A 72089-nucleotide genomic window follows, 5' to 3' on the forward strand; every position below is an offset into this window, starting at 1 on the left:
AGGAAAGAAAGGGAAAGAAAAAGAAAAAGAAAAAGAAAAAGAAAAAGAAAAAGAAAAAGAAAAAGAAAAAGAAAAAGAAAAAGAAAAGAAAAAGAAAAAGAAAAAGAAAAAGAAAAAGAAAAAGAAAAGAAAAAGAAAAAGAAAAAGAAAAAAAAGAAAAAGAAAAAGAAAAAAAAGAAAAAGAAAAAAAGAAAAGAAAAAGAAAAAGAAAAAGAAAAAGAAAAAGAAAAAGATAAAAGAAAAAGAAAAAGAAAAAAGAAAAAGAAAGAGAAAAAGAAAACGAAAAAGAAAACGAAAAAGAAAAGAGAAAAAGAAAAAGAAAAGAAAAAGAAAAAGAAAAAGAAAAAGAAAAAGAAAAAGAAAAAGAAAAAGACAGGGAGGAAGGGAAGGGAAGGGAAGGGAAGAGGAAGGGAAGGGAAGGGAGAGGGAAGGGAAGGGAAGGGAAGGGAAGGGAAGGGAAGGAAGGGAAGGAAGGGAAGGAGGGAAGGAAGGGAAGGGAAGGGAAGGGAAGGAGAGGAAGGGAAGGGAAGGAGGAAGGAAGGGAAGGGCAGGGAAGGGCAGGGAAGGGCAGGAAGGCAGGGCAGGGCAGGGCAGAAAGAAAGGAAAGGAAAGGAAAGGAAAAGGAAAGGAAAGGAAAGGAAAGGAAGGAAAGGAAAGGAAAGGAAAGGAAAGGAAAGGAAAGGATAGGAAAGAAAGGAAAGGAAAGGAAAGGAAAGGAAAGGGAAAGGAAAGGAAAGGAAAGGAAAGGAAAGGAAAGGAAAGGAAAAGGAAAGGAAAGGAAAAGGAAAGGGAAAGGAAAAGGAAAGAAAGGAAAGGAAAGGAAAGGAAAGGAAAGGAAAGGAAAGGAAAGGAAAGGAAAGAAAGGAAAGGAAAGGAAAGGAAAGGAAAGGAAAGGAAAGGAAAGGAAAGGAAAGGAAAGGAAAGGAAAGGAAAGGGAAAGGAAAGAAAGGAAAAGGAAAGGAAAGGAAAGGAAAGGAAAGGAAAGGAAAGGAAAGGAAAGGAAAGAAGGAAAGGAAAGGAAGGAAAGGAAAGGAAAGGAAAGGAAGAAAGGAAAGGAAAGAAAGGAAAGGAAGGAAAGGAAAGGAAAGGAAAGGAAAGGAAAGGAAAGGAAAGGAAAGGAAAGGAAAGGAAAGGAAAGGAAAGGAAAGAAAGGAAAGGAAAGGAAAGGAAAGGAAAGGAAAGGAAAGGAAGGAAAGGAAAGGAAAGAAAGGAAAGAAAGGAAAGGAAAGGAAAGGAAAGGAAAGGAAAGGAAAGGAAAGGAAAGGAAGAAGAGAAAGGAAAGAGAAAGGAAAGAGAAAGAGAAAAAGATTGACCGCCTCTCAAACTTTACTGATTTGATAAGCATGTTAATTTAAGTCAGCACTACTGTGCACAGGCTCATCTGTCCAAATGTCATAAATACATTTTACCATAGGTAATCAGTTCATGCTCATTGATTATTCATATAGCATGTAGCAGTGAATATGTACCTATACTTTATCTGAAGCAAGCAAGCTCTCTGCTAAGAAAGAGGACAGCCTCACACTTAAACTACGCCCTGTAAGCACTGTAGATACAAATGCCTGGAGCACTTGGCTCTGGGAACTGAAGCCTAAAGTCCAGTAAAGCTACCAAGGATGATATACAATCACAGTCTCACTGGAACAAGTGATCACATAGCTTCCATATAATAACAACCATGTACATAAGATACCCTTGTCATTTGGAGAGGAAAATGATAAGTTTTATGCAACAGCTCTAAAACCAATTTAAAAAAAAAAATAAAAAGAGAGAGAGAGTAGAAAATAATATATTTTTGTGAAAGTATAGTTCTGTGAAAGAACGTGTCTCCTGGAAAACTATTGGTAGAAATGGTGGTTTTTATTTTAATAATCTATCTCTACTGTCTATCTGTACTGTTAGATGAGAATCTAACCTACTGGATATCAAGTAGCTGGAAGTACTGATAACTTGTTACTGAGCATTTGTGCAAAGCGTTGCAAAACACAGTTTTCTTGTTTACTGTTGATATTCATTAACTGAGTATGCGCATTGTCTATTAATAATTTTAATTATGATTATTGATCTGATGTGGAAGAAATGTACAAACACAGCAGAAATTTCATAAAACTTTGGGGAGGGGGGGTGAAGACTTCAGAAATTTTACAAAAGATGACATAGTAATCCTCAATGTGCAAGTGATGGCACAAAGACGGGATGGAATAAATATCTCTCCCAACTAGTCAGCAGGGAAGAACAAAAAATGCTGGGCTTTAATTACAGCCAGTGTATTGTAGTTGTGGATTCCTGACAGAAGAACCTTGGAGTACTGAGGTATATCAAGGCTGGGAAATCTCTGTTGGTAGGCACTTTTAAGAATAGACAAAAAAATAGCAGGAATTGTGGATATGTAGGGACAAATATCTGAAAATAGGTGACTACACCAATTTCCATCCAAACCTGTATTCTACACAGATCTTGAGCCAAGGTTAAAGCTTTGCCTTCATGCAGCTTTTCTAGCACACAGTGTGGAACAATTGCAGGGAGCTAATCTGTGTGATAGAAATGATTTTACCAAGAACATTTTTCTCTGGCTCTCTGTCTTCTGGCCCTGACTTCTGCTTTTTCTTGCACTAGAGAATAGATGGGGAGCAATGAGTACTCATGGAAGTAGTTTCTGTCAGCAAGAACATCCTTCCTTTTCCTGTTAACTTGTATCAAACTTTTATTTATTTTTAATGTCAAAGACCTAAACAGTCTAGAGAAACATGGGTCCAAAAGTCATCTAATTTTGAAGTGTAGCTTCTTGTCCAAATGTTTTTACTTTGCTGGCATACACCTGCCAGACACTACCTGCAGCAGAATTGGAATCGTAGGATTAATGGATACAGCTCCAAGTTCCTTCTGGGGGACTGGGGTGCAGGGCTCTGGTCATTTGTGATTTATTTATTCTTGGTACTCTGACAGTATAGCAAGAGCTAAGGATGTACTGAAACTCCAAGACTTTTGAAAACCTTTTTTTAAAAAAAAAAAAAAAGTAGACCTTATCCATTCCCCCCCACACAACATAGCTAAAGAATCAATGCATGTAGAATTAAAGATGACAGAACCATAAAAAATCCACTGATTAAAAAAAAAAAAAAAGAGTAACCTCTAAATATTGTGGTAGTTTTTCATGAAAGAGAGAGAGAGAGAGAGAAAGAGAGAGAGAAAAAGAAAGAGAGAGGGAGAATCTGATTGGGTGTTTTTTTTTCCATATGGAGAAATGTGGTGATTAAAGATTTAACTTAATCCTTTCAGATGACAATTCACTTTTCATTTCCCATTATAAATCATTGGATTCTGTTTTTCTGTATGTGATTGTAGAAGGTTTTAATATTCACAGCTATTACAGTTCTTGAGCATTAAGTTTTTCTGTCCTTTGGGGAATGTTTTTTCACAAGATACTTTTTATTGAAGAACACTTTTTTTTTTCCATATTAGAAAGAAAAGAAGTAGTGAATAGCTTATATTCTGTCTCTAGTACATATAAATCAATGAGTTTGTTAGGTTTCTTTCCATGCTTTTCAGAAAAGATCTTTCCCCCAAATACTTGCTGTTTTCTCAGAACATGATTGAATCATTCTGTATATATCTATATATCTTTAACCGTACATTTCTAAAAGGAAATTGACCTGCAGTTGCATGCAGGTATCACTAATACATATCCATGAACCCAGAAAGAGTGGCCTGTGTACCCTCTAAGACTTGGCTGACAATACCAAGCCAACTGTTTCTCTCCTCCCCACCTACACTTTTAAAAAAAAAAAAAAAAGTAAAGGAAAGAGTAGAGGCCAGTATAGCTCTGTAGGACTGAGCAGTGTAGCAGTGAGGAGGAACTATTAGTAATGAAGAGATGTGAAGAGCAGTGGCAGGTATTGGGAGGAAAAAAGAAAGTGAATAAAATAGTGGGAAACTTTTTTTTGCTAAGGTTAGGAATCTTAGCACTGATATTTCCTCTGTCCTTTCTCCAAGATAAAGTTAGGTGTAGGTAAAGTATTTCTATGAAGTATTTTTGTGTTTGTGTGTTTGAAATATGTATGTACATATATACATTAACATACATATACATATACAGACTTACAATGCAATGCAAGAAAGTGTCTTTCCTAGTAGCCAGTAAACTCATGGAGCAGGAGCATAACGTATGTGAGGAGCTCACTGTCATAAGTACTGTGAGCTAGAAGATACATTTCTAGTGCTTTAAGATGAAAACATATCAACCAAACATTGGAAAATGCTCTTGACATTGAATTTGGAAGTGTTAGTATGTAGACAGAATGGGTCATATCTGTCAGACTTTTCAGCTTTGCTGTATCAGTCCTTGCCATAGCTTTCTGCTATTGATCTAGAAATTCCACCTTCGGGGGACTTAAGATCCATCTCAACATATTGTCTTTTTTTTAAACATCTTTATCATAAATACCATCATACTCATGGATCAAACACAATCTCACATTCAACAGTTCAAAGTTAAGATATTTATCATAAAAGGTGTCCTAAAAAACTAATAGCAGTGAAATAAATCATTCACACTACAGCTTACACTTACAAAATGAGGGTATATTTTCAGAGTAGTAGTCAACTATTAAAATGGACTTTCTCAGAGAAAGGAGATTTCCTTGGACCATAGGCTACTGCTAACATAAGTGGCACAGATTCTTAACTGGTGTATAAGACATTCATTAAAATCCGTGAAGCTATGATGATTTTCTTCTGTTGAGTATGTAATCTCTCCTTATTACCATGGGGAGATTTAAAGCAAGATGCTCATGGAACGAAAACTTGGACAACTAGCAAAGAAGCATTGCTGTTGTCTGAGCCATTGGGAGCTGCATTATGCTTCTCTGGATGTGTATTTTCTGCTTATATTTGCTGAATAGAGCTTATCCCCAGTTTTCTAGCTGACTCAAGGGTCCTTTGAAAAAATCAGGCAATTACAGTTCATTGTAAGCAAAATATGTTTCTATCTGAATTTCAAAATGGCAGAGGAACAATATGTCCACATTTCAAGCAATCTGACTTTTGGATAATCAAAGCTAAAATAATTGAGATTAGCATGTATCTCCTAGTTGTGTTTGGTCTGTTTGCTTTTTTGTTTGCTTTTTTAAAGTGTTACACTGCATTATTTCTCTCATCTTTTGGACTTTTGATCAAAAAGACAGCAGTGATGATTTGCCAGTTCTCTGTTCCCTTGTGCCAGGACAACAGAGTATTATATCCTCTTCACTACGTTTCCTTCATTGGCAATCTGCTTTAAACAGTCAGAAAAATCACAGACCAATCTGGTATGACTTGGAGGTAAAAGAGAGTGAAGGATAGAATTTGATGATTTAATTTTTCTACTGGCATTTTTTATTTCAGTGATGTAGCATCTCTCTTTGTTGTTTCATATTATACTTTGGTAATAGTTTTTCCAAGGCAGCTGTTTTCTTGAACTGTTATTACTAAAACAGTTAAATAAAAACATTAGAAATTAATAATTTTTAAACATTTGTATAGCCGTAATTTTAATGTAATTTTCTGCTAAATTTAAATGTTGCAATGGCTTTTAATTTGCTTAATTTGATCAAATTTCATTTTAAAACCTGAGTGTTTGTGCACTCAGAATTGTACTTTTAATTATGCCTCTCTCTCCCTCTGCTAGGAAGTTGCAATATACATGTGGTTGAAAGCTAGTCACATTTGTTTAGGATTACAAACAGGTGAAGTTTTCTTGTGATAAAAACAAGCAATTTTCACTAGTTCTGAGAAATGCTAAACCTACTGCTGTATATACATTTATGTACATTTAGGGAAAGATTTTACCTAGATAAAGTTTTTGCTTTTGAGTTTTATCCTTTTTATCCTCACCCTTCCACACGGAAAATGGTTACTACATGGTAACTATTTTCAGAACAGGTATGAGGAAATTAGGCAAATTGGCCAGAAGCCAAATGTTTGTCAGAGATGCACCAAATCACAGGCAACAACCATGACTTTTGGACGGTGACTACAATCTAGCCAATTATGACTACCTGCCAGTATCTCCCGAAATTAAACTCTTTGAATACATAAGGAGGTACACTCCAAAAACAACAGAGATTGAGCACAAACTGCAGCCTTTTATTCCAGATGGGGTGCACCATCTCCTCTCCAATGTCACCTTCTGCTATAAATTCCCAGAAAAATTACCTCAAAACCCTCCTGACTTTGCTGAGGGCAGTATCATCCTGGCTCCTGTATGCAGGGACTGGCTTTTATCATGTTGTTCATGGTCTCTGCCAGGTCCGGCTTCCAGAGTTGCCTCCTTTCTTGTCACCTTGGCCCCTCCATGGGGAATAATTTAAAAATGTTTTTTGTAAAATGAACTGAGGTTGATCTTCATTTGGTCTTCTGAAGTGATGCTTTACAGAGTGATCCCAGATAACAAATGGTAGAATTAAATACTGTAAACACACCAAAATGTAGAAGAAAGATGTCAAGAAAGATTTGATCAGTCCACTCTGCGCTCCCAGCTTAAGAGTCCTTTTTTGTTGATGTTTAAATACTTTAATCTCCCTTATTTTTCTCACAGAATGTAAAGACTTCTGACACATTTCTGAGAGTTTTTAAAAGTCCAAAGAATGGTTCTATGTCTAGACACCATTAGCAGTTACTGAAGTACCTAGCTGCCTTTGATTAGACTAGTGACATGCATGGGCAGCCAAGAACTGGGATGGGAAGTAGACAGGATTGAAAAAGTCAAGGACTTGTCAGCTGTAATACATTTAAAGGTGCCTCCCATCCTACCTCTATTCAGGAAAACTACACAATTATTTCTGAAAAAAAAAAAAAAAATTTGTTTTCAATAATAGAATTAATGAAAAAAATCCTTTGCAAAATTGATATTTTTCTTTCTTAAACCTACCATTTCACTTACTGCACGCTTCTACTGGAGCCAGCACATGTAAAACTTTATCTTTTATTTCAATTAATAAACCTATCATAAGGACATAAAAGATTGCTGGTCAGGAAAAGGCCACATGCCTCAGTAAGACTGTGTCCTTTAGATTTATTTTAACCTCACCTCTCTGCTTTGTAACTATATCATTTAACCCCTTTGTCTATAAAAATGTCTTTGCTGGCTCTTAAACACATTTATTCTGTTTGCCATGTTATTTCATATGTTGCCAAGTAACTAAGACCACTGAAGCTAAGTAGGTCACCTCAAAAGTTCCCTTTTCCAAAGAGAATAAATTTAACCTTTTTTTTTTTTTTTTCCTCCTCCTTATAAGAACAAATTCTCTGAAAACCCAAACCCTTCGTTGGCAGCTTTCTCTTACATATTCTCTGGAGCAGTGATATGTTTGGGATCGAAATAAAACCAGATTTGCCAAAAGACATTAACTAACTTTCCTTTCCTTTCTTTCCTTTGCATGGAATATGTCTGCCAGTTTGTCTTTTTTTTCTTTTTTTTTTTTTTCTTTTCCCTGATCTATCTGGTTATCTCATATGCTGTTTTGATTTGTGATCTTTTGCAGAATCCTTTTCTTTTTCAGCTCTGATGGCTTTAGGGCTTTTTTTTCTGATAAACTTTAAATCATGGTCAGTGAAGTACACGACGATCCATCAATAATATGTATGGTCTCTGTTCAGGGTCATTGTTAATTTCAGAGCAAAAGGGTAGGATTTTTTATTTTATATGTAATTATTGAAGTTGAGGGGAGAAAAAAAAAAAGTATACATGGCACAATCTATTACTCTTGCTTTAGCCTTAGCCTAAGGCATGAGCTTTTGATAATTCCATAAAGTTTGGTTAAAGGAGGGAGAAGAAAATGCATGACAGTAAATGCTTTTTATAATTTGTCCCTTGCAAAGGCTCCTGGGATAATTAGTATCAGTCGCTTCAGTGTGGGATGCCTTTTATACTGAGGAAAGGAGATCGCTTAGGTTTACACAAATAATACGCAGTAAGTTCAATTAATTGTCCTGGAGGTGGTTATTTGGCCCTTAGGAAAGCGGTCAAAGATGTCAAAAGGGGAAGTGGCAGGCAAGAGGAAGACATCATTCTAGCAGCATCAGTCCAGCCACAACTGCCCACTCATCTGGGGTGCTGGTGAGCAGGCACTGGGTAGCAGGTGCAGAAACCTCCGCGTGGCCACAGCATTCCCATCCTGCTCCATATGCTCAGTATGTCTGCTCCACGTGTACTGGAGGTGGCACCACAGGAACAGAGAGGTGCCGTATCCTGCCCCCTCCACTGATGCCGAAAGATGCCAAGGGGCCATTCCCGTCATCATGGCTGGGTGGCATGGCTATGACAGCAATGTGTATCAGCAACATTGTGTCATCTCCCGCTCATCCTGTCCAAATGTCCTGGACTCCAATCTGGATGACACAATCATTCCACGTTGAGGAAGGAAAAATAAGAATAAAATGTTTCCTCACTTGGTACTTAATACACAAGATGGCTTACTTGCCTGAAACAGACATCCAAAACTACCTGCATCCCTTAAATAATTAAGGGTCTGTGACACCTTTGCAGTCTTCCTGGTGAGAGTGGGGTTAGAAATGCAGTGAACATAAGAAGGATCCTGTTTACTACCTCTATCTATTTGTTTTCATATTTGTGGGAGCTTTTTTATGCTGTAGTACAATTAAAGCTATCATTTATCATGTAAGTCATAAGTGTGGCTTAGTGAATAAATAAGTGTTAAAACTCAAACTACTTTTTTTCGACATGAATACAAAGAGGATGTCAAACATGATGCTTATCAAATGAAAATGTGATTTTAACACTATTTTGCTGAGGTTATGGTTTTTACATTACTTTGAGAAAGTCACATTTATGGTAAGGAAAAAAAAAAAGAAAAAGAAAAAAGAAAATGTCTCTAGATCTTTCTGGCTTTTATAAATAAGTAAACAGGAGAATCCTATGCGGGTGATGTGTGCTAACAGGAAAGACAGATGCTTAAAAGTGTCGAGCTCAAAAGATCTAATCCAAAGTCCAATAAACTGAAAGAAATGTCCTTTTTTTATCCACTAAATGTCATATATCTGATTTTCTTTTTGCTGCTTTCCTTGTCTCTCAAAATGACCAGAAAACATAGAATATTATCAGCTAAATCAGGAAAACAGTAAATTGCATGTCCTTATGTCTTTTTTTTTTTTTTTCCCTGTTCCTTCCATTGTTCTTAATCTCTGCTTGCCAAAGAGTAAGTGAGTTGGTGACTTGCAGGAAAAACAAAATCACTGAGGACTTAGGGACATGCAGAGTACCTGAAAATATATCTAGCTCTTTTTATTATTATTATTATTATTATTTAACTGACTAGATTTCGAGCTGACAGCATCTCTTTAAATATATTTAGTTGTCTGGACGTTTGAAGCCTAAGGTCTCAGTTGCACAAGACTTTACAATGTGACACTGTAACATGTCTCTTTGGCATGCTAATTGTTTCCTTCCAGCTGTTACAAGAGCAGCTGTAGTACATTGTACACACAAAGCAGCAGCAAGGGTGCAGACCTTCTCATTATCTTCTGCTGATGTTTCTACTACCTCCAGGCCTAAGGTCCATTTCTGAGGCCCCAGTGGATCCTGCTAACAACAGATGCAGAAAGGAGAGAAATTCAGGTAAGCATAAAAGTTAACCTTCACAAGCTTTTCTGTGACACTTGCCAAACAGTTTGACAGTATGACACAACTTTTCTTTGATACAAAAAGGAAAGAGGAAATTAATTATTTAGATATCTGATGTGCCAGCATGGCTATGGCTATGCATACAGCAACAGCTACAGGCTACCCTTGAGAGCAGACTCCATGTCAGCAGTCCAAGCTAGAGTGACCCACACGTTGCCATGCCACAGTGCTGTATTTCACTGATAAAACCTGTTGCATCCACACTGCACACCTGTTAAGACCATGCTACGGAGAGCCAAGATTCTTTCCCTGCTGTGGGCCAAAGCAGTCCTTTCTCACATTCACGCCCCAACCCACTAACCCTCTGACCTCCCCTAGCAGCCTGCATCAGTAGCATGGCTCAACAGTTCAGCGTGACCACTGATACCTCATTCTGCTAGCTTACATTTTTTGACTCATGGGAAGAAGAAAGACACAAGAAAACCTCATGAAGCTGGCCCAAGGATGTGACAGATTCCCCACTGTTGGAACCACAGGCATCAGTAAGTTCACCATGAGGATCATGGCACCATGACTGACACAACCAAGCTAATTCTCCTGATCATTATCACACTGACAGCATGATACAGTTGTTAATATTTGGTATGACTGAAAGCAGCCTCTCCCCTAAAGTACAAGAGCTTCCTGCCCCTTAAGGGCAAGAATCCAGAGCTCTTAACTGTAGGATCTTGTGGGCCTTTAGAAGAAAGATAAAAGAGCTGTGGGCAAATAGTTTCAATAAATAAATAAATAAATAAAAATTAACATACATAATGATTTATGGCCAGCTGATGCTGTCTCCAGAGTGTATCAGTAACATGTATCTAACAGAACATCCATCCTGGTACAAGAAAAAAATGGGTGCATCAGCTGGCCATATTATCCTGTTATCAGTCAGTGACCTGATCTCTTCACAAGGGTATTTATACTGTTGTTGTTATCGTGGATCATCATTGTCTAGAAGGCAACAGCTGATGTGTCTGAAAACATCTCAGTCATACTGTGCTGGGGACACAATATTCTGGTAGAGCAGCTGATTTTTCTGTGCTGTAGACAAGGGATATCTGAATTTTCCAGGGGATAGTTGTCTGGGAAGACATCTCACTGCATTTAGTGCTAGTCAGCAATGGTATAAGAGCCATTTAGCATGGCTCAAACATCCACACAGGTGCACCAGACTTTTCAGTATACCAAATCCTAGAGTACTGTATTCAGAAGCTATAATCCTTGCTGAATTTTCAAACAGTTTGTAAGTGTTCATATAAAACATTGGTCTTAGGTTTCTGTCTTTGCAGACAAAGTGAGTAATACATTTTAGAAAGTTTTTCTCATTACCTTAAAGAGCCACCAGAGGCACTGCACAAACAGATCTTCAGCAAGCAGTAAAACCTGAGAAAAAGGAACTGCTCAAGAATAGCATGTTTTTTGATAACCTTTTCTCTTAGTCTTGTTCAAACTCACTCTTGCTTTTCAGCAGCAGTGGAAACTTAATAAACAGGTTAGTCTATAACCTGGCTTGAATATACTTGTGAAAGTATAGGCTCTTTTAAGTAAAAGATATTTTATCAAGCATTTTTTGATAAAGGCAATAAGAAAACGATTCCCTCAATACACATTGTAACTTGAGTTCCTTCATGTTTCCAGCTTATGTTACTTTTGTCCCAAATTATCACAAAAGCAGACCATATAACAGTATTAATGGGCATGCAGTGATACAATGGAATATGGACATGGTGATATTTCACTGATGTTGAATTAAACTCTTAAATTAATAGCCATGACTAACAAATGCTTTTTGTCGACACAGAATCTTTCATTCCCAAATTTGAAAGCCTTCAGCAAAGTGGAAGCTGATGTTATCCTTTTTCTAAATAGTAAGAAAATGATACACATGGAGGTTAAGTGACTTATCTGATATATTTAGAAGGAACATTTGTGATAGAACCCTGCGGAATAATTGCTGGAGCTGACTTATTGAGGCTAAACATTTGTCTATGTCTTAAGAGAAGGTTCAGCACCAAGGAAACTTCCAGGGTGAGATGCAGCAGATATGCAAGTAATCTCTTCCATGATGGTCCCCTTGGCAACGTAGCCTGCAACCTTAGGTATCGGTAACACCAGGGGAGCTTGGTGTGCTGACTCTGAGAGATATAGCACAGAGGGTGGAGTGGAGTGAAGACACTGCAGCCAGGCTCTGTGCTATCACCAAAGGGATGGGGAACCTGATGGTACTATGGAACTGAAAGATTGCATGGCCAGCCCTTAGTCTAACAGATAACCAAATCTGGGTGAACTTTGCTCATTATAATCTCATTATAATGAAAAAACAGACCTCCATCCAAAGGCTACCCACCTCCAAGGTGTGACCACCCCTCACTGAGCATGCACTCTGAATTTCTCTGAGTCTATACCCTTAAACAAAAGAGATAAAAGTTTATACCAATCACAACAAAGACACGTATGACTAGAGTTGTTCAAGCTCCACCTAAAAGTAAGATAATTGTATAAAAATGGCTCAAGAGAGGAGAAATGTAGGGGAAGGTACCATCATAAACAAGTTGAAAGGACATCACTGACTTCTGGGATCATTCAATGGGCTGAAGCTGTCTTCCCCCCCCCCCCCCCCCCCCCCCCCCCCATCCACCAGGGTTGTCTGTTGGGTGATATTTGAACTCTGAGTTATACTGAGTGCTCCTGTGGGAAACCCAACATTCTCTATAGTGTTGTTTTATAAGTTAGCACACATGCAGTTGGTTGTGTTTGTCATATTCTTGGTATTTGTATGTACTTTGCAGACAGTGTATTTATCACCAGCAATCCAAAAGAGCTTGTATTCCTGTTGCTTCAAAAAACTACACCAGTCATTTACTAGACTGAAAGTGTGTTGCACTATTTGTGAATCCATGATCGTGATTAATGTGACTGGACTTATAGTGCTGATTGTGCTGTTTGTGCATCTGTGATCATGATAACTTAATATAATTTAATATACTGAATGCAACCAGACTTATAGTACCAAATTAGGCATCACTCAGAATCTAAGCCTAGCCACCCCCAGCCCTTTTGATATCTGAGGACAAGCTGGAACACAAGGGGGTTTAGGTCCTGCTAAACTTCCTTACCCTTTAATGCAACAAACCCACACCTTCAAGCAGCACTGCTTAATTGTGTTTTGAGCGACTATACAAATTGAAGTTATGGAAAGGTTTTACTTAGGGATTAACTGCTAGTCCCAAGTGAATTTACAATGTTTCAGCACTTTATATGGATCAAACCTACAGCTGCACTAATGTACCACTATCAATAATTTCACTTGCAAGCAAGATCAGCTGTATCTCTTTCAACATGTCCATGCAGCTCAAATCAGACTGAGCACAAGTTTTATTATAACATCCTGAGCAAAATAAGTTTAAGGGTTGTAATGTTAAATATTGATGTTTAAATGAAATCTCCACAATTCTTATGCCACCTCATTGTTTGTTGTAAGTAATCTGTGTGTGGTATGGCAACAAAACCACCCTGTTTTGTACTGATATGCTCCATTCACTTCTACAAGATAGAATCAGAGCTACTGAGCTGTAACTATAATCTCTGTATCAATAGCTAGAATGAATCCTTTTTATTTCAGCAGTTTGAGAGATCCGACAAGGTTGTCACATGAGGTTCTGCTCTATACAATGCCCTGTAGCTTAAAGGAGCCACAATATACATCATTATGACGTGTATAAGTAGTACTGTTGCCTGAAAAATATTGATTTGCTTTGATAACTGACATACTTTATAAGTAGCGTAAGTAGTTCTTTCAATGGTGAGGGTAACTACTTACAAAGCAGTTTAAATTTTTGCAAATTTATCTGTTGGAAGATTTTTTGATACTAGATTCTTGGAATATACTGAAATGGATATTTTCAGTTTGTGGATCATTTGCAGGGTGAGTTGTTCCCTTTGTTGTGTATGAGAAGTGATGGAGGTGCAAGATATTGCCTCTGATTCCTGATGGGAATTCCTGTACAGCTTGTAGAATAGCTTTAAATCACATGAGTAGTGTCCATTCTTCACAGGACAGTTTTCACCAATATCCTGTCAAAACTTCTCAAAAACCATTGAAAATATGTATCCTATTATTTACAAATATATTTTTTTAAAATCTCAGATTTCATGGTGATTATAAATTGTAGCAAACACTTGTGAAGCCATGGCTACAATTTGTGTTCATTTTCCTTTTTGACCAGTTGACATGCTCTATTTTTTGCGCATGACTTCATATTTATTACACAACGTACTCTGTCTTTATTTAGTAAATGTTCTGTTGGCTGATAAGTAAGCACACAAACAGACAGAACCAATATCGTATTCCTGTCTGCAGAGTAGTCTTCAGGAGTTCACTCTTGGATATTCTTTGACTGCTTTCACAAAGGTGAAGGCTGAATGACAGAGGTGACTTATCTTGACAAGAGATGCTGCTGCTTTGCAGAGGACCATAAGGAGGAAAAACAACATAAGAGAATCAGAACAAAGATTTGATTTAGTTTTTATTGTACATACAGTGAATCTGAAATGACATTTTCCTTTGAAGGCTGCTTCTACACTGCCGCCAACACAGAACTGACAACGAGGTGTAACTTATCCACAAGAGAAATGCCAGGCTCAGCATTTCAAACTGAAATTTAGTGTGTTAAGTGTAAGTAACAATAACTGTGCTAGCCACTTATCTGTTTTACCATTCAGTGCAGTGCACAAGATCTACCCAGATTTATATATTTTATACTTAGTATCTAGACTCTACATATTATGTCTTGTCTCCTTGCCCTTTGTGCTTGCCTTTTTTTTTTTTTTTTTTTTTTTTATGATCACAGGTAGTTTTGGACAGATATTTTTTCTGTTTTTCACGTGAGACCGCACTAAGCAGTGGAGCGGGGACAATAATCACCCCTGCATTGGCTAGTTCGTTGGTCTATTGATGATCACACAGAAGTTGATAAGTCCATTTAGGAGAGTATCTATAAGAAACTTATGAGAAAAAAAATATCTCTATATAAATTACACACATAATGGTCATTGATTCCTATTGTTTTAATTTCCTGGCAGATTCTGTACACATTGATTTATATTTTGTGATCCTACTTATCTTATATAAAGGTTTTGAATGAGCCCCTTTTTTCAAGAGTCAAAGCAAGGTCCTGCAGATTAGTATTAAGAAAGAAAAAAATATTTCTTTGACAGTGGAGACTTTCTTGTCATTGGCTGAAAAAAGGGGAAAAATATTTCTGCTAATAAAAAGAAAGTTTAAGCTAAATTACATTATAATTTAAAATTTAAGAGTAATTTATAGCTACTGGCTAAAACTACATAATATAATGAATTAATTTTAAGCCCAGGAACTTTACCGACTTGGTAAAATATCAATATGAAATTAAAAAAAATAATATCAAGATATTGCTGCCAGGGTAGAGAGCCTGTAAAAGAAAGTCACGCAGATGCTCACGTACCCAAAAGTCAGGTCACTGAAGTACATCAGAACAACCAGCAGGTGGATCAGGCTGCTAGGATTGAAGTGGCACAGATGGATCTGGACTGGCAACATAAGAGTGAGTTATTTATAGTTTGGTGGGCCCTTGATACCTCAGGCCATCAAGGCAGATATGCAACATACAGGTGGGCTCGTGATCGAGGGGGTGGACCTGACCATGGACACTATTGCACAGACTATTCATGATTGTGAAATGTGCTGCCATCAAGCAAACCAAGTGGTTAAAGCCTCTCTGATGTGGAGGACAATGGCTGAAATATCAATATAGGGAGGCTTGGCAGGTTGATTGTATCACAATCCCACAAAGCTGCCACAGCAAACACCTTGTGCTTACATGGTGGAAGCAACCACCAGATGGCTGGAAACATATCTTGTGCCCCACGCCAGCTCCCAAAACACTATCCTGGGCCTTGAAAATGAAGTCTTATGGTGACATGGCACCCCAGCAAGAGACAATGAGGCAATGGGGCTCATTTCCAAAACAACCTCATAGACAGCTGGGCCAAAGATCACAGTATACCATATCCACTGTCATGTACCAACCTCTGGGAAAAACAAATGCTACAATGGACTGTTAAAGACTACACTGAGAGTAACGGGTGCAGAGACATTCGAACCTTGAGATACATATTTAGCAAAAGCCACCAGCCTTAGAGGATCTGCCAAGCGAACTGGCCCTGCCTAGTCAAAACTGTTACATACTGCAGAAGGGTCTAACGTCCCTGTAGTGCACACATGGGGAAGACAGGCTGGGATATTCCTGCCTCAGGCAAAGGCAAACCCATCCATGGGACTGCTTTTGCTCAAGGACATGGGTGCATTTTGTAGACAATGCAGAAGGATGGGGAAATCTGATGTGTACCTCAAGGGGATTTGATGCAGGGTGAGAATAACCAATGATTTGAACTGTGTGATGTTAATTTCTATCTAATATTGTATGTCATCACTCCTGTGGTTACTATACACCATATCAATGGTATTACAGTAAGAATCACACAGCTTAATGATGAATGATTTTTTATGGAACCAAACAAAATGCAGCAGTGATGGAACCAGGGCTGGCCACAGCACACAACAATTCAATACCACACACCATCTCTCCTGTCCTGAAGGACTGTTATGACAGATGGAGCCCAAAGTCATGGACTAAACAAACTCAACAGACATTTTAGAGGGATGGCCAATAGACTAAAGGAATGATATCTGTTTATATATATCAAAGGGCAGGAAAGGTGGTGATTAATTGTGATGTACTGGAAAGTGTGGGACCTGAGCATGACATAAATGGTATGGAATAAGGGGTGGATATTGTCCTGGTTTCAGCTGGGATAGAGTTAATTTTCTTCCTAGTATCTGGTATGGTGCTGTGCTTTGGATTTAGGATGAGAATAATGTTTTTAACACACAGATGTTTTAGTTGTTGCATGGAAGTGCTTACACAGAGACAAGGACTTTTCAGCTTCTTGCAATGCCCTGCCAGTGAGTAGCCTGGGTGTGCGCAAGAAGCTGGGAGGGGACTGAACCAGGACAGGTGACCCAAACTGGCCAAAGAGATGTCCTAGACTACCTGGCGTCAAGCTCAGCAATAAAACTGGGAGGGTTGGCTGGGGAGGGGAGGCCGCTGCCTGGGGATATGATGGGCATCGTTTGGTGGATGGTGAGCAGTTGCATTGTGCATCACTTGTTTTGTATATTCTCTTATCATTATTATTACTATTATTATTTTCCCTTCCTTTTCTGTCCTATTAAACTCTCTTCATCTGTACCCATGAGTTTTTTACTTTTTTTTTTTTTGGTTTGTTTTCTGATTCTCTCCTGCACGCCACTGCATGGCGAGGGAGTGAGCAAATAGCTGTGTGGTGCTTAGCTGTCTGCTGAGTTAAACCACAATTTCACTTATTTTTTAGAAACTTTCTTCCAGAGTGCAAAAGGTAAACACAGGTCCACCTAAGACCTAAAAGGCAAATAGTTTTAATTATGCATATGATGCAGAAGAATCAATTAAGCAACAGAGAAATTGCACTATGACTAAGGTCAAATAGGCAGGACAGTGGCAGGATAAGGAATAGAACTCTTTTTCCTTCTGCAGCTGCCACACATACATGAGATGGAGATTAAAAAGTAATTAGGAGAAATATATTGAATTTGTATTGCTAATGGACTACAGAATTTTGGCTTTCTCTTCTGTGTTCAAGAAGAGCACAGAGGACTGATACATATTCGCTGGTAGGTGCAGGAGGTAGCTCAGCTGTGATGCATCGATCTGTGTACCACAGGTTGCAATTGTTTGTTATTACAAATTTTAATCTGAAAGTATGGCTCATCATACTTTGGCATACTGAGACACACATTTGATATTTGTCAGAAGCAACTGTGCTCTGGTGTACACAACACGTATGCAAATAAGCAACAATTTTATGTGTGGAAAAACATTACACAACTCTATAACTAGCCTGTTATTTGCCTTGCCTTATTCTTGACTAAAATTTTATATCCTACACAAATAAAATCTGACATATAACATCACACTTTTTACAATTGTGAGGCGGCAGCAGGACCTGAGTTTAAGCTTTCTCACTTGGTGGAACAAATTTTCATAAAGTGTCCATTCTATTCTTGTATGTACAAAATAATGCAACACTACTTTTACCTGTGGCTGCCTTGTGTTTTCATAATAATGTTATTTTTTTAAATAACTTAGTATACGTAAGTATAATTTAGTAGCATACCATAGACATATGTTTGACTATATATTACTTCAAAGAGGCTTATGACAAATTCTAACAGCTGTTATTTGCCACACATGCTTTAGTTTTCAGGCAGACATTCTGCCCAGGAATGGCAAGGAGCACTGTGTACTGCCATGTTTCCCAATCTTTTCCTCTTTAAAATGTTGTCATAAGGGATTCCAGACTACATTATGACTATTCATACTGTGGATATCATCCTCCTGTTTTAAGTCTTTCGGAAAAGTCAGCTGCCATCAACTAAGAGTATGGAAGGGAGCAAGGCAAATGGAAAAAAAAATGAAAAGTTCCTTTCCATTCTTACTGGTATCCAACTAAGGAAACCTGGAAAACAGTTTTAAACAGACAAACAAATAAATGTTGTATGTATTTTCACCCTCTGTTATTGTTCCTCTCTGCATCCCCCCCCCCACCTTTTTTTTTTCCCAATCAAATGAATACAGAGAAGGTAAAGTGTAAATCCAAAATTTAACAATACAAATTAAACGGATTTTTTTTATTTGCAATGGAAAAGTATTCTCTTACATTCCAAAAATAGTATTTCAGAATGAAATGTTCATTTCAAATGGTCTGAATAGAGAAGTGTAAAATTTCATAAACAAGTTTTCTACATGGAAAACTTCACTGCATATTATAAATTTGCATTTACACCAGTAGGCTGGATGTGGCTGAGTGTCTGGACCTGCTAGAGAGTCCATTAGGTGGGAACTGCTGCTTGTTGTGTATCTGAAACTTGATAGTTCATCTGAATACTTGCAGGACAGTGGAAAACCCCTCCCTTCCCACTTGCAATTGTTCTGTGAATACAGCCGTGCAGTTTCAACTGCAGTACAGTTATGGTAATAGAATTATAGAATCCCTACTTGGACGGGACTACAAGGATCGTTGTGTCCAACTGCTGGCTCCACACAGGACCACCCAAAAATCAGAGCATGAGAGCATTGTCCAAATGATTCTTGAACTCCAACAGGTTCCATGCCATGACCACTGCCCTGGGGAGCCTGTTCCAGTGCCCAACCACCCTCTGGGTGAATAATCTTTTTCTAGAACCCAGCCTGACTCTCTCCACTGTCACAACTCCATACCCTCCATTCCCTCAGGTCCTGTTGCTGTCACCTGAGATCAGTACCTGCCCCTCTGCTCCACTTGTGAGGAATAATACTAATATCAGTGATAACCAGAGATAATACTATCATGCCATTTCCTGCCCAAGAAACTATCCTAAAGACTGTTTCTTAAGAATCAAGTTTGCCTGCCATCATGTAACACATTTTGTTGGAAGTTCCAAACATATACTTGTCATATAATACTAAACTTTCCTTGAACTGTCTAAATGGGATTAACATTAGCAAAAGATATCAGAAACCAGCATTTTCATTCAAAAAGAATTCCACTATTTCAAAAGCTGTTTCCATTATGATCTCAAAGCAAAATCTTAAACTTTTAATATTTGCTTTAGAATCATAACAAATGTGTTAACCATGATTGCATTGGAGGAAAATGTGTTTAACAAATAAATGAATCTACTTCCTTGCAGTAAAATACCATTTCTCAGAGAAATTACAAAATGAAAAAATAGCAAACTTATAATTTAACTAGTAACAGTTCGTGTTTTCATTATATGAAAGGTCCAGCCTTGGAGGAGATGCAATATTCTGCATGAAAAACAGCAATATTATCCAATAAGACACGTGTGACATCACCTTGGCCTAGACCGAGCAGATAATCAACAATTATAGGATGCTGTAATTTTCTGAAGGTTTTTAATTAAAATGTATTAATCTTGTTATTTAGAGGATTCTGGTGTCAAAGACCTCAGGAAGAGAAAGATTGTAATAGACTTATAAAATTTGCTGTTAAAAGGGGAGGTAATCATGAATAGATAAAAATTTTAATGTTAAAATATTAACATAATTGAATATGATTATTGTAATATTTGAAAAGTGAAGGACTGGTTTAGGGATTACAACATTAATGATAATATTTTAGAACCACTTCTTTTGCTAACATTTGATGGAATAAAATTATCTGTTGCTTGCCATATCATGAGAGACTCTGAAGTGCCTTGAAACGTGGCACATTTCTTCTTGGAGAAAGGTTAAACTAAGCTCAAAGTTTGATCAGTGTTTGGTACAGGAACTAATTTTCTTGTCTTTCTATTTCTTGACTGTAATGCTTTGTAGCAACCAAATGTCAATAATAGATTCCTTCCTTAGAATATAAAAGGTCCACATTTTATAAAGTAAATTTTCATTTCACATACATAACACAATGTACAGACTGGTTTGGGTCAATTTGTACTGTATTTGCAATAGGAAGTGATGGGCAGATGGTCATTATTCTTAATCTAATGGTTTGTTAGGTTTGAGAAGAATATGTAAGTAAAGTCAATAGCTAAAAGAGGCATAAAATGTAAACAAAAATATTAGGAAAAATAATGTTAACTAGAAGATACTGTGGGATTTGTGAACATGTAGTGTCTGATCTTGGAAACAGTGTCTCATTTTAATCAAAATCTACTTGTCTTTAGAGATGGGCATCTACAGAGAGAGTTTAAAATTATCATTTATGATTAACAAAATAGTTCTTAGTACTGTTTCAAAAATGAATGGTGTTGGCAGAAAAAAAAATAATAAATAAATAAATAAAAATCCATGAATCAAGGAAATAGACGCATGCAGTGAAAACTCTGAGGGGGTTAGTTATTCAACAGAATTTGGCTGCCCTAGAGGAGACTGGTGTGGATCAAAAAGCTATTTAAGTCAACCAGAATATTTCCAGTGACTCAATGGGAATTAAGCCAGGCTGTGGGATTCCAAACAAGTAGATATGTGTGTTTTGATGTTTGTTGCAGACTCCTACTGGTATCTCCAGAAATCTCTAGCATTGAAGTAAAACAGAAAATCAGTCATGTTTAAAACAAAATTTGCACTGTAGTTTGCAAAGGCCTGATTAATTGGGTTTTGGTGTTGGACATAGGAAAGAATTTGTGTCTTCTCAGAAAAGAATTAGATTGCAATCTTTCTAATATCCCTGCACTGCTATACACAAAATGTCATATTTAAGCAGGGGGACTGTGATTGTGGTTTGATTCATTTATTTATTTTCAAAATGGAAAGTATTAAATTTTAGCACCACTGGAGTGCCCAAATGTGGTGATTATGGTTAGGTTCTTCTGTGCAAGTAAGTAGAAGTAAGTAGAGTAAGAAGGAAGGGAAATAATATTGACACAAAGGGTTACCTGAGACCTTTGCAGAGAGAGCAATTTCAATCATTAATCTAGCAGTGTGGGACCCCTAAGGGCAGGAACAACTCCTGCAGGAAGACAGACATGAGGTGTCACTATGAGAAAGAGCAGTTTAATCTGATTCCTGTCACATTACTGTCACTGTAAAGAAAATAACCACCCTTATAAGAGAGAATGGTTACATAGTTATGGTGGTGCTGACTGGGAGCAGCCAGGAGGAATACCACGGAGAACAGCCTGAGCAGTGCCTGTTCAATCCATGGTGTGTCCTCAGCTCTGCTGCGTTACGAATTGCTCCCAGAGATTCCCGGCATTCAGTGCTTGGCTGAGAACTAACACTGCCAAGAACTCACTGACAGATTTTTGTAAAACGTGTAATCCACACTATATAGTTCGTACAGAATCCCTCAAAGCAATGCACACAATGACTCTGTGTTACATCAACCTTGTATCTGTATATTCTGTATGAACTTAATCTTTTTTGTATATCTTCAGGTTAATTCTTTGCTGTACTCTGCATCTGTGTGAGCAATTATTTTTCCTCTGGCTGCATAATTGCTCAGTTCTTTCTCTCACATTATCCAGCACTGTGAATTTAATTACTCCTGGTCTTGAAGTAATTTCTGATTTATCCTGTTAGCTGTGCTCCCGGGTGGTCCCTCATGAGCTTAGAAGTGCAAGGGTTCAACTGTCTCAATAGTGTCGATCTAATGTAAAGCCGTATCAAGCAATTCAGTAGCACTGGCTGTGTTTGACTATAGAACACAGCTGCATATTTTAAGGATAATTTTGATTCAAGACTTTTTGTTGTGGTGAGAGGGAGTTGGTTTTCTTTCCTCTATTTGATTGAGTTCAGCTTTTTTTTTTCTTTTTCTTTTCCTTTTTTTTTTTTTAAGAGCAAAATAAAACATGCAAATCAATTTGCTACTCAGTATTCATTCCAGTAAAAAATGAGGCAGTGAACTGGAATGAATAAGAAAGGGGTGAGCATGTCTTGTGTGTGTTGAGAGGCTAGAGGTTCATTCCCTCAAGACGATATGAATTCTCTTGCTTTTCAGTGAGTCAACATAGCAATTGTGCACTGCCCTCAGGGTCTGCAGTGGTCTGCTTGGTGGGGCAGAAATAATTTTTTTTTCATTCGTGTTATTCTTAGGAGCCCTCTTTGTTATCCTCTCAAAGGGAGTCACCTCTGGGCTAAGTTTTGGTCACTAGGGATAACTGCATCCAGGATGAGTACAGTTTTGCCAAATACAAGAAATAACAAGTTTGTCTAAAAATAATAGGATACCTGAAAAGGATTGAGACTTGTTTGACATTCTTCTCTCTCTTTCTTTGGACCAGTTGTAGAGTGTTAAGATTGCTTCACAACCACAAAACCTAGGAGTGTGAAGGAGCAAATCTTTTTCTATAGAAGCATGACTCCAGGAGGTGGGCCTGCGAAATATACAGTCAGTGGCCAGTGGAACAAGTATAAAAAAAAACTCACAAAGAAATCATAAAACTGCTAGTCCTCACCCCTGTGGAATGGTCACTGGAGATATCATAAGCACAGGCTTGCAAGCCTGATGTGGCTTTGCCTGGGATTTCAGATTCCAGCCCAGACTGGCATCTTTCTGCCCCGTTGTGGTTGCCTAAGCAGCCTGCAAGTCGTTGTTTCATGAAGCATGAAACTCCATTTGTAAGCCTTAAAGTCCAAAGGGAAAAAGTAAGAGATAAAATGCTGTGTGTATTCTAGTGGAAAAAAACACCTATGCAGCAATTTTTTTAATGAAATTATTTTGATTAGCCCAGGACTATGCAGTGCATGCCATGCACTTTTCTGTGAAGCCAGCCTAACAGCTTTAAAAAGGTTTGAAAGTTATCCTCAGCTGGGCATGACAAAAGGTTTTTGTGTTTGTTGGTGGTAGTTTTAATAATTGCACAGAAGGAAGACTATAGTTAATTTAGGTTTGGTGCTAAAATACTTCATTTTTCTCTTAAAAATAAACACTTTTTTTCTTTCTCGAGTTTCCCTCTATTAACTTTTTGAAATCCCATGTAGCTGAAAGGAACCTCCTTTGTCATGGCTCTCTGGAGAACATTAGAGAGTGACAGCAAGAAAATGAAAAATGAGGGCATAAGCATTTTCCATTTCACCTATAACCAGGAGTTTCCAAGTTCTAGTTATCTCTGAGGGTCGCTTCCAATCTTAATAATGTCCAACGTTAGCCATTTTAATAGTTACATCCCTGAAGTCATTTAAGTCATTTGCCCATGTAATTTCTATTTTTTGCTAAGAATTGCAAGAGAAAGGGGCAGGGGGGGAGGAGGAGCACAGCACATGGCACAGGTTGGCAGGAGGTCTGTCACAGAGATAATGTTACCCTGCCTCTCAAATGTGGGCTTTGACTGCTACGCAGGAACCTGAAGGGCTGCACGGGTCATTGCTACTCTGTTTTTCAAGGTCCAAGTACAGTTTTCAATCAGATGAAGGAAATCAGCTAGACACTTTCAGGTCTGGACCTCTCATGATTCAGCTGTTTTCATCTTCATGCTTTGCTATAGCAGAGGTCTTAATTTAGGGACTAGCTTCATAAAACTCACAGCTTAGTTCCACCATTTGCCCAGCCTACATCTGGTATATCCAGTGTGTTCAGAAAGTTGGCAACAAGCTCAAAACTGCAGCCAAAGTTTTGCCTGTTGCAAAAAACATCAAGAGATTGGTGAGAAGATTTAAGGGTTTGTAGAAAGCAAAGTCCATCTCCACATGTCTATAGGGCACATCCCATTCCCTTTTCTGTGCATAATCCCTGATTGTACTAAATAATTTTTCACGTCCTCTGAAAAGCATTGTAAAGGAAGGTTTCTGATACACGTGCCCTTTATATTCATATTTCAAGGTTATATGTTAACCTCATATGCAAAGTTTAATTTACCACTTTGAAAACCACTTAATTATTTACACTTCTTTTCCTGCTTGCCCATATTTTATTTTATTTTTTTTAGATAAGTAATCAGCCATGTTAAGGGGATTTCTTTCTTCTATGTTTTAGTCTTTCAAAAATAAAACTTTGGATATTTAATAAGAATGAACATTATGTAGCAACAGCAACAAAATAACAAAACAAACAGAAGTGGAAACGCGAAGTCACAAGGTCCTTTCGCATAATGTTAAGGGGTAAACAGGTCTTCTTCCAGACATGAAGCCTTAGTGAATATCCAGTTCAGCTGTAAAGATGCTTGGGTAATGGAAATACACTTGCTTGTGCTCGTCTTTATTTTTTTTTCATCCACAAAGATGACGCTTTGAAAAGGATCTATTTGAATGCTTTGAAAAGGATCTATTTGACACAAATCTTGCTTTTCTCTTACTTCGGTTTTCAAATAAGCAGCCAATGGCTATGGGGCAAAGAAACAAATTATTAACATATGTGAACAAATGAAGTCTATAGAATGTAAATACTCGGTCATTCACTATTGATGGTTTCTGAATATGTCACATGTTGATAATAATTTTAGAGCTCTTTTGACATAATTATCTTGGATAACATTAGGCATTATCTCATCCTCTGTATAATATTTCTCATGTTATTATTATTCATGACTTTCAAACATTGATTTAAAAATAATATTAAAAAAAAAAAGAAAAGGAATAGCTACCACATAACTTCACCTGTGAGAGAAAAAAAAAGAAGAAAAAAAAATTTGTATGGTTATTACTAAACTTATTCAGTTAATTAGAAGATGTTAGAATTTGTGTTGCTTGTCTCTTGAAATACATGTGAAATTGTTACCACCTGGATGGTGTAAATATTTACTTTTTGTTGTTGTTGTTTTTTTGTTTTTGTTAAAGTTAAGAACTGATTTTTTTTTTTTTTTTTTGTGGGTTCCGAGTAAAAATGTAGGATATTTGTGTAAGTATCAGGAACATAAGCAGACAAGAATATGAACAGAGAAAAAAAAAAAATTCTATTGTTAGGAAGCAAGGCTCAGGTTCAAAGATGTGTTTTTTGATTTTGTCACTGTAGTTGATGTTGTTGCTTGTTTGTTTTTAATGATTCAGTACAAGCCATATTATCAATTTCACCCACAGCTTCTTTCAGCATCTTTTAACTTGAAAAAGTAAAATTTTTAGTTCCACAAAATGAACAAATGAACTGGAAAATAATTTGAACCCTTTCTTTTTTTTTTTTTCCCCCCTTTAAATCCTTTCTTGAAAGGTGTTTTGTTTGCCAAATTTCCTTTATAAATATATATACATATAATTTTCAAAAACAGAGCTTAACGTGTAGAGAAGACAGAAAGAAATCAAACTGCATATTTCAGAATAAAATCTATATAGTATATATAAACAAATTGTGGTAAAAACAAAGAGTGAAAGCATGCTTTTATAATCTTATGGTGGATATGAATAAACACAACACCTCAAGGTTATGCATACACTGAAATTTTTTGTTCCGGAATGCCTCATAGAGACAAATTCTTGGATTGTACAAACAGTTATAGATCTGTTGGTTTAGATATTTTCCACTGGTTTGTTTTACCCTTATGGGAAGACAAAAGTCATGCAGTTGTAAGTACATTCTGAGTGGAGAGAGGAACAAGACAGTGGAACACTGGATTCACTTTCTTTGATAGAGAACCAACTCATATTAGAATTTTTTTCTGCCATGCCTATCTGAAATACCTTATTTTTGTTCATTCTTACTTTGGTCAAAACTTCAGCAACATAAAAGCTGACACCTGTATTTTTAAGGAATACTTATGTTCTTTCTCTGCATAAATGAACAAAATTAATTCAGGCTTTTATTTAATAATATTACATTTTCATAAACTATAGCATATTAGAGTGAACAGCTAACTAGTAATAGAAAATAAGATAGGGTTTAAGGACTAATTTTTAATTTTAACAACATCTCCCTTTCTAGCCCAATTTATATTTTATTATCTTATAATTTTAAACAGCAAAATGATGTATGTTGTTGTTTCTGTTGTTCTTTGCTTGTTTATTTTTTTGTACATGTAATTATTAAAAAAACATGGCATCATATAGAACGCTTATACAACCATTTCAAACAGAATAGCAATAAAAGCCTCAGAAAAACACAGAAAATGTAGAATGACACTAAGGTACAATTTCATACCTTAAGCCACTCTGGCATAATGAAACAAGTTTGAGACAAATGTTCAGCTTTTGCTCTGAATAAAAAACACACTGATGTTCAAATTACTTTTAGAGAAATATAAGATTAGTATACTAAGTTCTGTACATTTTTAAGATAAATCAAAACCCCCAACAACAGTGCGCCGTAACCAAATCTTTGGAGCTTTATAATAAATCTGTGTGGCTTATTTATCAAAACTTTTTAAATCAGAAAAGGAAAATAAATAACTTATCCTGCAATCTAGGCTTGATGTCCACATTTATAAACAATTGTAGTTTAATAATGTACTTTTCTTACAATTTCATTTTAATTTCTCTGTGACAAAAAGAGTAAACCACACCAGTGTTTTTTGCTCTCTAAAGATTTTTATTTTTATTTTTTTGTCAAAAAAGCCATTTACCAAAATAATTAGATTTCAAACTAACCTATATATTAGAGTAAAATATTTCTCTAATACATAACTTCCATGAAACCTTTTTCTTTTTAAAAAAATAAAATAAACAGTAAAAAGGTAGAAAACTGTAAGAAGGAAGATTTGGGATATATCCAGAATATATCTGCACGTAGGTCCAGTCAGATACATGCATGTCAATATAAAATTGTAAGACATACATATTCAAAAGTATATTATTGTTTCCATTTGTGTAAACGGGCATAGTAAGATCTTTAAGGAAAAAACAAACAAACAAACAAGAAAACAGTACTTTTTTATGATGCCCGAAGGGGGAAAAAAATAAAAATTATCTTGTACCTGACCTATAGATTGTTCCCATACTGGATTCAGTGTAAAATACAATGTCTGTTTTATGAAATATACTATATACTCTCTCTATATATAAAAGGTATTTCAGGTAAGATCTTAATATCTTACAATCCATTTTGATTTCAGATTAATATATATATTTATATATAACTGTGTAGTAATATGAGGGAACAACTGTTAGAAACATCTGAAATTCTTAATGCCTTTCAATGCATTTATTTTAAAATTTCTAACAGTGCATTCAGAAGACCAGTAGAGGAGGTTCTTTCTAAAGTAACATGTGCTCTTTACAGTTATATCTGTCTATGAAGATATCAAATATATTTTGGATATTTTGTCAGTTTCTAGAAGCCTTTTTTGTAGGTTTCAAATTTTCACTTTTGTGTGGCAACTTGTGACCAGAGTGCATCCTTCTCACTTGTTGGCTTCCAGAAAAGTGTGGTGAAAATCAGGCCTGTCTTAGTTGAATTTTGCCTCAGAATTCAAAGTCAAATTTCACTAAGATTATAGTCTTGCTTCTATGAGATCATGACAAAACTATGAATGTTACAGGTTTTGTTATATGTTCAACTACAGACACAATTCAATACCTCAACTGATGCCAATAAAAGCCATTGTCAATTCAACCTAATTGATTTTGTGTCCATTTCCATTCTTAATAGGCTTTATGTACTCAATATGGGAAGAAACAGGAAGAAAAAAAAATCCTAAATCTTCTAGTGTCAATTTATCCTTAACATAAATATAACTTTATCTCTATAAAAATATCAAATACTTTGCTGAAATAATTTCTGTGAAAAATGAAGATGATAATTTCGTGGTTTTTTTTTTTTTTTTTTTTGTCAAGCAATGCTTATTATTTGGTACTAATAGAAATTGTGTGCACACAAAAAATAGCAAAAAAAAATCCCTAGGCAAAGTAATTATGGCAGAGCTTAACTACTAAAAGCACTTTTAAATGAAGACTGGAGGGAAATTAATGCTGCATACCATGGTTATTAAAAGAATGTGGAGAAAAATATCTGTGCATTTCCCAAATGTTTAGTAAGGTGATAAAGTAACAACAATAAATTGAAACATTGTTTTTCCTTTCAAATGGAGCAGTATTCGAGTAGCAATAGAATCTTCTTGAAGTCAAAGTATATTTTAAATAATTAACAGTAAACTTTAAGTATCAGCATAAGTCTGCCCAGTAGCAGAACAAAGTCAGATTCAAATGGCACACAGCTCTTCCTTCTGTAGTCTATTCTTCAGGAACATTTTTTTTTTCCTTTATGAAACAGGTGCTTTGGTGATCAAGACTTCAGTAGTTTTGTGGGAAAACTCACGTCCTGCCACCCTTGCTTTTTCCTTTAATTTTCGAGAATAAAGGAAGAAGAAAATTCGGAAAGAGATAGAATCATAAACCCTTTGCTTTTCTTATGACACTAATTTGCTGATTATTAGCATTAAGGGCATTTGAGGTCATTAGCATTGAGGGCATTTTCAAGGCCAGATCTGGAGGAGCATATTCAACTTTTTTCTTAAACTTGTTGTTTGTCATAAAAAACGTGGGATAATAAAGCAGATGATTTACAGTACAATAAGTATGATTTCTAATTTATTTGTTGGCAGAGATGTGTAAATCACATTGTCATGTAAAGATATTTGTAAATATATACATGACAGGCAAATCCTGATAAATCAAAAATAAAGGTATGTCCACTGCAGAGTGATAAAAATAAAAATTTGCCCAATACCAACATAGGGGACCAAATTTTTCAACATCTTTAGTTGTGGTCTTAATAATCATTGCTTTAAGTCACAGGAGGAGTACTTACTGCTTCTCAGTGAGAAAAACAAGTCCTGCCCAATGTGCAGTAACAAGCATATAACATGGGGCAGCCCTTGGAGTTTCTCTGGGAGAGAACAAGTGAATGCAATTTCTCTTCTCACAAAATTACTGTTGTCTTGGAAGAAACAAAATTAAATACTTTACAAGTATTTTTTTTTTTTTTTGCCCACTGTGCCTTGCAGCATTGCAGTTTTTTGCTCAGACCTAAAAATCCCCGAAACCTTGAAAAGTATTAATTTTCTAGATTTTAGGAAGGGATTAATACCTGTAAACAGCCAGTTCCAGTCAAAAATATTACACAGCTAAGCATTACCTTGTTCTGTAGGTCATTACAGCTTCCTTTGTGGTGGGTGGTTAGTAGTTTAGTAGCACTTTTCATCCTCAAATGATTGAAAACATACAGACAATAATTAATCTTCCCTGCACTGATATGAGGTAAGTAAACACTGTTAATCCTACCTGATGAATGGGAAAACAGCACAGCTGGGTGAATACTTGGTCAAACTGAAGTTGGTGAGTCATAATTTCACCTACAGACTTTAAGAGGTTTGTTTACATGTGATGTTTGCACTACTTTAACTATGTCATCTTGAACTTTGCAAGGTTAAAAAAGGTACAAGTTCTAGAGTGGCTGTAGGTGAACTGGCATAAAAACATTTCTACTGGTATACCTTATTCATATTTGATTATTGTGGTAGAACTGTTATGGTAATATAGCAGCATCCACTCTGCTACCTGTACTGATAGCACTTCTTGGTTTAAAAATAAAACCAACCAACAACAACAACAAAAAAATGTACTCAAATAATTTTGTAAGTGTGGAAACAAATATAGACCTAGCACTTAAAAAAAAAAAAAAAAGAAAAAGAAAAAAAAAAAAACAATGAAAAAGCCATCTTTCTCACTTTCCCATCTTTCCTACTATTTTGCTTGCAATCTAACACCATTTTATTGTAATCCCAAGTGTGCTGTGCCTCACTGTATCTGCACTTCTATATATTTGGAATAAGCAGGTGAGAACACAACCAGCTGAGCTGGTTTCATGTGACTGCTTTGCTCTTCATTGTTATATTTGGGATAGCAATCTGGACTAGTAGGGTAGAGAATGCATTTGGGGATTCTGCCTCTCCAGACTTAAGTAATCAGAAAATAGCAGCCATTAACTACCTCCAAGTTGTAAGTCACAGTTCTACCTCCAAATTCAGTATTTTGGGGAATTATAGGTAACTGTACACTGTTTATGTAAGTAGTACAGCTGAGTTAGGAGAAAGACTAGAGAGGATTTTTACTGTGTGCTATTGTTCAAGCTGCAAGGACTGGGCAGTCTTGACAATAAGATTTAGAGCTCTCCTGCTTGCTTATATTAGATTTCTAATTCAGATCAGAAAGGTGAGCAGTAGCATCCTTTAGTTGTTGTACAAGTGAGAAACAAAGTTGTGTTTTTGCAATAGAAGGTGTTTTTGCAGTGGAAAATCCACTAACATTGCATATTCAAAAGAGATTGTGCAGGCATTACAGTAGCAGAGCAGTGGGGAGTATGTTAAGCAGATAAGGGGAAGGTACCACTGTCCCAAAATAAAGAGGATAGCTAAGAAAAACAGGATGAGCTGTATGAAATCAGTAAAAACAAAAATCATGGGCCCTCTAGTCATGAGAGAAGAAGGAAAAAAAAAAAAAAAAGGAAAAGGAGAAATTAACAGTTGGTCAAATAAAATTGTACATATATGGTATAGAAGGGCATTCAGTAGGTTTTGAACCTGTAGTACTCAGCCAATGAGGAAACGGGAGAAATCAGGTGTTGGGTAATAGGGAATATAAGGTTATGATAAACTTTTACTGTGCGCTCATGCTTGCAGAATGCCCGCCATTGCAATTGCGAATAAAATAGCTTCACAGAAGACCCTGTCTGAAAAAAAAAATATTGAGATATTTCTCACATACAGACTCTAGCGTCCTTGTTTTGTGGATATCTTCCTCTGTGGATAGCTTCCTACTGGCATGTGCCTCCACATTACTGTTGGGGACCCGATCAATAAAGAGAGAGTAGAGGCATCTGAGCTACATCTAGACCTTACCCTAACAAGGATTCAAGGCATGAACACAGGTTCTACCACTTGAGCATAAACCTAGTGGCCCAGGATCCAGCAAAATGTTCAAACCCTGCATTTCAGTAGTCACAGTTTTACACAGCTCCGTAGCTAACACAGTTTCAAATGCCTCATTGCTGGAGGTGAATTCCTTCTTAATGAGACCGTTTACCTAGTGAAAATTACACCTGCTGAGTTCCACTGCTTCCCATCTTGTCATATGTCAGTGCTATTGCCTTTTATTAATAGAACAGGAAGAAAAAGTAAAATTTAGTTTCAATTTTCTAATGCAAACAATATCCTGTTAAAAAGATTGTCAGAATGTTCCTGGGCATATATTTTTAACTCTGAGTAGATACTAACCGAAGAACCATGTCAAGTTTCCTCAGCCTCATTTGAAAATTTAATTCTGTTTGGATTTGGATCTTGCCAAAGTCCTTTTCCACTGCAGTAATAATAGAGGATATCACAAATGAGTACTACTTTTTTTTTATTCTTAAGCATTTTCATTAATCATTCGGTTCTCTAGTTGCATGAATATTTAGCAGCCTAAAGCATTTTTTAAGACACTGACACGTCTGAAAACCATTATAAACTTTAACTGTAATGATGTGCAAGAGGAAGATTGTTCATGACAAGAAGATGAAGAACATTCATGACAGGTTCTCCTTGAAGAACAGCCACCACTGATAGAACAAATTTCTCTGCCCTTTTCTGGTATTTGACTTACATGTTGCTTTCACTTTTTTTTTTTTTTTTTTTTTTTTTCATAGCTGTGTGTCAACCAGTTGGCTGCCTCCCAGCTTCCGTTAACAGCTTCCTGTATATCAGTAAGTCAGTTCCTCAGCAAAATTTTCTGGATGATTGAACCCCCATCAAAGAGGAGGAAAAAAGGATATATAGGTTGCAAGAAGCCCAGGTCCCCCTTTAGATAAGTAAAGAAGCCATGTGTTTTGTTTATCAGGACAGTAAGCTGTAATAACAGATGCTTCTTAACCACCTTGCTTACCAAAGGATCAGCTACTGCCTAGAGCAAGGCTTCAAAGAGATGAACAGAGCATGAGGAACTCCAAGCTGTAGTAGGGAAAGATTGTTTTAATTTCGTCAGTAGGGGACTGGGAAAAGAAAGAAGGTCTTTAACTTTAAATTTTTGCTAAAATAGGTCATCAGTTATTCACATCTGCATGAAGCTAGCGGGCAGATACAAAAGCTAAGATTAGTCTGTTATATGCAGCAGTACCTACCATTTCTGCTTTCAAATCCTGATGAGAGGTAAATTAATCCTGTTAACTATTTTGTATCATAACCTGGTATATAGTTAGAAAATCTACAGGGAAGGAATTCATTATAACTTTTTAAAATTTTGAAAAACAATAATAAAATTATAAGAGATTAAAAAACCAATTCAAATACCTTGTACTGCAAACGTACCAATAAATAAATAAACATTCTTCCATGAAGAAGAGCTTGCACTGAAACGGATTAGGTCCTTCCTGACTTTTATAAAACTGTCCAGACCCAAATGAAATAAAATCACTTAAAGCTGAAAAAAGAACCAACTGTCAAGCCCAGACCTCAGGACCTACTCTGTTCCCAGGAAGCTTGTTCAGATCTATATTTTGCACAGAATTGTTGCCTCAGTGAAAGACCATTACAGTCCTCTTTCTTTTTCAGTTGTGTTTTCCTTCTCTAAGTGTATTGTTTCCACTTATTTGTGTATGTGTACTGAGGCTGCCAAGTTTGCTTAAACTCACGCTTAGGCAACTATTAAAATAAATATATGATGTCCTCCATCCCACTAAATAGCAGCAGTTGAAAGAAACAAATATGTATAATTCTGGATTCATAGCATATGAGCCTGCGCATACACATTATACAAAACTTTTAGTTTTGTGATAGTTTGTTCATCCTCTTCTGAGTTTTGCATAGAATATTAAAGTGTAGTTAAACTGCAAGGCAGTTATGCACAACCAGAGTTCAAAACTGTATGTGCTGTTTACATAGTAGACTATCAACACACTATTATTTTGATTTTTTTTTAGTCAGAAAAAACAGATCACTTTCAAAGGTCAGTACTAGAGAATGGTCTTTTAAAAAGGGAATCCCAATTTTTCACAAGCATCAATACTCTTCTTATTCCTCTGGCAGACAGTGACATTTTAAGCATTTTTTAAGCATTTAAGCATTCCACACTTCTGAAAATCAAAAATATTTTAATTATAAGAAGTAAAGGATATAATGCTTTGATTTTTGATTTGTTGCAATAGATGGTTACATGTTGTAATAGATGGTTACAGGCTCTTCAAGAAGGACAGGCAGGGTAGGTGAGGTGGCGGGGTGGCAATGTATGTGAAGCATGGGCTGGACTGTCTGGAACTTCAAGTTGGGGATGGCAAAGTTCAGAGCCTCTGGGTAAGGATTAAAGGACGAACAAATAAAGGGGATGTCATTGTGGGAGTCTATTACAGGCCACCTGGCCAGGACGACAACGCTGATGAATTATTCTCTGCAGAACTAAGAGATGCCTCAAGATCAAGTCCCCTTGTCCTTATGGGGGATTTCATCTTGCCAGACGTCAACTGGGATCACCACACGGCTGACACAAGCAAGTCCAGGAGGTTCATAACGCACCTAGATGATAACTTCTTGGTGCAGGTGCTAAGAGAGACAACTAGGAAAGTTGCCCTCCTAGATCTGTTGCTGGAGAACAGAGAGGGTCTTGTGGGAGATGTGGCAATTGGAGGCTGTCTCGGTCATAGTGACCATGAAGTGGTTGAGTTTAGAATTTATGGTGACAGAAGGAAAACTGTCACCAAAACTTCAGCCCTGGATATGCAGAAAGCAGACTTCAGGCTGCTCAGGGAACTAGTCAGCAAGGTCCCCTGGGAAACTGCTTTTGAAGGCATTGGCGTCAATCAGTGCTGGTCAATCTTTAAGCACTGCCTCCTAAAAGCACAGGATCAGGCGATTCCAAAATATCGGAAGTCAGGCAAGCGGGGCAGAAGGCCGGCCTGGCTGACCAGGGATCTTCTGCTGGAGCTTAGGCAGAAAGTGTACGGCTGCTGGAAGGAGGGTCAGGCGACGAGGAAGGAATACAGGGATGCTGTTTGTGTTTGTAGGGAGAAAATTCGTGTGGCCAAAGCCCAACTAGAGTTGAAGCTGGCCAGGTCTGTGCGAGACAACAAAAAAGGTTTTTTTAGATATGTTAACAGAAAAAGGAGAACCAAAGAAAACATAGGTCCGCTACTAGATGGGGAAGGTCTCCTCACAGACAATGACATAGGCAAAGCAGAGATGTTTAATGCCTTCTTCGCCTCTGTCTTCAACACTGATGATGGGCTTCGGGACCCTGGGTGCCCTGAGCGGGAGGACCATGACTGTGGGAATGATAAACTCCCAACCGACCTTGAACTTGTGCAGGATTTGCTGCTCCACCTGGATCCATACAAGTCCATGGGTCTGGATGGAATTCATCCCAGGGTGCTTAAAGAGCTGGCTGATGTCATCGCGGGACCTCTCTCAATTATTTTTCAACGATCTTGGGAATCTGGAGAGGTCCCATTGGACTGGAAGCTGGCAAATGTGCCAATTTTCAAGAAGGGTAAGAAAGAAGACCCTAGCAATTACAGGCCTGTCAGTCTCACGTCAGTGCCTGGTAAAATTATGGAGAGGATGATCCTTGAAGTTATTGAAGCGCACCTGGGGGACAATGCAGTCATTGGTCCCAGCCAACTTGGTTTCATGACGGGTACATCCTGCCTAACAAATTTGATTTCTTTTTTATAAGATCACCCATCTAATCGATCAAGGGAAACCAGCTGATGTGATCTTTTTGGACTTCAGCAAAGCTTTTGACATGGTTTCCCATAGGATCCTACTGGACAAAATGTCCAGCATACAGCTAAACAAAAACATCATGCGATGGGTGAGCAATTGGCTGACAGGCAGGGCTCAAAGGGTTGTGGTAAATGGGGCCACATCTGGCTGGCAGATGGTCACTAGTGGGGTCCCTCAAGGCTCCATTTTAGGGCCAGTCCTCTTCAATGTTTTTATAAATGATTTGGATGTAGGACTAAAAATGTTTTGAGCAAATTTGCCGACAACACCAAACTTGGAGGAGTTGTGGACTCTGATGAGGGTGGAAAGGCCTTGCAGAGAGATCTGGACAGATCGGAGAGCTGGGCGATCACCAACCACATGAAGTTTAACAAAAGCAAGTGCCGGGTCCTGCACCTGGGACAGGGCAGCCCTGGCTATACGTACAGACTGGGTGATGAGACGCTGGAGAGCAGCCCCGCAGAGAGGGATCTGGGGGTTGTGGTTGACAGCAAGTTGAATATGAGCCAGCAGTGTGCCCTGGCAGCCAGGAGGGCCAACCGTATCATGGGGTGCATCAAGCACAGCATCGCTAGTTGGTCGAGGGAAGTGATTGTCCCGCTCTACTCTGCGCTGGTGCGGCCTCACCTCGAGTACTGTGTGCAGTTCTGGGCACCACAGCACAAAAAGGACACTAAACTGTTGGAGAGTGTCCAGAGGAGGGCGACGAAGATGGTGAAGGGCCTAGAGGGGAAGACATATGAGGAGCGGCTGAGGTCACTGGGCCTGTTCAGCCTGGAGAAGAGGAGGCTGAAGGGGGACCTCATTGCACTCTACGACTTCTTTGTGAGGGGGAGTGGAAAGGCAGGTGACCTATTGTCCATTATCACCCGTGATGGGACCCGTGGGAATGGTGTTAAGCTGAGGCAGGGGAAGTTTAGGCTAGACATCAGGAAGAGGTTCTTCACCGAGAGGGTGGTTGCACACTGGAACAGGCTCCCCAGTGAAGTAGTCACTGCACCGAGCCTGTCTGAATTTAAGAAGAGATTGGACTGTGCACTTAGTCACATGGTCTAAACTTTTGGGCAGACCTGTGCGGTGCCAGGAGTTGGACTTGATGATCCTTATGGGTCCCTTCCAAGTCAGGATATTCTATGATTCTATGATTCTGAGGATTTATATAGCAATAAAACACCCATTTGGAAAAAAAAAAAAAATAACTTTAACATAGCTAAATTTGTTTAGCTTATCTAATGTCAAGTTTTTATTCCCAAAACCAAAACCAGAAATAGACAAAGATATTTGTTGGATTTTGGTTTTTCTTCTCAGGAATCATAAAACCACTCACAAGATAAATAGAATAAATTCCCAAGAATCTGCATACCTTTGTGAAATAGGTACTATTAAAGAGGTAGCAATGCAGATCAGAAATTAAGGGATTTTTGGAGGAAAAAAAACTAATACTAAAGTAAAAAGTGCAAGTAGCAATTGCACTGATTGTTAAATATTTGACAAATACGCATGCAGAAAGAAGTGTATCTACCTGATATCCTAATGCAGTAAAAGAAACCAAAATCTTTTTAAAGATTTAGCAATTAGCTCATACTGTTCTTATACCTGCATATCCATTGTGCAATTAAGGTATAAAATAGAGAATATTATATAAAATAAAGAACATATATTGCAATCAATTTTATTTCTCAAAAATAGTAAGAATCAGTAGCTGAAAAAAAATGGAATTAAAAGCCTATATATCAGTCATACATGGTGAAAATTATTTATTTATTTATTTATTCATTTGATCATTCAAGGTTTTCTTCAATGAACAGAACATGATAAAATTTCCTGGAGAATGTCAGTGGAAAGTGGTGGAATCTTTATGCTATCTCGGCTTTTCTCTGTCCCTGGAAATTTCCTAAGCCAAGTTCCCTGTAACACCAGATAATTCATGATCAAACAGGGTAATAGATAGACAGGAGAATGAGAGGTGAGCAATTGTTTGTTCTTAGTGTTTACTTTTTTTTTTTTTTTCTTCTCCAATTTTTATTTTTCATCTTTGGGAATATTTTTATTTACTTGCTGTTTTGAAATTAAAGTAGCTTCAGATCATTCTACGTTCCTGGTACATAAGAGAGAGAGAGAGGGAGAGAGAGTGCAGCCAGCAGATATCAGACACCAGGTGAGGTCTAGAGAGGGACTCTCTCTACACTCTGTATCTGGAGAGCTACTGGATGCTCCCAGATTTCCATCTTGTAGAAAAAGGTAGTGGCCGATCTTGTTACCTATCTTCCCCTTAGTCCTAACACATGGAATACTTCATGTGACAAATTTTTCTGAGATTTCTCTGCAGTAGTGTTTTATCTCAATCTTTGTTGCTCTGTCTCCCTGAGAATCTGTGGTAGAGAGCTTTATATGTTGTATCCCTTTAAATGAAATATAAATATCCTTATCTGATTAAAATGTTCTGCTTTGTTTTACCTGGTGGTTTTGACAATGACATCTGTCCAAAGTCTGCCAGTATGATAGATGTCAAGCATAAATCATGTTATCTTGCATTACCATTTATCTTAGAGCGATACCTTGCCATATATTCTCTTATAAGATGGGAATTAGACCCCTGGGGATAAACATAGAATGTGGTTCCTATTTACATCACTCACTGGAGAATTTCACTGATACATCAACCCCAGATCTGGCTTGAAACTTTGCCAGCACAAAATAATGATTGAATTAATTCTTACTGTTAAAGATCTATTTGTTTGTGTGCTGTGGGGAAGAAAAAAAAAAAAAAAAAAAAAAAAAAGAGGCTGGTAAACTTTTTCTTTGAGATGATTTATCCACTAGAATTCACCTTTACGGTACTTTCTTCTGATCTGCATACAAGGGCAGAGGACTATGAACCATTATACTTCGAGTGAAAGGATCCCTTATGTAAAAGAGGTTACAACATTAAGTAACAGTACGTGGAATCAGATATGTATTTTCCCAATTAATCTGTTCTAAAAAAAATGGTCAGATATTATAGTTGTTAGTTGTGCTGCTGTTGATAGGTTTCAGTATGGCTTCTTTATCCTCCACACAGTTTCTGCACTACACCATTTAGAATTTTCTTTGTTCTTATTACATATTTGTTGTGCTTTCTCTCTCTATGCAGATGGATAATGATAGAAGTGCACACAGTGAAAGACAATAAAGGAGAATATATTACTCTGAGTAAGATAAAGTTTCATAGGATGAGTAGAAATAGTAATTCTCATCTGTGGCAAAAGTATATTTCCACCCTCCCCGTGAAGACAAGATTACAGACAAAGCCTGACCCTAAAGTCCCAGTTTTGTTCTGAGATCATGAGAATACATCAGAATCTCAGCCTACATTTCAAGGGAAGGTGATTGTCTTTGTGGAGAAAAGCTTAACAATGTGAACTTGTAGTGTCTGTTCAGACAGACAGTGTAAAACATACACCTGAATATGCACAAACCCCCAAACTATCATAATTACCATAGACTCCAGGAAGGATACATGGCAACACTAATGCTTAGACCTCTAGTCACTATAAATACCAAATAGAGGCACATATTTAAATGTTTTTTGAAAATAAAAGAAATAGAAATGTTTTCCTGTGTTTTAACATTACGATTCTTATTTTCCTTTTAAATAAGGTAGTTCTTAGCATACTACTACTGTGAAAATTCAGTCCCCATCCTTTTAAGTATTAAATGATGAATAGTTGAACAGTAAGTCTGATTTTTACTCACATCTAAAGTCACCACTGTACTTGCAGGGAACTGTTCTCTGCTTGTTCATCACTCACCCACACACCCCTTCCCATTCTCTAACTCCGCCCCCCCCCCCCCCCCCCCCCCCCAAAGTGGTGGGATTCAATTCAGTCTGCTGTGGTCTTTGCTAGTGACATCACCTCGAGCATTAGACCCAGGGCTCCGATACTTGATTAGATTGCATCGTTCTGGTGCCACTCCGCTCCTGGGAGACATTTGAATTGTACTGATGCTTGAGAGAACAGAGGTCTCTCTAGGGAACTTACTGGTTTTGTTATGTGCAAAAGACTGAGGTAAGGAAAGAAAGACTGTGAAGAAAAAACATCTATCAGTCTTTCCATTCTGTAGCATCAGAGAGATCATGTAGATAGAAAATTGTGAGGAAATAGAGGGACAATCGCCTATAAAATGTGGTAATGAGCCAACAGCTCATTCCAAATTTACACACAGACCCAAGACAAACATTATCAGGAGGGATGGGGATGCAATTTTACAGCACTTGAGGAATGAACACAGGGCAGCTAAAAATAGTCCTGGAACAGTACAGTGATTTAATTTTGATTAAGGTAAGTTTCATCAGAAACTTCCTCATGTCTTGACCTTTAGGCCAGGAGACAAGGAAGAACTGTGGTTATTGTCTTGCTGGAATTCTGAACTGGTTCCCCTGTGAAGTTGAAACAGTACACTGAATTTTAGCACAACTAGAAATTTTGAGGTACAACCACTGTGGAAGGGTTAGAAGTCTGCTTTTTCTGTTATGTATCAGCAGATGGTAAAATAAATAAAACAAAACAAAACTACACAAAACAAAATTAAATTAAATTAAATTAAATTACATTAAATTAATGTTTGCAGCCTTAACATGTTTAAATGAAGCCAAAATAATATTGTGTTTGGCCTCAGTTTAAATGATATCTGAATAGTTAAAAACTTCAGCTTCTCTGAAAGTCTGAACTCAGGTATGTTGGATTTACAATATATATATTTACAGAAATGGACATACCCTTGGAATATGTGTTTCTATACTTTTTGGAAAATATAGTTCATGGTTCATTCAAAAATAAAGTGAAATATACATTAAAAAAAAAAAAAGTAGTAATATGTAAAAATGTTTTACTCTTTTTGGATTCTTTCGTGTATTCTAGTAGCTTTAAGAAATCCTATACCTTAATTAAATCTGCACTACTACAGAAACTTCCCAGTACAAAAAAGACAGGGATCTCCTGGAAACAGTCCAGCGGGCAGCCACAAAGATGATACGGGGCCTGGAACATCTTTCCTATGAGAAAAGGCTGAGAAACCTGGGTCTGTTCAGCCTGGAGAAGAGAAGACTGAGAGGGGATCTCATCAATGTGTATAAATACCTGAGGTGTGGGAGACAGAGGGATTTGGCCAACCTCTTTTCAGTGGTTTGTGGGGACAGGACAAGGGGCAATGGCCACAAGATGGAGCACAGAAAGTTCCACACCAACATGCGAAAGAACTTCTTTACAGTGAGGGTGATGGAGCACTGGCACAGGCTGCCCAAGGAGCTTGGGGAGTCTCCTTCTCCGGAGATATTCAAGGCCTGCTGGACGCCTACCTGGGCAACCTGCTCTAGGGAACCTGCTTTGGTAGGGGGGTGGACCCAATGATCTCTTGAGGTCCCTTCCAACCCCTATAATTCTGTGATTCTGTGATTCTGTGAAATTTTCTTCTGTAGTGTCCAGAATGTATTCTGATTTTGCACTATGAACATATTACACTCTAAGCCATGATAGCATCGTGATTTCAAAAAACTATGACTCCAGACAGAAGTCTTGGCCCCTAACTTTAGCCCTTCCAAAATTAGAAGGCTAGACTATTTAAGTTTTCTAATCTGCTTCTGGGCTGAAGATAGGTTCCTTGAGACTTCGCTAGTAAGGGAATCCTGGTAATTCAGCCAAGAAATCTAACTTCTATGCAGCTATATTTGCTGAAATGAAACTGCATCTTTTTGTTTCCATGAAGTCACTAATTTAAAAGAAAGATGAGACCAAAGCCTTTGTATCTTTTTATGGGGAGTACTCTTTGATTTCAGTAGCTATTCCAGTAATTAAAGAAATGAAATTACACCGAAGAATGACGCAATGATATAAGAAAGAACTGTCTACCATAAAGCTTAAAATAAGAGGCCAAATTGCTCTTTTTTCACAATACAGCTATACTCTCATGGAAGTAGGTGATAAAGAAAGAACTGTAATTTACCATTTTAAAGAATGACAGGAGAAATAAAATCCATGTATTTCTAATATTTTAAAGTTAGTTTAAAATTCAACAATAAATTCTTTGTGATCAAGGAACAAAACCAACAAAGTCTATTTAAATATATATGTATATATATAATCAGATTTATATTAACTAATTTCCATAAAGTAGACTTTTAAGGAAGATCACTCATATTTTACAATTACTATATTCAGTGAAATTTCTGACAATCAAAACTACCTTGCACTAGACTACACCTATAAATCCAAACAAAACAAAAGAACAAGCAACTCATGTTCTCTCTCAATTAAAAAAAAAAAAAAAAAGTATTATAAACTGGAAATTATATTGTATTAGTATGCTTAAGTTTTATGTGGTGGTAGCAATGTTGAAGATCTGATCATATTATAGGTAAAATATTCCAAATCTTTTCAAACATTAAACTTCAAAACAGAGCTCTTAACAATTACCTGAAATTACTGCTGAGTTATGTTTCTCTACAGAAATGTCTAATTCCTAATACAAGGCAAGGAATGTCACATCTCAAAATGCATGTAATTTTTATCTATGTCATAAATTATTTTTTAAACTTATACCTTTTTAAGAATTAGAAAGAAAAAGACCCTTTACAAATAACATTTAAGTTTTCATGCAATTGTTACCTTAATTTAACTGTTCAGCCTGCTGGAAGTTCCAAACCTAATGTGTGTGCCAGGTGCTTGTTCTGAATAAAACACATTAAACAACCCACTGAATTGGGGAAGGAAGGCTGCTTTAGTTTTGTTCCCTATAACTTCATCCCCTTTAAAAAATAAATCTATTTTAATTTTAGGGTTGCCTGAGATCAAGTTTAATGTTGTACTCTAATGTAAAAATCAATTATATTAAAATGCTGTGGGTGAGTCTGCAGAAATGGGTGAAAAAGCCTGCTGTTTTGCAAGCGAGTCTGGCTTATCTGAGTTAGAAACATAATTTTATTGTTTCGGCAAAGATACAATCAGAGAATAGAATGGTCATGCTTCAGTAAAGGCTGAGAACTCATCAAGTCAAGCATCTTCTCAGGTTCACAGTTCCTCTCCTGTGGCCTGAGGAATACAGTAGTGTTATTCCTTCCCATTCCTTGTATTTAGGTGTTTTACAACTTCAGATTACACTTTTTTTTTCCCTTCTGCAACCAATTGTAAGGCAGTAAAAGGTTAGCTTTGCCATCTGTTACATCTCAGTCATACAAGGTACTGACATTGGGATTCTGCTCTTGAGCTCATGTTGTTAAACACAGAGCCATTGGATAATAAATTTATCACTATTTATGATCAAACTAATGATGAGACCCTTTTATTCTCCATCTAGGTACCTAGGTCCTATCAAGTAGGATCTAGGACACTTACATCCTTTCACTGGCTCATCCCAAAGACAGTAGAAAGCTGGGTTTTCTGCATATCTGGCCATAAACACCTGAGGACCTCCCACTCTAGAGCTGGATGTGACTGATCATTATTTTCTGTCTGATGCAAAGTCCAGGTAAGAGATTTGTTTGTGTCTAGTTGTAATGTACTAACCCTCTTGATACAACTAGGACTCTTGGACTGACCGAGGAGTATTATCATTACTGCTATTATTACTATTTTTTTATTATTATTATTTCTCAGTATTATTTTACTTTCACATTGACACTATCTGAGAGGTGTGAGGTGAATAGCTGGAAATGATTAGATTTAGCACTGATAAAGCAGTTTGCAAGTTATGGTTAATCTGAATGAAAGGCTTTAACTGTGAACTGTACGGTGAATTGTATCTAACCATAAGAAGTTGACTGCATTGAAGATCTGAGATTCATTCATCCAAGTACAGTATTATGTAGAGATCTACATTGGAATCACCCTAGGCTCCTTTTCTTTTGTCAGTTTAGAGATATAAATGCTTCCAGGAAATAATTTCATGCTATAGTAGATGCTTAGTTGCAGATAAATCATGCTATTTCTCTTCATTGACATAAAAATGGCTTTATTTCAGTAAATATAATAAAACACGTTGCATGAAAACATGCATTATTTTTCAGATATTTGAGGATATGTTATTGCTAACATTCTAAAATAAGTTAGAATTCCATATCCACTCTGTAGAAATTACTTGACCTATGTAACTCCAGTTGTGGAACCTGAGAGAGATACTGACGGAGAGACTTACCTGTTTGGCAGCCAGACGTGGACTCAGGAAAAACAGAGACAGTTACTTTCCTGTTAGGACAGCAATTAATGGTGCCAGATGAAATACTTTGTTCAGATGACTTGAACAAAGTTGATAGGGAGGCTTGAAATCGAAAAGGTGTCAGATTTCTCTACTGTTTGGTTCTTTGAAAAACACAAATAGCAACAGCTATTCTGGTAATTATATCCTTATGCAATGGGAGGCACCAGGAGACACTATATCCTGAAAGGAAGAGGAAGACTGTTTCATAAACTATAGAAGACCTAAGATTGAATCTGTTTAGACATTTTTAGATTAAAAAAGCTAGTTGACAGAATACAGCAGAAAAGAACATAGACACTCCCATGAAGAAAGTATGTCATTTATATAGTTTTATGCATTTCCGTCTTCCTAATAGGGATCCATGGCTAGCACACAAAAGAGGAAATCTGTCTCACTGACATAGGTGTCTGATAAAAATAACTCCCCAGCTCCTTCACTAACTCATACCTGCAATAGCTCTAAATTAAGTCACTACTAATTACTGTAGTTGAATTTCTAAATTTTCTTTCCAGACTATTTACTACAGATATCAGTACTTATTACAAATGTTAATGGCGCTTTTCTCACCTTTTATAATCTTCAACATAAAGTCAATACATTTTCTCTCAGATATGAAAAACAACAATAACAAAAACAAAAAATTAATGATTTTTAATGATTCTTTTTCTTAGAATCTATATTTATACTGAAGGAGGGGAATATAATATAATATCCTCATATCGCATGCCACTTTTGTCATAAAGATTTCTTGGAAAAGTATAATTCATTAATACTCTAAGAGTTTTCTTGAAGGTGCTCTTTATGTGGCAGTTTTTCTACATGTGATAGAAATACTTTAACAGGCATTTTTTTTAATTGTATGCCTATATAATTTTTCTTCAGTAACAGGTTTAATTTATTGTTTCTCTCTATAGATTTAGGTGGATTTTGCTCTATTCTATCTCTTAAAATCTGTAGATCAGATATTTTTTTCTTCAGTGTTGTTGACTGTTCTTTTTTCTCCCATAGCAAAAAGGTGGCAGGGTATTTTTAAGTTTTTCCACAACTCTCCCCCTTCCTTAGCATTTAATCTGATCTTATTCCCTTCCATCAGACACAGCAGAGTATGCCACTTCCACATGAAGTGCCCATAAGCAATGAATGAATTCTCTCTGAAAATCCCCAGTAAGTCAAGATCAGCTTCCCATTCTGTTCTGAAATCCAGACACATGGATGTCCATGATGCATTTCAATGTGTGCCTCCAGCTCCTTGTGAAAACACAAAAATAACTCACCTACGTAATAAAATGATCTGAAGCATTGCCATTACTTTTAGAAATCTACATTATTTATGTTTCTCTATTGAAAAAAAATGCCAGGGAAGAGATGAAGACTTTGAAGAAATATTTTATGATTTTTTCTTGCAACACCAGCATCCCAGTGAAAGGAGCAATTTTTGGAGACAGTCTATGAAGTGACAAGAATATTGTCATTGACCAGGATCATACTGTCCAAACACTTATTGGAAAGACCTTCCCAGTTTCAAAGAGCTTAAAGTATAGCAAGAAGTAACAACTGCAGACAGTCAACTGGAAACACGCAAGAAAATGAGAGACAGTGATCATGGTACAGCAGAAGTTTTACATTTCCATGCTAAAAAAGATATCTCTAAAATGAAATGTCTCTAAGAGGGATTTAAACTACAATAAAGCCAGATGTTTACAGACTATTCTACTAAAAAAAAAAGAGGTAATATAACATTAAACTTAAAAATGAGAAGACAAACTTTTCCTTTTAAACACGACTGTACAGAGATATTTCAGGAGGCCTGGGAATGAAGACAGGTAGTACACATTTGATATAATGAACAACGCAAACCCAGCAGATAAATGGTAAAAAGAGAAGTCAAGACAGACTTACTTAAGCAGCATTCCAAAAAAGGATATTTGAAAATCATTCCATTCTTAATCCAGGGAACGGTACTGCAAGGAAATAACAAGCTGTCATTTTATCAATGGCTGAAGCTGAAAAGCAGTATACAGAAAATCTGCAAGTATTAACAGAACCTTGATTTGTGGATGATGAGATTTGCCAAAATCAAAGACGATGCCAAAGTAGGCATTGAAGCATGAAGTGAGGTGAGGGATAGCAAATGGGTTTGACGAAATGGAGAAAAGTTGAAGTGCTAGATGTTTATGTTGGAGAGATGCACTGAGAATTTAAGATTTACATTTGAAATATGGAATTAAAGCAGTACACTGCCTGCAAATAATTCAATAGTTCATTTAAATCTGTATCTTTCAGTGAAGTTAACCTGAAAAGACATAGAGAATGAAGAGCTGTGACTGAACTCTAGAAAACACATACAAACTTGAAGAAATAAAAATCCTTTAGAGGACATACTAAATAGCAAGTGACTAAAAACTAGGAGGAGAAGCAGGAAAGGTATCAGAATTGGAAGTTAGCATAGCACAGAGGAGAATGTCTTGTGGAGAATATGGTTAACTGCCAAAGATGGTTGATAGCAAGAATGAATAGGGTGGATAGAGTACAGTTCTTGAGATCTGGCTTGGAAAAGAACATTTGAAAGTCCGGTGGTTTGTTTTTTTTTTTGGTTGCTCCAAATTCAGCCAAGAGAAGGATATGAATGCTGGCCTGAATGAGTCCAGGAAGAAAATGAAGCAATTTTTGTCTAGCAGCTAACCAGACAAATATAATGATCAGCACACTCAGAGAGGTTACTACATATGAGGATGAGATGGGAGTAGTTTTAGAGACCCAAACAATTTCAGGTATGTTGGGTTTTGTTTTATTTTATTTTCTTCTTTCGCCTGTGTGTTTAAGGTGGGCTTAATAAAATTAAAATAAAAAATAAAAACAAAAACAAACAAACAAACAAAAACACCATTAATAATAATAATAATGCTCTTCATTATTATTCATGCCCCTGAGAAAGGGATGAATAAAGGTGTGGAGGGAGGTGTGAATGCTTTAAGGTCAGGAGGACACATGGAGAAGAGCTGGCACGATGTCCCTGCTCTTGTGCTGCTTTCCAGAGCAGCAACTGGCAGATTCTGGATGGCCCAGGGGCATGAGGAGCATCGGGGGACTTGTGCTACAGCTGCTCTAAGTAGCTCTCTCTCTCTCACACCACTGCCAAATGTGTTCACAGCCGAGAGCACAGAGGAGGTGATACCCGCTCCTTGCTGCCAGGTGGTGAGAGGTGCGAATTGTCAAACTGTTGAACTTTATGGAGGGTGGTCTAGACACTGACAGAGATCTCCACACCAGAGCTCTCTAAAAAATATGCAGAGGTTGTGTATTATGAGAGAAAAGCCAAAGGGAAGAGCAGACAGTCAAGGATTTGGAGGAGGAGATTACAGCCAAATGAAGAGTAATAGATGCCTGCTTATTGCGATGTATTTCCAGCGTGCTGCTCAGAGCTCCTGGGATTTCAGCTCTGTCATTCGCGGAGCCCTTTGCCATCTGCACAACAAATGGTGTGAAAAGGTGTTTAATTCAAAGTGGCAATCATATAGAACAGTGAGTAAACGATGGACCCAGCAAGAGAGAATGGCTGGGTAAAATCATATATTTTTACACTTTCCAAAAGTTTTAAGACAGTTGATTAATGTTAAATCCTCCTTGAAATTTCACTTGGTACTGAGCTCTATAAATCATTTATAATCACTCTGAAAAAAAGCTTCATTGTCTGATACTACTAGTGTTGATTTTGTTCCTTTGATTTTGTTCCTTTATCACCCCCAAAATAAGAAAATAAATGAAATTGCATCTCTTCTCATTCACATGTAACTCTGTAAACATGTGGTTTCTTTCTGATATTTATTTTGCCACTTACTGCTGAAAGTTAAAGAGAAGAAACATTATATTCTGTCCAGAGGATATAATAAATTAGAGCATGCATTTGTCTATATTTCACATGTAATCATAGACATCACTGAATATATTTCACTGTATTTGCCGTAGATTCCTAAATGGTATCATTCAAGATTAAACCTGACTTTAAATAAATACAAAGATACATAGATACATACACACATAAAAAATAGGCCTGCTGTTTAAGCAATAGAACTGAAAATATTCTCCAGCCCCTTGTGTAAAATTAAACTATATAAAATTGCATATTTATAGCCTGATGTGTAACATGCTTTATCTACTGTAATGAAAATTTTAATGCTGCATTAATATGTCCATTTTTCTTCATATTTTTCAAATTCGTTTTCATTATGCTTCATCTGCATTACATCTTCACCTTTTCAGCATCATGCCACTATTTTAAACCAATTATTCTTAGAACTAACGAAACTTATTGTTTAGAAGTTCATTATTTACACACCTAGCATTTTATTTAATATCCTCATTTTTAGGAGCACTAAGAAGCTCCATTGTCTTAACAAGAATTCCAGTGTAGCTATATGTTATATGTTATGACTGAAAATAATTTTAGAAACAATAACAGAAAAGTAACTCCTGAAGAAATTCTGACATATAAAAATGCCCACTTACTATGAATTGGGAAAAAAGTACACTTCCAAAACTCTCCAGAATCCAGTTAGCAGAGTTGATTTGAAAAGCTCGTAATTATTGTCATCACCCCTCCATCCAATAAGTAAATAAATAAATAAAATGGAGTTGCTGTGAACAGAAGCAAAGTGGAACATTTGGGTGGGGTTGTTTTCTTGTTTTTTAATGTTAGCTGATGAGTATGTTATGGAAAGTGGAACACTGAAAAATTTTTAAAAACAACTTTTTGGAAAAATGAAAATAAACACAAGCCCACTCCTTTGATAGAAAGCTACATATCTTATTATCTTTAAACAATAGCACCTTATTAGATGACTCAAGATGCTTTTAGGAACTTGCATGCAGACTCCCAAGTTTTAAAATCTGAATTTCCTGGTCATCACTGCCATTGATCATCTTCATGTATGACACAAGTACCTGATATTCTGTTAGCTGTGATTATGCAGGACATACCGCATACTGAACATGATGCAGCAGCGTTAACTTATTTTTCATCTTCTGAGCAAAGTTATGAAAGGATAAATTTTGTCAGTAAGTAAAAAATTCATACAGTCTTTAATGTAATTTTTACCTTTTTCATATGGAGCCACAGACCAGCCATAAAAGTTGTATCTGGACAAGCAGAATATCACAGTGCAAAATTTTCATTGGGACCACTAGCTGACGACTTTCTCAAGATTTCTCACTTCATACTCATTGTTTTCACCTAAACATGGCAACAACAGAAAACTCATACTTTTGGTTCTCACATTGAATGAATACTTATGACTCTTCTGAAATACATCTCAAAATGCAGCAGGACTGATACTGATCTTCCAAACATCACTATGTAAACATTTCTGTTCTATACCATGTGCTATGTTTTTCCAACTGACTTGGGCAACTTGCATCTACAGCACAATGACTTTTACAGGAAGTGGCCTCTATCAGGGACAAAGGTGAGCTTACAAATCACATACACATATTTCCCTTCCATTTCTGTGGGTGAACAACAACAACAAATCCTATACCTTTTTAGTTCAAGAAACACTCATCACCTCGACGAAGCATTTGGTCCCTGGCAATAAACAGCTTTAAATTTGGGATCTCTATGCATTAAAAAGGCTTGAGGCACGCTTCAGCACCGTCTGCAACAACCTATATTTTGCCCAATGTATTTATTTGGTCTTGCAGGGACATTTGAATGTATGAGACCATTTGCTGCTTCTTGCTGAGATTGCCTTGTAAATCATACACTTTGTTTTGAGAGGTTTTATAGGCCATTTGTAGGGGGGGAAGTGAGGAGTCAATAAACAGTGGAGCTACATATCTGATGTATGGAAGGGCAAACTGCCTGAAAGCACATGAATATACTACTGGTAGGTTTTGAAAATAAACTAGATTATAAAAACTAACGGTATTGCCAAATAACAAAATAGCAATTAATTTAGCCAATTGTTTGCATTTTTATTTCTGCTAACAGTCAGCTCAATTGAAAAGATGAACTGAACTGTAGAAAAATTCTGGATCACAACCTCAGTCCAGCCATCTAGGTATACAAATCCAAATTAGAAGTGAGGCTTCAGCTGCCCTAAACTCTGCTGCGTTGATTTCTTCACCCTGGAATCTGACTCTGGGCCTGAATTACTTCAACGAAGTGTACTTGTACTTTTCAACACTAATTAAACTGTAAATAGTGCAGGTGAGATGCTTTCTTTCTTCTTTGGGCTCCATTTTAAGAATGGCTACAAATAACATTTTTGGTTTTGTTTTTGGTGGAGGAAGTATGGGGTTTCAAATATTCTGCAGATCACATCAATCTTTAAAGAAAGGGTTGCTAAGGACTTCCTCAGTATTCTTCAAACCATTTTGCCCAGTGGAACAGCTATTTTCAGCTATAAACTGGAGCTGTTATGCTTTCTAGATGATTGGAGATATTTATGTTTTCCAAACAAAAATAGAAAGGATTTTTAATGTGTTTCTATTTCTTTACAAGAAATGTTATAAATCCACATTATATAATAAAAAGAAGTTTCATTTTTTGAAAATGTTTTTAGTTTATACTTTGTAAAAATTTTACTGGGATGTATAAGATCTGATTTATCCTTTACGCCTACAAATGTCAAGCAGAATAGGTCTGTGTCTTGAAAAAGCATATCTGATATTTGTCTGAAACATGTAGCCTGTCTTTTGAAGATATGGGCCTTTGTAGAACAAAATGAAATAACCGTTTTGGAATATATTCAGGAAAGAAGGGTTTTGTGATAGTCTAAGGACATGACTTCAGCGGAAGGCATAAAACTATCCTCATCAGGCAATAGAATGTTAATCTAGCATAAGAGAACAGCATGTTGACTTCTCATAAATCTGCTGACTTTGCTGTTTTCTATCTTCAGATCTATTTTTCCTTGGTCTATGTCAAATGACTGCCTTACAGTAGTAGTGTTAGAATGAAATGATGAATAATCACCCATATTGTGGCACGGTAGGATATGTTAATCTCAGAATACAAGGAGGAAGAGGTGAATGACTTAGAGAGAATGGTCCAAGTCACAAGATGTAGCAAAGGGTTCATATGCTCCTCTTGAATAGGACATAGCTGGATAACTGCATCCAAGAATATGTGGAAATATTTTCTACGTTCAAACATTTATTCTCAGTCATGTAGGTGTTCTATGTAGAACACCTGCAAATCAGTGCATCTTGAGGTTCACTAGCAATCATACAATGTAGCGACAGATGCAGATAGGATTTTTTTTTATCCATTGTTAGATCAGTTTGTAGTCTAGTCCTTTTAGTTCTTTAATGGGGATTTTGGTTTGCTATTTGGTTTGCTATTTTGACAGTTTTTTGTTGTTGTTGTTGTTGTTTTTTTCTTGGCTATTTTACCACCACCAGCTGGGTTAGTCCTGGATTTACTTTTTTCCCTCTTGTTTACTTTGTCTAACATGTGCTTGATCAACTTTCAAAAGGGGTCTAACACCTGTTCTGTGCCTTCAGGATCTCAGAAAACATAATGATTTCAACTAGGCTTTTGAAAATAATCAACCCCCACAGAGGGGCTCAGAGTTTAAGCAGGAATAGATATATGTTCCGAGCTATTTTTACAGATCTTTGACACCAGCTATGTAAATATCTTGGTCTGATCATGAAAGTAGAACAATGGATCTATACTTCTGCATGATCAGAGCCTAAGTTACATTACAGCTTAATATAGCTTTTTCAAGAAGTCCATAATTATTTGCCTCACCTTTATCTTTGGTTGCTTTTGTGGTATGTGACTTGTCATCTAAGCCATGTGGCATTGCTGTTGTTGACTGACTGGATGACAAACTTAGTATACAAGGGGAACGTCAAAGAGATATCTAGATACGAATACTTTTACCCTGCAACCTCATAAACAGCAGACCCTGTCAACCTTCTTGAGAGTTTTACTTCTACTTCAACAATGTTAAAAAAATAAAACTAACCAGAACAGTTCATAGAAATATCTAGGAGAGAAAAAAAGTTCAAAAGATTCAAATTAATATCATTTATTGTTATATGAGCAAACAAATGCTTGTTTTTAATAACAAAGATTTGTTTTAACACAAAAAGGAAGTCCTACAAAAAATCCTTCCTTCCTTCCTTCCTTCCTGCCTTCCGTCCTTCCCTCCTTCCTTCCCTCTTTTCTTCCCTCCTTCCCTTCCTTCCTTCCAAGAAGTTTCTTTTATGAAAGGTACTTTTCTGGCCTTCACTCTTGATTCCATTTCTATGACCCGCCTATCTGTCATACAATGTCCTCACATAAATAGAAAGCTAAAAATGAAATAGCAAATTTCCATATTGTTACTGTCTTTTTTGTCCCTATCATGTTATGGACTTCACTTTCATTTTTAACACTTTTATATTTATGGTTGACATGTTCACTTTCATGCTTAATCCTACTGTTCTCTTCTATTCTGTAAGATGTCGCAATTTTACACATATCTATTCTGACCCTATTTCTAATAACATGATAGTTGTTTAAGACGAGCCTCGTGGGATATATGTGTAGGCTCCTCTGTTCTCTTAACCAAAACCTGTCTGAATTTTCTGTATTCATCTGAAATGGGACTTAAGGGATAAAAGATTTACATTTTGAAGTGTTGATGTTTAGGACTACTAAAGCAGGCAATGAACCTGTAGTACATTTTCAGATAGTACTAAAAGTAGAATAATTAACCCTTCTATTCAAAAGAGGAAATGTTGTTAAGCATAGCTACAGGGAATAAATAAAGTTTTCCAGTCAAGAGATGAAAGTACTGTTGTGCAAAAGGAAGTGAGAGTCTCTTTGCTCTATTCTTGCCCCAAGAAAACACAATGTGCAGGTGTATATTTAGAACCAAACACGGATGTCATATGGTGGGTCCCTCAGGCTGCCTGAGAACCTGCAAACTGTTAAAGAAGAGGTAACATCTGCTTCCAGTAAAACTGCAATGAAGATTGAAGTGGATTAAACCCAAATTTGCTGCCCAGATCTCAAAGGAACAAGTCTAGAAAAAAGGCATCCTGTGCCTGAGGAAATGGCTTAACATCAGCAACTGAGATAGCTCCAGTAATGTATCAAGGACAAAATACAAGACAGTCAAGAGACACAGAAGTTGTAATTGCACAAACTTCTTGCACTTGATGCAGTAGGCCATTCTGAGAATTGTTATACCAGAGAGACAGCTGCCCGGATGGTGGGTAAATCAACAAAAAATGTCAACATACAGTAGCTAGAATATTGTAATAAACACTGAAAATGACCTAGCATAATGCTAATATCAGTCCACTGTTCAAGCTAACTACCTATATTTAATTTTATGTTATATGTATGTAAACATAGTATAAGCAAAACATTAAATGTACGTAGGTAGTTTGAGTAGAAAAGAAAGAGAGGCTGTTTAAAGGCATGAAGATTTTCTCTGACTGGGCTAAGAGTGACATTCTGGCACTCTTTATACCAGTGGCAAGAAAACACAGCAGAAACTATTTCAGTGCTTTTTGCTGGAGTAATCCAGCTCAGGATAACAACAACCCATTCACCAGTCATGCTATTTTACATGTTTTGCTTTTAAGCTGAAGACAAAGTTATAAGAAGCTACTGAAAAATCAAAGGTTTTATTTTTAAAGGAATTGTAGTGTTTATTGGTTTAGGAACTTTGGTTCTAGGGGGAGATTATTTACATATATGCTTCTTAAACAGCATATAATGAAAACAGCACTATATATGGCTTAGTTTACTGTAAGACATGACATCAAGTTTTGTTGGAAATACAAATTAGGAAATTAATAGCATTCAGCAATCTTAAAGCCTAGCTATGCCTACGGATATATATATGTATATATGTGTATATATATATATATATATTATTTTTTTTTTCCTCTTCTTCTCCATTGCCTTTAAATCAGGCTACTTGTACCAGGATTTGCTAGACAGACTTGACTGCCAGGAAGATGGCAGATCGATGGAAATGGACCAAGACAGCAGGGACAGATACTTAAGATCGACCCACAAGTTTTGCTGACTAGTTTTGTCAACATGTAGTTCTGAAAAAGCCATACCAGAGCCAAAATCATTCTGATGTGGGGAAATGCCTTACATGGATGCCGCTTTCCTAGCAAAAGAGGGTTTGCCAGCTTAGAGCATATTCTGCAGGGAAGCAGCAAAACTACTGAGAGAAATTCCTGCTGGTATACATGCTGTCAGTGCTCTGAGGCACTGCTGGCATAGATAAACCAATGTAACTCTAGAGAAAAAGGTGTCAGCTTCTCACTTTAGTTTGCATTTATAGCTCTAGGTTAGAGAGAGACTGAAAAGGCCACTAACACTTGTATGTAAACAGTACTGTTCTGTGTAATTTCTGCCTCTAAAATTATGAGAAATACTTACTGGGTGGTCTCCATTTGGTGGAGTTTGTACATGCATCTTCATTTAAGACTTTCCACTCTTCAATTTTGTATGCCTAGTTGGTAAAACACAGACCAGTGAAAATGCAAAGAATATGTATTTTATATAAAATTTGCATTTAGGAAATTGAAACTTGTGAGATTGAGAATTGTCACCTACTTATTTTAGCAACATTCTGACCTTGAGTAAGAGGAGATCAAATGGCCATTACTGGCCATGTAACGTAAAAGTTGCTCTAGCATGTATCTTTCAAAACAACCAGCTTTTTCTTCTGTTCTGCAATCTCCCTCATGCAGCAGAAAGGAGAAATAAAAGGGTTTTACTGTAACATGGCTTTACTTGGTGTTAGTAACAGAGTCAGTAGGTAGCTAGCCCTAATATTATCCTGGAAGTGAAAATATATATTGAAGAATTTGTAAAAGGAGCAAAAAAATACTGTAAGAATGAAATTATATTGGAACTTCAAAATGAATAGAAAGCTTTTAGAGACTGAGAAAACAATATTACATTGAGTTTTCTTTATTTCCAGAGATCAAGAGCAAAACTCTGAAAATAGTGTTGGAAAACTGTTTTTGTTTGTTTGTTTGTTGTTATTGTTGTTGTTTTTAATTTTTGGCCTAAAACAAGAAATATTGAAATTTGAACATTATAAAGTCTGGATTGAAAAATGTATTACTAGTACTACAGATTAAAGAAGTTCTGATAAACTTCAGAAAAGCAAGAAAGTTTTTAGATTCTGCTTCAGACTACGAGTGCAAAAATGATTGATAGTAAAAGGCAATGTTACTTTGAATTTTGTCAGTCATTATGTACTGATAGCTTCAGGGAGTCTGAGGTCCAGCATTAAATGACTTCTATCTTCAACTACAGAGGTCATTAGAGCTGTGTTGGTATTTTTTCCTGTTTTGGGGTACATTTTCAAGGTTAGAAAGATTTTCCAGTTCTTCAGGAGAGTATTCATTTTGCAGAGTTTAGAGGTTTATTTAATTTACTAAGAAGTCAAAATACAATTCTGATAAAGACAGTCTTGATTTAGGAAGTGTGAGACTCATACGTCATTATTTTCTTATAAATACTGTGGCCACAAGATGATTTATTATTAATGGCTGTGCTTGTTCAGTTCTGCTGCTGCTGCCTCTGTGACATAATCAAGTATTCATCATTGCTAGAATTGTGGGGGGGTTGTTTTGTTTTATTTTTTTGTTTTGTTTTGTTTCATCCTAGTTTTTTTTGCAGTCACTGCAATATAGTCAGATAAACTGATTCTTTAACATTCAATAAAGAGTGAGCAACAAACAGATTTCAAAGCTGAGTAGTTATGTCCTAGTCCAAAAGAACATATATGACATCTCTGACATATCCCCATGGAGAGTCTGGCGTATGAAGGAATGGATGTCTTCTCATGAGACAAAAAAAATATATATATATATATATTTTGAAAAACAAAACAACAAAAAAAAGAACTCCAACTAGAGCTTTACTTGGACCTTTTCAGTTCTACTGATTTAATTGTCTCTGGTGCATCTCCAACATCACACTGAAACTTCCTAACACTTTTCATTCTCTGGATCAGAAATGAATTACATTTCTTTTTAATTTTCACAAAAGTCCAAGAGGAAACATTAATACCAGAATTGACCTTGTCATTTCAGTTTACTTGCTTTTTATTGAAGGGAAGAATAAAATAAAATCTCTTTTCATGCACACTCCTGCTATAGAATGTCCTCCTGAAAAGGGTAAGTTGTACATTTAGACCACTTGTGATTTTACAAGATCAAGGCTAAGTTGATTTTTTGAGTAGTTCTGATTACACTATATTGTGCTAAACTGTTTTGTCTAATTGTGTAATCAAATACAATATAAACCGTCTGTTGTTAGCAGCTTGCAAGTACCAAACAAAAAACAAGAACAGTAACTAATAAAATATGCAAGTACAAATCCAGGAACAGTACTTGGAAAATACAAAAACATTAAGTGTTATTTCAGCCCAAATCTTATCAAATACACATTAAAATTCAGTACTTTACAGATGAAACAGCACAGTACTTTAGTACAAAAAGTTCTCCAAAGTGTCTCCAAAGTAGACACTCTCACAGATTTTCTGTCCTGTAAGAACAATACAGTCTGACCTGATATTGTTCAGCCTCAAGAGCTATATATCTCCTAATTTCTGCACCATATCAAATAATCTGTGGAATTAGTAGATATGATTTTTTTTAGAGTCCAGGTGTCATTTGCTACTTATTAATTGTTATTTATCACTGTATTACTGTAGTGTTCAAATGGGTTTCAGTCAACTATGATCCAGAACCCATCCAGGACAACTGTCCTTAGCAAGAAGATGACCTTCAAAAGCAAGATTTTCCTGTTTCATATGAAACTTTCCTACACCTGGCAATAAGTTCTACCTATACGGGATGAAACCTAAATCCCTTTGAAATTGCTGCGTGTACTGCCATTGGCCTGATAACCCAGTGATATATTCCTGAAGAAGACCATAGGTATATAAGAGGACACAGTCTTTCTCTTGCATCACTGATGTAGTTCTGCTGCCTTCAAGATCATTACTAAGCTGAGCTTTGTAAAGCAGAGGGGTATCATTAAGGAGAAGTAATCTTAACGCTCACCTGGCTAAAGACTGGCCATTTTATCTAAAGATATGCACTTCAGATGTTTCAAAGAATACAATGGATTTTTGTTATGGATGTAAATAATTGAAGAAAGTGCTCCATTATGATGACCTTGAAAATCTTACTTGCTCTTCCAAGAGAGTTAACTATGTATATCATTGTCAAAGATCTATGATGTCACTGTTACAATGAAATCCCAACTGGGATGTATCACAGTATCACAGATTTCTAGGTTGGAAAAGACCTCAAGATCATCGAGTCCAACATCCGACCAAACACTAAGTACTCCACTAAACCATATCGCTAAGCTCTACATCTAAACGTCTTTTAAAGACCTCCAGGGATGGTGACTCCACCACCTCCCTGGGCAGCCCGTTCCAATGCTTAATAACCCTTTCGGTAAAGAAGTGCTTCCTAACATCCAACCTAAAACTCCCCTGTCACAACTTTCGCCCATTCCCCCTCGTCCTGTCACCAGGCACGTGGGGGAACAGACCAACCCCCACCTCTCTACAGCCTCCTTTAAGGTAACTGTAGAGAGCGATAAGGTCGCCCCTGAGCCTCCTCTTCTCCAGGCTGAACAAGCCCAGCTCCCTCAGCCGCTCCTCATAAGACTTGTTCTCCAGACCCCTCACCAGCTTGGTCGCCCTTCTCTGGACTCGCTCGAGCACGTCCATGTCCTTCCTGTAGCGAGGGGCCCAAAACTGAACACAGTACTCAAGGTGCGGCCTCACCAGAGCCGAGTACAGGGGCACAATCACTTCCCTAGACCTGCTGGCCACACTGCTTCTTATGCAGGCCAGGATGCTGTTGGCCTTCTTGGCCACCTGGGCACACTGCTGGCTCATATTCAGCCGACTATCAACCAAATGTAATTCAGCAGATAAGGAAGTGAAGTCTTAATCTCTAAGTACATGTTTAAGCACATTCCTATCAATCAAAGAGTTAAAAGTGTTTTTATGTCCTGTATCATGCAGTTCTGAGTGGTAAAAATTTCTGCTTTTCAAAACATTTTCAACCTTATGAAGAAAGACAAGTAATAGTTCCTTTTGGAGCACTTAAATGTTCCATAATATCTGGATATTTAATAATTAATTTGTAATGTTTTTCAAATGGTGCTCTCCAAAGTTATCTTCTGTGCCAGCAGTGTGAACGTGAATGACTGTCCATCTCAACAGACTTTTTGTAGCTTCCTTCACCACTCCACAGGTACACATGCCACACAGGTACCTTATCCTACAGGATACATTTGCTTAGATTCAAATTGCCTAATTGACCGTCACTTAAACAGACATAGTTAACAGGTGCTTCTGGCATTCTCTGCACCTGATATCTCTAAAGTTACCTGTCCCTTCTAGTTTTCCTTATGCATCAACAATTTGGGCAGACTTCCAGCATGGCACAGAAGTATGCTGGCCTTCTTTTCACCTCCTAAAATCCTATTGCTTGGTGCTCAATGTGCTCACTCTATCCTGCTCTACGGAAGCATATGCTTCACTCAGGAGAATGTAAAAGTCAGTAGGGTGAAGGACTGATGTTCAGTCCTACAGGACAGTGATAATGCAAGTTACTTAATGTTGGGGAGATGGGAAGAAGATATTGTAGCTTTGTTATAGCAAAGTAGTCTTTGAATTTTAATTTCATTATTACTCTAAAATACATTCAGCTGAATCGGAATGAGAAATTTGAGATGAGGGAAGTCCTTTTAACATTTCTTTCCACTTACATATATACAGAATGGCAGTCAAATTTCTTAGGAGTTAATTGAATGGGAGAGGTGCAGAAGACTTCAGTAAGGATGTGTATTTAGTTCAGTTTTATGATAGCCTAAAAATAAGACAATCAGACACCTTATTGCTTACTCCAAATTACATTTAATTTACTTCATACAATGAAAAAGTCAACTAGACCCTACTGAGTAAGGTCAGTTAACCTTAGCTGGCTGTCAGCTGCCCACCCAGCCACTCTTTTACTCCCCCTCCTTCCTCAACAGGGCAGGGGAAGAAAGTAAGACAGAAAATATTATGGGACAAGATAAAGACAGGGACATAACCTAGCAATTGCTGTCATAGACAAAAAGGACTCAACTTGGGAAAAGCTAACTTAATTTATTGCCAATTAAAAACAGAAGTGGACAGTGGGAAACAAGGACAAATATTACAACATCTTCTACCCACCTGTCCTTCTTCTCAGGCACACTCTCACTCCTCCATCCACAACCCCTCCACCTCCTGCCCCCAGGCGGCACAGGGGCTGGGGTCAGTCCCTAAGAGCCCCTCTCTGCCGCTCCTTCCTCATCACACTGTGTCCTGCTCCAGTCCATAGACTCCTTGTTTTCCTCAAGGTGCCCAAACATGGCTGCTGGGCCCAGCCACGCCCTGTGGTGGGACCACTGTAGCCAGCTGGAAGTGACATGGGGAACCCAGGCCTCTCCACACAGGGCACTCCTGCAACTCCCAACACCTTGCTATGTAAACTCAATACCATGGATTTGAATGCTTTTGATTGTCTTTTCTCTTAGTAAAATATTGTTCCAGCATTAAAATTCACAATCTGAAGTTTTATTGATGCATTCTTCTGTTTAATACAGATGTTTCATGTAGCCAGGCTTTTAAAAATTGAAACAACTTCTCTACATTTAGTAACTTAGCAAATAAGGTAGGGAAAAGTGACCTGAAGTGAAGTAAGATAAAGTAAACTAAGATAAAGTAAAGTAAAGAAGGGAGGGGAGGGGAGGCGCGAAAGGGAAAGGGAAAGGGAAGGAAAAGAGGAAATGAAAGGGAAAACAAGCTGTTTTCTTTGCTGTTTCTGATAAGTGAGCATTATCCATCAGAGTCCTCTTTAATTGATTCATATCTATAAAATAGTAAGTCTTTCTTTGTTCCTTAGGCTTTAACCCTTGCTTTGCACTGATGATCTTGCATAGGGAGATGAGACCTATCTCATAATATGTTTATAATCCAAGCTTCAGTAGCATACTGATTCATTAAAATAAACTGGAGCTGGAAGTGAAATACTGGCTTTGCTGATGGCTTTTCTGAGGACTAAACTATCACTGTCAATCTTTGTCAGTAATTTGAAGATACTTCCTAGTCAGGGGGAAGAGTCAAGGATCTATATGTGTGGGGCTGTTTCAGAGCAGAAACAGCACTCATAAGCCTTTTTTTTTTTTTTTTTTTCCTTCTAGCAGGCAGACGCCAAACTGAGTGAAGGGGAGCTGAGATCTGTTTTTGGTTCATCTGACTTGCTGTTCGAAGAAGATTCTGTACTTCTATTTTACTGTCTCTCCATTGCCATATCAAAGGGGCAAAGTGCATCCTCAGCATGTTTGCAGATGACACAGAACTGAAAGAAGTGGCTGATATGCCAAAGGGTTGTCCTGCCTCTTGTCACATCCAGAGGGACCTCAGCAGGATCAAGAAATGGGCTGAAGTGACTCAAAAAGTTCAACAAGGAAAACTACAAAGTCCTGCACCTGGGGAGGAACAACACCAGTGACCAATATATACTGGGAGCTACATAGCTAGAAAGCAGCTGTGCAGAAAGGGACCTGGGATTTTGGTGGAAACCAAGTTGAATATGATCCCACAGCATGCCCCTGCTGCATAGATGGCCAATGATATAATGGGTTGCATTAGACAAAGTATTGCCAGCAGGTCAAGGGATGTGATCCTTCCTCTCTTCTCAGCTCTAGTGAGACCACACCTGGAGTACTGGGTCCAGTTCTGGGTTTCTCAAAACAAAGGAGACATGGAACTACTGGAAAAAGTCCAGCAAAGGGGCATGAAAATGTTGAAGGGACCAGAGCATCTCTCCTATCAGGAAATCATTGAATCAGAGAATATCCAGAGCAGGAAGAGACCCACAAGGATCATTGAGTCCAACACATGGAAACCTTTTTCTCAGTAAAGACTGAGGGAGCTGGGACTGTTCAGCCTGCAGAAGGGAATGTTCAGGGGGAGGGACATATCTAAATATCTAAACCTGAAGGGAAAGTGCAAACAAGGTGCAGTCAGGCACAGTGACAGAACAAGAAAAAATGAGCACAAATTGGAAAAAAGAAGGTGCCATCTGAACATCAGGAAACACTTTTTCACTGTGAGGGTGACCAAGCACTGGCACAGGTATCCCAGAGAGGTTGTGGAATCTCCCACCTTGGAGATATTCAAAAGCCTTCTGGACATGGTCCTGGGCAACCTGCTGTAAGTTTCCCTGCTTAAACAGGGGGATTGGACCAGATGGTCCATCAGACCTTCAGAGGTCCCTTCCGATCTCAACCATTCTGTGATTCTGTGACACTATGATGTCCGTTTGGATGGTGACTTTTTCTTTTTCTGAATTTGAACAATGTCTCACAGACAGTTCTGACTGATTTCTAGCTGCTACTATAATAATAAATACAGAGAATAAACAAAATGAATATACAAACATATACAAATATCTAGATTAGTATTAGATTTTAGATACTGACAGTATCTACAGGGTGCAGTTTCATTAAATAAATCTAAATGTCAGTGCAGATTTTGTTCTAGCATCTTTGCACATCTTGACTCTGATGTGTCAGATCACTTGCACAGTCAGCACAAAACTAACCCGAGAAAGAAACAGAATAGTTTCTTTCAAGCTCAGTAAGTTGAACTGATTCATCAGGAGGCCAAACAAAAGCCAGAGCTGCTAAGAGGAAGAGGCAGTGGGGAACTGTCATAGTCCAATTTAAATCAGCTTATGCTAGCCCAGAATTTTTTCTGATTTACCAAGAAAAGTAAACAGTTTAAGACTGGAAAATGCATGTCAACCGCGTTAATATATCTTATACATTAGGCTCACCAAAATTATCTCAGGCTGAACTACATGACAAACAAGGAGAGACTGAGAAAGCTGGGTTTGTCCAGTCTGAGGCTAATGGAGATCTTACTGCTGCCCCAAACTACATAATAGTACAATGTAGAGATCAGGCCAGACTTCTCAGAAGTGGACAGCGAAGGCATGCAAGGCAATGGACATGAGTTGAAATGTGAAAAATGCTAGTTTGATATAAGGAAAATATATCTTACATCCTGAGGGTGACAAATCACTGGAAGATGTTCAGAGAAACTCCGAGATCTCAGTTATTACATGTATCCAAAAATCTCTAATGGACATGGCTGTGACCTGCCTGCCCTATACAGACCTGATTTGAGTAGGGATTTAGACTAGATGACTTCAGGAATTCTCCTCCAATATAAATTTTTCAGTGATTCTAGAAATATAATTTCTTACACATAATACATAATTATTAAGACCGGTGATAAACTACTACACTGTGTTTTCAGATCCTAGATCCTGTGTCCTTTCTGGATGCTCAGAGACTTGGAGAACTGGATTCCCAATAAATAAGAGTACCACAATTCATATAGTAAAAATCAGTGCAGAAATGCAAGGCTGTTGGTATTATTGGTCATATCTTCACGGTGTGATTATTTGTGTAGCACTACTCAGGTTCTCCAAATCCTGCCCTAAATGTGTATGTTTAAATAGTGGAATGTATTCTGTAACTAGTTTCATTTCAGGTTGTTTGAAATCCTGCTAAGCAATTGAACTGAACACTTGAACGTGTTACATACACTTTTCCTCTTTAAAATCAGGTGAAAGAAGAATTTTTCTCTTTGTCTTTTCTCTTTGTCTTTCCATAAATAAGGAATCCTGTTCTTTAGGTCCACTGAATGTTTGTCAAGTATGCATGTATCGTTAATTTATAGCAAGCACTGCTGTAGTTTTGGAGAGATCTGTTATTCTGAAATATTGACTGCAAAAATAGGAGTAAATATTTTCATATTAAGTTACCAAAGAATTGTAATTGATCACTTTTCTATATAACTTTAAGAGATAGTACAAACCTCCTGGTAATCTAGTGACTTTATGTGACTGAGAATTTATTATTTTACACATTCCATAAAACAAGATTTTATGTAAAATAATATCTATCAAAAGCATAAAATGTAATTATTTTTTTTCTTTAGATTACAATGTATCAGTGAAAGATCTGTACAGTTCCCACAAAAGCAATGTGGTTTATAAAGATTTAATGCTGAAAGGAACCTGCCCTTCATGGAACAGAGTTGTGTAGTATAGAGCACATAAAAATGAAAAATCTCATTTTTGTTATGGAAACGTGAATCTACAGAGAATTATTAAAAATGGAGCCACAGCATAATGACATAAAAACTTGCATGCTGACTTTTCTGAGACAAGATGTATGTTACAATTGTGCTACATTAATAAAAGATTAGCTAAATATGCCAATTATCTCTTCATTGTAAAATTTCCCCCTCATTCACTATCTCTAGGAAGCTGAGAACTATTTTACCAATTTGTTCCATTTTAATCATCTTTACACAAGATGAAAATTTACACAAAGAACCCCCTCAGTCTGATTAAAAATAGCACCTTTCTCCTTTTCATTTCCACCGTATTACTTTTGCTTCATATCTTATCAGAATAATTATTAAAAGTTCTGACCAAATTCTGTCATAAGCAGTTCCATTGTTTTCACTGGAACTGCTTGTAAGTGGCTCGATCCAATGTCTACTGGAAGAAAAAGGGATTTTTTCTATTGATTTTTAATAGGAGCTAGAACACTTCCATAGTTCTACATTTGTATTCATATGCATAAAATACTCAGTGAAAACAGAGTGATTTATTTTATTGTATTTTTTTTTATCAAGACAGTGCATTCCAAATGGAGGTGGCCAATACTTTTTGTTTCTTTGTTTGTTTGTTTTTATGCATTTGCTCATATGCAGCTAACAATGATAAAGACACCAGGAAGAGTTCGTATATCTAGTTTGATCTGATTTAGTTGCTATAAGCTACAGATTTTTGTGAGGGAGAACAGCAACAATCCCAGTCTGATGAGAATTGTCTTGATTTGAGGACACATTTCTCGATCAGTTCCCAGAATAAGAATGTCAAATGCTTCTACAGAAGCTTAAAAACTGCCAATATCAGAACTCCTTGGAAGGTATTAAGTGAAAAGATAGAGAAACCTAAAGTGATTCTATTAAACATAATAATACATTTATGTGTGCTTTTTTATTACAAATGTGCTCCTGTCTCATTAAATTAGCAGAGGTTATCCCTATTGTAACTATCTCCATCTGCTATGTAAAAATACATTTGACACTTCTCAATGTGACAGTTTAAATTTCTATTGTTTATTGCTAAACCTTCATTGCCATTTTAAAGCTAGGGGATAACATTAGAATTGTTAAAATCTTCAAAAACGTCATAACTTTATTTTCAATATCACTGGGTGACTAGACTTTCAATGTATTGAGGGAAGCCATTTCCTATTAATTTCTGCTTATCCACATTACATAAATTGAATATACAGAATTGTACGTAAGGGATTTGAATACCCTGTTTCAATTAATTTCTCTGATAATTGGGAATCAAAATCCTTTTTATGATCTTGATAAACCTACAGGCATATTTTAAGGGCTCCTGTAAATATTTAGGAGGAATTCTACTTTAAGCATTTGAGTTGACTTTAAGTAACTACTTTTGCTCTTTAAGATAAATATATATATACCTTTTTCATCATTTGCAGCCAGTTTGGGGTTTAATTCAGAATCTCCGATTGAAGTAGAAATTTTCAAAAGCTTCACTGAAAGTCAGTGGTCAACCGGAAAATTGGGAATTTAGTGTCTTGATGGACAATGTCTTCATACTTTCTATTTCTTGTCCTGAACTGCTCTACATTTCAAGGAAACAGGTGACAGTGAAAGAGTGGCATCCCAGTACCATTCATCTTTTCTTCTTTTCCTCCAACCCCAGCCTAACAAACCATATTGCTTGTATTCCCGAAGTTAAATTACATATAACATTAACAACAGAGGAAAGCAACTATGAAAAATGATATTTGAATTTAAGGTCAGAAGAAAGGTCAGAAAAAAGACAACAAATTGTTGCAGTAGAAAGATGTAGTGAGGTTGTTCCAAATGGTAGTTTCTATAGCACAAAGGATCTAATAACAATGTGACTGCAGGCAGGACCTGAGACAAAATGACAGAAAGAGCAGTTAACGTAGTGAGGAAACATTCTCTCTGTAAACTATCCTGCATGCTTTTCCTGATTTCAGAATACATAAACATATAGTTATTTATTTATTTATATGTGTATTTAGATTTGCATGCTAATCTTAACAAGCTTTGGAAAATATTATTGTATTCAACTGTTAACTTAGAAAGAAAGAGGTTTCAGTTCCCAACAAGAAATGATAAAATTATCTTCCCATATTCATTTAAAAGTTTATTTCTGTTTCAGAAATAATGCTGGGGAAAAAAAAAAAAAAGATAATAATAATAAAAAATTTCACCATTTTACTTTCAGGATTTCATATGTTAGAGCTTTAGCTCGTATTTATTTCCTTATATAAACCAATCCTCTGGGATGCTGTGTATGAAAAACTCTGAAATAGGACTTGACCTTTGCATTAAACAGAAAAAAAAAATTTAAAACACATTGTGATGTAATGCCAGGTTACTAGTATGTTTAGATATTTTAAACAGCATTCTATATGCTTGACTAGGATTCTCATATTAAACTGGTTCCCTGACTTGGCTATTTCCAAAAATTTCATGAAGTAGAGTTTCTTTTTCCATATAAGTTCATTTCCATCATGTTTACTGTCCAAACAAACCCATGTATGTGCACTAAATACACACATATGTCTGTCTGTAATGGGAGGAGTTTCTTCATATCTGAGAAACAGATGGAAGTCTTCAGCAGGACTAAGGTAGGATTATAGTTCCATTTTAATGTTTATACTCACAGATAAAAGCTATCACCCATGCAGCAGGGGAGATAAGATGGCAGACAGCACTAAGCTGCCTTCACTAAGCAGTGCTGATGGCTGCCTCTTTGGCAGCCTGGGGCAGTATGCATGATTAAAGAGAGAAACGTAAGCTAAACCAGACACTTTAAAAACAAATACACTCTGAAATAATGTTAACTCCACTTAGCACCTAGGATTTCACTGTATATATCTTAATAGTCTTAAGCAGCTCTCTTTGTAAGTAATTCATCCAGGAGTTAATGTGTCAAGTTTAATATGCATCAAGAAATGCTCATTTGTAACTAAAAGCTCCGTAATGCAGAGGAGCTTTTCATCTTGGACATGTAATCACCAGCCTTCAAGCAGAACACACCAGAATATATATCCTGTGCTCGAGCTCTGACTGCCACAAGAAAAGGCTGGCATGAATTTTCTTTATGTTATTCCCCTTTCTCAGCCTCCTCAATTCCGAAGAAATCTAGATATGTTGCACAGATGCTGAAAACGTAGAGTAAATCAAAAACTGTTCTCACTAGAAATTGTATATGTAAAATTTAAAGTGTATCTTAGCTAGCTTAAGATACAGAAGACTGCTGGAGAGATAGGAATGCTTTTACTTTTTGTCTGTCTTTGCCTGTAGTAAGCCTGATCCACGCTGATCTTAATAGGACTGTTCACCTGTTTAAGATCACTGAAAGTTCTCAAACTGATTAGGGGTAATTGGGCATGCTTGGCTTTCAACTGAATGCATTGGTATTAGCTGAGTGTGTAACCTTTTTGATGTAAAAAGGAAATATAGAAGGTATGTCCGAGTCAGAGCTGATGTTTTAAATGTAATATTTTAAGAAAGATTACATAGACTGAACACATTAATGAATTATTTACAATTCAAACACAGACATACTGTTAAAAGAAGCATGGCTAAGTATGGACTGTTTAAATATGAAAGTACTAAGTCTAGTCTTTGTATCTAGATTTCAGAGTAGGATGGTCAATATCAGTATTTAATTTAAATAAATAATTAGAAAAAGATCTAATATTATAATATCGAATAATCATCACCTTAGCAACATCTAGAAAAAAAATAAAATTCTAGTGTGAGTAAACTCCAAAACTCAGTTTGCAGATGAAAATACAGTGAAGTAATGAGCTGTTCAAGCCGCCTAGCAGAAGTAACTGGGATTAGACCCTGTATCAGCTTAATTACAGTCCACTGGACCATTCTCCTTGCAATGCCTAGATATATGGCTTGGACTGGCATACACTTCGTTGGGTTAGAAACTATCTGGGTAGCCAGGCCCAAAGAGTCGTGGTGAATAGAGTTAAATCCAGTTGGAGGCTGGTCACTAGTGGAGTCCCCCAGGGCTCAGTGCTAGGGCCAGTTCCCTTTAATATCTTTATCGATGATCTGGATGAGGGGATCGAGTGCACCCTCAGTAAGTTTGCAGATGACACCAAGTTAGGTGCGTGTGTCGATCTGCTCGAGGGTAGGAAGGCTCTGCAGGACAGGCTGGACCGATGGGCTGAGGCCAACTGTATGAAGTTCAACAAGTCCAAGTGCCGGGTCCTGCACCTGGGGCACAACAACCCCAAGCAGCGCTACAGGCTGGGAGGTGAGTGGTTAGAAAGCTGCCTGGCAGAGAAGGATCTGGGAGTATTGGTTGATAGTCAGCTGAATATGAGCCAGCAGTGTGCTCAGGTGGCCGAGAAGGCCAACAGCATCCTGGCTTGCATAAGAAGCAGTGTGGCCAGCAGGTCTAGGGAAGTGATTGTGCCCTGTACTCGGCTCTGGTGAGGCCGCACCTTGAATACTGTGTTCAGTTTTGGGCCCCTCACTACAAGAAGGACATTGAGGTGCTCGAGCGAGTCCAGAGAAGGGCAACGAAGCTGGTGAGGGGTCTGGAGAACAAGTCTTATGAGGAGTAGCTGAGGGAGCTGGGATTGTTCAGTCTGGAGAAGAGGAGGCTCAGGGGCGACCTTATCGCTCTCTATAGGTACCTTAAAGGAGGCTGTAGCGAGGTGGGGATCGGTCTGTTCTCCCACGTGCCTGGTGACAAGATGAGGGGGAATGGGTTAAAGTTGCACCAGGGGAGGTTTAGGTTGGATATTAGGAAGAACTTCTTTACTGAAAGGGTTGTTAGGCATTGGAATGGGCTTCCCAGGGAAGTGGTTGAGTCACCATCCCTGGAGGTCTTTAAGAGACATTTAGATGTAGAGCTTAGTGATATGGTTTAGTGTAGGACTTGTTAGTGTTAGGTCAGAGGTTGGACTAGGTGATCTTGGAGGTCTCTTCCAACCTAGATGATTCTGTGATTCTGTGATATATTATCCTACAATTTTCTACATGGAGTCGAATAGATAATGTAGTCTATGGTTTATAAAGCTGCAGGACATTTGAGGGATATTTTAGTAGGCAAGCTGTCAGTAACCAACTGGGTAAAGAAGGCTGAAGAACAAAATTAATGAAGTCCTAGAAGTGAGAATATTCAGGTCTTCTTTGTTTATCTTGAAACTACTTTGGGAATTCAATGTGTGCTCAAATATGAGATAGACTTGACATTTTGTGCAAAAGAAGATAAATTCTGAATTTTATCTTTTTAACTACATTGAGAAGTAATGACAGTATCTCTGGTAGCTGATCTTCTCAAGATCATCTGTTCTGTCTTTTCTTTCTTCTAGACGAATCCATGATTTTTTAGGTCCATGATATATGTGTATATGTATATGTATATGCATATGTATATGTATATGTATATTTTAAGCTGGTTACCTAAATTAAAATGTTGTCATGAAAAAACTACATGAACTTTTTGTATCTGATGTTTACAGTCATAAAACCCAGTTTCTCTGGGTTACTCTCTTTGCATAAAATTTTGTAACTTTACTTTTTTTTTACACTTTTTTTTCCAGAAAATGTAGATTCATCTAAGATTCAGTTTTCAGTGAAATATACTGATACAAATAACTCATCAATAGATCAAAGTATGGATATTTGGTGGAGAAAATGCAATAGCAGTTTGGATCAATTAGGAGCATTTTGGATCTTCAGAAATACGGGCTTAAAACCTTATTCTGATTTATTCACGTGAAGTGTAATAGCCACAGTAACAGAGCAGATGATCCTCCAATGCCCAGTTTTAGACAGCACTTAAAGCACTGTCCTTGCTTGGTGGAAAGGGGATAAACAGGTTTTGTAGACATGTTTAACATCTTTGCTGTAGACAGTTATACAGTGTTTTCTGTTATATTTTAGTGGGTTTAGTTGTAGATTTATTAGTTTTTGTTCTTCTAGGAAAGTTGTAGCTGACAGGGAAACAGATTTTTGCTCAGCTGTAATTCTGTAGAATTATTAAAATAAGAAATACAAACTTTCTTTTGATATTTGAGAAAGTCTGTGGGATTTCACTGTTTATTGATATTACAACAATGCCCAACTAAATGCACATAGCAATAAAGAGTTTCTATTCCAGGGAATGCAAAATCTAAAGGAACAGTGGTATTCAGTTAACATCAAGTATTATAATCAATCCATGTTTTATCTTTGAGGAAAAATGTAGTGAAGAGTTTAAAAGCCCTTTCTAACATTACAAATGAAATCTGTAACACAGCTAGGGACCATGTTTAATTTTCTAGATTCATACTACACTACCACTTTTCTGTTTGAATTTGCTCAAGACTTCTGTGTCTGTTACAGAATTCTGCCAGAAAGCTGGGAAAAAAAAAAAAAGGAAAAAAAAAAAGAAAAGAAAAAGAAACAATCTGACAAAAAGCCTGACTCTATCATTATGGCTAGAATCAGTCCCTGCCATTATTAATCGAATGCTCCTATTGCCTGTGGTAAGGCTAGAATTTCATGCAAAGTTTTAAATACTCCATTTCCATAGAAAGCTTGGAAAATTGTAAGATTCATCAAGTATGCAATCAGTTCTAAATATGAAGAATAGAACATTAAAACTAAGGGGTTACAATCTTCTGACATATTCGAGTACTATTTTCTTTCACCTTTAAGAATCTCTTTCAAAATTCCTGGTAATCGGCAATACCTATCAAATTTATTTTCAGAGACAAGAGTACACTGAAATAGTATACTGAAAACAGTATACTCAAAACAGATCATATTTGTGAAAAATATTATTCCATCTTTACTCTTAGATGTGATGCTTTCTGAGGAAGAGCTGTGTGCTTCATATTCATAATGACTATCTCTGTGGAGCTCTTTGCTAATTTAATACCTAGCCATTGACTTGAGCCCAAAAAACAAATGATTTTTAGAAAAGTAGTTTTTGGTGAAAGAAAATTCTAAAACTGCAAACATTGCTGTGTTTTCACAGAAAAAAAAGAAAAAAAAAGATGAAAGTAAACATATATGAAAATAAGATAGCTTCATCTCTTTCAAAATAACAATTTATTGACCATATTTATTAGGAGTGCTTAGGAAAATTGTCTTTATCTTCCTAAGAGTATAATCAACATGTAAATTCAATAAAATGGCTTGTTTAACTAAAAACTTTAAAAAAGTGAAGGGGAAAGACATATCAGCAAAGATGGTTATGTTCATTCTGTTTTGACAGAAGGATGCTTTTTCTTCGTAGAGGCCTTACATAAAACTTCACAATGTGTTATTAGCCTCTGCAACTCTCTGTTGTATATCCTTTCTTGCCTTCTCTTATATTACAGAGATAAATATTTTGTTCAAGAGAACTGCTGAGATTTTATAATGCCAACTAAAGCAAAGCAGAAATTGAGAAAAGAAAAGGCAGGACACCATACAGCAAGTAGTCACTTGAGGCCAATAAATTATGACTACAACTATAGTCAGTATCATTTAAGTAGTCTTTAGTTTCTGATGATAAAGCACAAGCTTATCACAGTGCTGACAACTGCCAGCCCCTATGGCCCCAGCTTACAGCTTGTCCATTTGTTACCCAGCCAGCCACAGTGAATTTAATATAATCCAATAAACAATCATGATAGTCAGAAGCAGAAATGGACTCAAACTTAACCCAGCAGAAAAGATTACCATCCAGACAGGGCAAAGTAATGAGAAAAGCTGATGTGAAGTCTCCTGGTCATGCATCATGTAGCTATTAAACATGTCAATAGTTGACCGCAGCAGAGAGAACTAATATGATCAGGGGTGAAGACTAACCGAGAGGGCAACATGTGTGTAGTGAACATCCCTAAGATACAGCTCTCAATGATGCTCCTTTTGGTAGCTGAGCTTGTAAAGATGGTAGCAACACCAATTCAAATGTATAATTAAGCTTTGTGATAGTTTCATTCCAAGAAATTATATTACTTGCATTTTTTTGCTATGATGACATATTTTTTTCAGTTAGGGACATGTTTGAATAATATATTCTAGATCATATAATAATATAATAATAATATAATAATAATAATAATATATATAATATAATCATATAATACAATCCATCCTAAAACCGAATCATACAATTCTGTATGATTTCCTGCATAATTCAGATCATAAAATGTCACACACTATTTCCTGCATTGAACTCATTGCTTCTGTTTGAATTACTGCATGTCTTTCAGAAGGTTATCCAGCTAAGCTCTCTTCAAATTATATCAGATTTTTGTTGGAAGCACATTCAGAAGGTACATTAGGTCCATATTTGTGTGTATGCAGTTGGTTACTTTATTTTTTTCCCATAATCATAACCCAATGGCATTAAATATGAAAGGTTAGCACAATATGAGTGGGAGGTTCAAGTGTTTTATGAAGAATTTTCTCAGGTCCATGATAGACATTCTGGTAAGATGAAAGACCTTCAAATATCTGGTGTGAAAATGATGTGAATTACTGTAATATGAGATGGATGACCCAAATTCAAGTATCTATGTCCCTTCCTAGCAGAGCGCTCAATCCTTTTTCAGCCGATGTGTGTTGCAGGGGTGAGGGAGAAGCAAAGAGGAAAGTTTGCTTATCCATGTTTCTCTCAAATTTCAGGAAGGTTTAAAAAACCACCCAAATGCTAACAATACTAAGTCCTTTCTTTCTAGCCAACTATCACTATATTATAATAAAATGTATTAATAGTATGGATTAGTAGGTAAATATATGCATGTGTATATATTTATGTATGTATAAATAACTCCACCTGCAAAGTTTCTAAAATAATTACTGTGCCATGGCCTGCTGTTTGAGACATAAATTGTCAATCAAGCAACACCTCATTAAGAACTTTCTTCCTACAGTTTCTGTAAAGGGTCATCAAGATATTGCCTCTGAGGTTGCTCTGTGGCTCATTCTTTGTAGTAAATATACCCAGTGATTTCTATCTGCTGCGTTAAGCCCACTGTATCAGCACATTGTCTGGAGAGGCTGATAGACCACGTGTAGGTTTTTATTTTTTAAGACCTATTTACAGCTAAAAGGTTTCAGATTTTTTACTTTATTTCCAGTAGTTACACTGAGATTCCTTCATAAAGAATTGAGGGTTTCATTGTGTATAACACTTCAGAAGCATGTAAGAAGACATGATATAAACTACATACACAAAAAACAACTAAAACTCCAGAAAGGATGTCTGATCTAATTATAGGTATTATTTAATGCAAGAGCTCAAAAGCCTGATCACACTAGGGCTTCTGGTTCTCTGCAGCGTAAGAGTCGCCATGTTGCATCAGACCGGCAATGTACCCAGAGCGGCAATCTTGACTTCACCTTTGGCTGGTATTGTCTCCTTCACTATTGTACCTACTGTTGTGGTAGATAATAAATCTACTAAATGGGGGAGAAAAACCATAGAAACAAAATAAAAGCAAACAAATATAAAATCTCTGTTTCTTCCTAGCCTTTAAAATGAAACTCAAAAATTACTCAGTATAGGTCCATTTTTCAAACTGTTTGAGATCAGTAGGCTGGAGGACTGGGTAGCCTAGTTTTGCTGTTTTACTTTGTCGTGTTTTACAGAATTTGGTTCAAGTCATATCAAATTTTCATTTAAAAAGAAGACAGCGTCATGAAGAAAAACAACAGCATCTAAATTGCAATACAACAGGAGTATACCATAATTTTGTGATGCGGTATCATTGTTTGAAGTCATTCAGAGCTGTCTATTTTAACTCAAATATTAGTGACATAGTTTTGTTGGCTAATTTGTAACAGTTTGACACACTGAATA

At 36.9% G+C, this 72089-nt stretch overlaps 1 long non-coding RNA gene across 4 annotated transcripts; it reads right to left on the bottom strand.

Annotated features, from left to right (window-relative positions):
• Positions 1 to 21141: 21141 nt before the first annotated feature.
• On the bottom strand, positions 21142 to 55226 carry LOC308190460. Of its 4 annotated transcripts, none has more exons than XR_013947212.1 (8): positions 55158 to 55226; positions 53479 to 53551; positions 48175 to 48309; positions 47586 to 47714; positions 46464 to 46544; positions 44979 to 45040; positions 43017 to 43259; positions 21142 to 24560 (listed from the first exon to the last, which is right to left on the bottom strand). It is a non-coding gene; the product is annotated as an uncharacterized lncRNA (long non-coding RNA). The 4 variants fall into 4 exon arrangements; XR_013947214.1 differs by having other exon boundaries at positions 46440 to 46544; XR_013947213.1 differs by lacking the exon at positions 43017 to 43259 and having other exon boundaries at positions 46440 to 46544.
• Between the last annotated feature and the right edge of the window lie 16863 nt (positions 55227 to 72089).

The sequence above is a fragment of the Anser brachyrhynchus genome, assembly GCF_964034855.1.
Source record: "Anser brachyrhynchus genome assembly, chromosome: 2".
Taxonomy (NCBI): Eukaryota; Metazoa; Chordata; class Aves; order Anseriformes; family Anatidae; genus Anser; species Anser brachyrhynchus.